Source organism: Anastrepha ludens, chromosome X (genome assembly GCF_028408465.1).
Source record: "Anastrepha ludens isolate Willacy chromosome X, idAnaLude1.1, whole genome shotgun sequence".
Classification (NCBI taxonomy): domain Eukaryota; kingdom Metazoa; phylum Arthropoda; class Insecta; order Diptera; family Tephritidae; genus Anastrepha; species Anastrepha ludens.
The window spans coordinates 144,369-216,457 of NC_071503.1; the positions used below are offsets into that span (position 1 = coordinate 144,369).

At 42.9% G+C, this 72,089-nt stretch overlaps 1 protein-coding gene across 1 annotated transcript; it reads right to left on the reverse strand.

Moving 5' to 3' along the window:
* Positions 1–22,346: 22,346 nt before the first annotated feature.
* Positions 22,347–36,435, reverse strand: LOC128869355 (uncharacterized). Its single transcript, XM_054111893.1, has 3 exons — positions 34,529–36,435; positions 34,230–34,477; positions 22,347–22,489 (listed from the first exon to the last, which is right to left on the reverse strand). Exons 1-3 carry the CDS (start codon positions 36,433–36,435, stop codon positions 22,347–22,349), a joined length of 2,298 nt encoding a protein of 765 aa, XP_053967868.1.
* Between the last annotated feature and the right edge of the window lie 35,654 nt (positions 36,436–72,089).

The following is a 72,089-nucleotide window of genomic DNA, read 5'->3' on the forward strand; positions in this document are numbered from 1 at the left end:
CGGATATATAAAATGTATTACAAATTTTTTTACGATTACATTAAAAAAAAATTTTTAAAACGAAAAAAAAAAAAAATTTCCACCGAGAATTGATGGCGAGTCACGTGGGGAGGATAAATACGCAGAGCGTTTATTTCTGCGCCTGCGTTGTGAACAAAAGGTTTTGTGCATGCGCGCGACGCGAATAAATTTTAATAAAGTTCTGAAAGTAATTCATGAAGTTTTTCATTACACACATATGTACATAAATGAACGTATACTTTATATGTAAATAAATGATGGTATATGATAATATACATAAGTACATAATATGTATGTACAGGGTTGGCCATATTAAACTGACCCATGTGATTATTAAAAAAATATGGAAAAAGAAACATTTTTTTGTGATTCATTGTGAAAAACATTTAACTTAGTTCAAGGAGATTCGTTTACATCACTTTTTGAATATGATATCGCGCAAGTGGTCGCCCTTAGCTCGTATAGCGTAATGTGCCCGTTTTTCGGCGTTTTCCATAGTTTTGGCCAGCGTCTCGGCCGATATGGCGGCTATTTCCCGTCGGATATTGGCCTTAAGTGCGCCTAGTGTCTTTGGCTTGTTGACGTAAACCTTAGATTTCAAATAGCCCCAAAGAAAAAAGTCCGGTGGCGTCAAATCCGGTGATCGTGGCGGCCAGTCAAAATCGCCGCTTTTTGATATCAAACGGCCAGGGAACAAAGTCTTCAATAAGTTGACGGTGGCTCGTGCTGTGTGTGGTGGTGCGCCATCTTGCTGAAACCAGAAGTGCTCCATACCATTTTCACGAACAATCGGCATCACAAAATCGGTTATCATGGCCCGATAACGCTGTTGATTGGCGGTCAATGGTTGGTGTTGACCATTTTCAAAGAAGAATGGTCCAATGACCATATCAGCGCAAATGCCACACCAGACTGTAACTTTTTGGTCGTGGAGAGGTACCTCTTCAATAATTTGAGGGTTTTCAGTGGCGTAGAAACGGCAATTTTGCTTATTTACGGTTCCGTTCAAGGAGAAATGGGCCTCATCACTCATAATGATTTGATGACGTTGCGTTTTTACAATCGAGAAGGAATTTTGAATGTACAGCTGAACAATTTCAGCGCGTTCTATTGGGGTGTACTGTTTCATGGTATAAATCTCCTTCGACTGACGCTTCCAACGCGGTATGCCATTAGCTGATCTGAAATTACAGTAAAAAGTTATAGGGTTACTCAATGGGTCAGTTTAATATGGCCAACCCTGTACATGTCAATAGGAGGTATTTGCATTCAGAAAAAAAGAACGGTTTAAGATAAATCAGCACTTATTTTATATTGTATGTCAATTTATAGTTTATGTATTCGACAGCATTTACATACATATGTATGTATGTACATTTGTATATGAAAAACAATAATGCACAAGCGCAAGAACATCATATCACATATGCAAGTATGCCCAAATAACCTTCACTTATGTATGTACACATGTCATACCACATCACATTCTTACAAGAAATCAAATACACATACGCACTAGTGAACGAGTTTCTTCCTAACAAGTGCAAAAACAATTCTGCTCTATGTATGCATATATACCGACTTTATGTCCTAGCATATATACATACATACATATATACCTACTTGCCTTCTAAACTTCCTACAAAATAATTGTATTCATATGTTACTACATCCATGCACGTTCATACATTCATGCATATATGCGCGAGCACAGCGCTCCCTTCACACTTTCTAAAATGTTCTAGAACACAACAAAAACACATACCTCACATGCGCATGTCGGCCAAAGCTAAAATCTAAGCCTAGCGACTACAAAAACAAAATAGATTCGTAGACGCAGTCGCAGCGGCCATGATTCTATCAGCGACGGCGCTGAACAATTTAGAACAAAAGCAAAAAGTTCATTCATAAGTTCGAGCTCATATTTCAATTTCATTCATAAAACGACCCGCCATATGCCAATTTTCGCGACCATTCGAAAATAGTCAATATTGGAATATTTCGCGTGGAATTATTTGCCAATATTTGATAAATCTTAAATTTTTGTCATGTCGAGTGGCCGCTCCTCCGTATGTATGTATGCACCCTTATATGTATGTAAATATGTCTTCTAACTGTGCGACAGTCGCGAGTCAATGCGACTTCCAGCGAATCACACATTGCTGTCCGCAAAGCCGCATATATGTACCTTATGATCAGAAAGTACCGGGAATGTTTAAATTAAACAAAACAGAGTTAAATTTAAGGCAAATTTATATTATCTCCTTCAAAATTTGACCCGTCTGAAGCAACACACATGTGCCAACGTTTAACCCAGTCCTCCAAACACCCCCGGCAGGCCGATTTGTATTCTCTTTGATCAGTGCGATGGCGCGTTATCATCATGCAAAATCTGAGAATTGTTTGCTCACATTTCCGGGGGTTTCCAACACACAGCATCTCTCTAAGGTTTCAAAACGGATAAATAATATTCTCTATTGACTGTCTAGCCCGATGGAAGGTACTCATGGTGGACTATGCCTTGGCAATCGAAGGAAACAGTCAACATCACCTTCCCGGTTCTTTTTGCTCATAGGGTATACATATCCCATATTTTCACTGACGGACAAGAAGACGGTCGCAGTTGCTGTTTTTTATATGCATACATTTTGCGTTCGTTGAAGGTTTGTATATATTTGTATACATATGCGTGTATGCGCGTTTGGCTTTCTGGATGCATCCATGGATATTAGAATATTTTCTCATCAATATGTGTATGTAAGTAGTTCAGATTTGACTGAAGAGATTAAATATAGGAATGCATATTCATATGATTGCCTTTATGGCTGTTTTACATATAAATTAATTCAAAAGAAGTATGAATAATGTTATATAGAAAATAAATTTCTAAATAACAGGTATTAGAAAAGCTGAACACACTATTTTAAATCAATTCTAATTAAACCAAATATATAAAAAATTAAATAAAAATATCGAACAAAGGAAAATACCTAAGGGACTTGAACCTGAGTCAAATATGGGACGATGTACTGCATACGCCACACGTCTCTCACGATTGCGCTAAACTACAATTACTAGTAAACTTTTCTAAATCACTCATTTATTCGATTCGCAGTTTTATATGCACATATTCTGCGTTAGTTGAAAGTTTGTATGCGTAATTATATGCATATGTATATGTGTATGCGCGTTTGGCTTTCTGGACGGATATTAGAATGATATTTTCTCATCAATATAATTTGGATTTGATGAAAGAGATTCAAGACATATGTACATATTTTCTGTTTTGATTGATTTATATAAAAATCAGGTCATATCCAGTATGAACTATTTTATACCGAAAAGAAATTTCCATTTATAAAATACAAAAAAAACAGTATTTTAAAGAAATTTTAATTAAAATAAATTCAAAAATTTTACCAAACTTTGCTGGTTTGAATTATAAAAAAAAATGTGCAAGAAAAAAAATATGACTTCAGGACTTGAGCCTAAATTAAATACGTGCCGAAAAACAAAACGAATGACTCCGCCGACTTTAGCTTCTGCACCACAAACTAACTGCCGCACGGCCTTCTTAATCGCAAATTTATTCGCTTCGATTTCCTTAGTAGTGTGCCGAAAAATCTTATGAACTTCCTCAGTAGTTTGGTAAACGCAGAAAATATCTGAATTCCTGTCCTGGCGTGGTAAGTAAATATAGAAACCCTCCCCTCGCGTCACTCGCGTGGTAAATATCTGCAATTCCCCACTCGTGAGCAAAGTTGAATTTGAAATGACCTTATTATGAATCTACAAATTAGAACTCGAAAAAGAGATTGTCTGTAAAGTCGGTTTACTGACGATAGATTAACGTGATAACGTCATAAGAAAATACTGATTGAATGGTTGCATTTTTCAAAAGAAAATTTTAATTTTATTTGTTTGATAGATATTTTGTATGGATATAGAGAATGAGTTAACATAAACATAACATAACATAACATAACATAACATAACATCAGCTTTTGTCGTTCATAAACAAGATGACGACTGGACGTCACGTAAATTTAAATTACATGACACATGCACTGTCTTCCAGGCTGAAGCTCTAGCAATTGACACTGCACTTAAATGGGCTCAGAATGAATTGAAAACTGAAAAGCTAGTCATATATAGCGACAGTCGCTCTTGTTTGGAAGCTATCCAAAATCGGAGCAACCCCAATCCTTTAATTGCATCAATTCATCAGCACCTGTACCTTCTTCGCCAGCGACACAGAATTGACTTTTACTGGGTCAAATCGCACATCGGTATTGAAGGAAACGAGCGTGCAGATGAACAGGCAAAAGAAGCAGCAAATCAAGGAGTCGATCCAGTATATACTGCATTTCCCTTAAGCTATGCTATACGGCAAATACGTTCTCAAATATTCGAGTCATGGCAGCAGGAGTATGCCGACGATACCACTGGCTCCATCACAAAGATTTTCTTTCCAATTCTTGAAGATGCGCAACTATACCGACAACTCTTTGGGATATCATTTGAATTGACACAGCTCTTTACTGGCCATGGTTTCAACAAGGCATACTTAAAGCGATTCAAAATCATTGATGAAGACTGGTGCCCGTGTGACCAACTCACTGTGCAGAGTATGCATCATCTTTTGCACGACTGCCCACGCTTTCACAGTGCACGACAGAGACACGAAACATTCTGTGCACAATATGATATTCCAGCATTCAACATAAAACAAATTTCAAAATATCCTAGTTTGATAACATCATTTAATGAATTTGTCAAAAAAATAATTGATAATTTAAAAAACTTCAATGCTTCAAACATTCCTACCTAATGTCTTAATCATAATAGTAATATAGTAGAATAACCATCTAACTGCTTGTATCCAATCGCAGGCATTTTATTTCAGTTAGTTTTGTTAAACTATAAAATATTTATGTAATTGAAAATACTTGTAATCTATCTGAATGTTATACTGCACATATGTATGAAAATATTTGCTCTAGAAAACAAACTAATTGAAATAATAAATTACTCGAAACGCAGTAAGCGCGTAGAGCCCAAGGAAAAAAAAAAAAAAAAAACATAACATAACATAACATAACATAACATAACATAATATAACATAACATAACATAACATAACATAACATAACATAACATAACATAACATAACATAACATAACATAACATAACATAACATAACATAACATAACATAACATAACATAACATAACATAACATAACATAACATAACATAACATAACATAACATAACATAACATAACATAACATAACATAACATAACATAACATAACATAACATAACATAACATAACATAACATAACATAACATAACATAACATAACATAACATAACATAACATAACATAACATAACATAACATAACATAACATAACATAACATAACATAACATAACATAACATAACATAACATAACATAACATAACATAACATAACATAACATAACATAACATAACATAACATAACATAACATAACATCTATGAAAATTCGAGGACGTGGCAAAGCAGCAAATCCATGGTGGAATAATGAACTCGAGGATCTTAAGAAAAAGTGCATCCAACTTCATCATAAGCTAAACAACTCAAAAAATACTCAAATTTCGACAGCAGTTGCTATGCAACATTCCAATGCTAAACGCACATATGCCGCTGCACTAAAGAAGGCATCAACTGAGCACTTCCGAGAATTCTGCGCCCAACAAGGCAAAGAAAATGTCTGGTCACTGACAAATCGATTAATTAAGGATGCACCATTACATCGACCTCCAATGACGCTTCAATATAGCGGACTATACTCTGACACCAGCGCCGGCACAGCTGAAGCTCTCCTGCAACATTTCTTTCCTGACGACACCGTTGACTCTACGCGTGAACACCTCCACCGTCGCAATAGAAACAAACATTACCTTAACACACCCAAGGATGAACCATTCACTGAAGAAGAAGTACTCGAAGCGTTAGTAACCATGAATCCAAATAGAGCCCCAGGTTTAGATAACCTAACCTCAGACATATGCTTGGCTTTTACAAAGAAATATTCCAAATTTCTCACAGCTCTCTATAATGCATGCCTCCGTGTGGGTTACTTTCCAAAAATTTGGAAAAAGGCTTACATTAAAATTTTACCAAAGCCAAACAAAGTTGAAACTAATGAGCTAGGATCTTACCGCCCCATAGGACTCCTTCCTGTGTTCGGAAAGCTGTTAGAGAAACTCTTTACCAAACGCCTTATATATCATGCTGAATCGAATCAACTATGGTCTCCAAAACAATACGGTTTCAAAGAGCAGACCTCAACTTTGGATGCTTTGCGTAACGCAATTGAAACTATTGAGAAGGAGAAGCGTAAAAAGCGGCAGGTAATTTGTGTGTCTCTAGACATTAAAGGCGCGTTTGATCACGCTTGGTGGCCGGCGCTCTTAAATCAGCTAGAACGAATGCAAACTCCGTCTAATATTTACAGGCTTATTATAAGCTATCTTACAGATCGCAGCGCTTCACTAAACTACGCCGACGCCACTGCAACAAAAGCAACAACTAGAGGCTGTATCCAAGGGTCTGTATGTGGTCCAATTTTTTGGAACATTATCATAGATGAGCTTCTTTCTATGCCGCTGCCTGAAGGGTGTGAAATTCAGGCCTTTGCAGATGACATCCTCTTAATAGTCAGCGCCAAAACTGTAAAAGAACTGCAACTTTACGCTAATGATGCTTTGCGCCTAATATATAATTGGGGAAAGAATGTGAAGTTGACTTTTAGCGACACCAAGACATATGCTATGGCATTTAAAAGTAATGCTAAACAAGCTGAACTATTTTTAAATGGCAATCGACTAATCTTCGTCAAAGAAATTAAGTACCTGGGTGTAGTAATAGATGATCGACTGAGATTCACCAACCACGCTAAGTACGTTGTCGATAAAGCTCAGCGAGTATATAAAAACTTATGCCGATATGTTAGACCCACATGGGGTGTACACGCAGACAACGTTATCACAATCTATAAGCATGTTGTGGAGCCAACTATAACTTACGCTGCAAGTATATGGGGCAAAGCTATACAGTTTAATTATATTCGCCGTCTTCTTCGCTCGTTCCAAAGAACTTTCGCTATACGAGCAATCAGAGGCTTTCACACAGTTTCGGCTAATTCGGCTCTGGCGCTTGCAGGATTCACACCGCTGCATCTGAAGATAAAAGAAACTATGCAAATCGAACGTGTCAAATTATCCGGAGTATATGATGAAACACTAAACGTCATGCTTGAACAACGCACTACACAAAAAAATCAACTACATCCTTCCGAGCGTCAGTCTATACGTTTTGAAAGTATAGCATCACAACAGGAAGCTGACAATACTATGGATGCAAATGCGACCCACATCTATACCGATGGAAGCAAGTTAGAAACAGGCGCTTGTGGATCAGCTTTTGTCGTTCATAAACAAGATGACGACTGGACGTCACGTAAATTTAAATTACATGACACATGCACTGTCTTCCAGGCTGAAGCTCTAGCAATTGACACTGCACTTAAATGGGCTCAGAATGAATTGAAAACTGAAAAGCTAGTCATATATAGCGACAGTCGCTCTTGTTTGGAAGCTATCCAAAATCGGAGCAACCCCAATCCTTTAATTGCATCAATTCATCAGCACCTGTACCTTCTTCGCCAGCGACACAGAATTGACTTTTACTGGGTCAAATCGCACATCGGTATTGAAGGAAACGAGCGTGCAGATGAACAGGCAAAAGAAGCAGCAAATCAAGGAGTCGATCCAGTATATACTGCATTTCCCTTAAGCTATGCTATACGGCAAATACGTTCTCAAATATTCGAGTCATGGCAGCAGGAGTATGCCGACGATACCACTGGCTCCATCACAAAGATTTTCTTTCCAATTCTTGAAGATGCGCAACTATACCGACAACTCTTTGGGATATCATTTGAATTGACACAGCTCTTTACTGGCCATGGTTTCAACAAGGCATACTTAAAGCGATTCAAAATCATTGACGAAGACTGGTGCCCGTGTGACCAACTCACTGTGCAGAGTATGCATCATCTTTTGCACGACTGCCCACGCTTTCACAGTGCACGACAGAGACACGAAACATTCTGTGCACAATATGATATTCCAGCATTCAACATAAAACAAATTTCAAAATATCCTAGTTTGATAACATCATTTAATGAATTTGTCAAAAAAATAATTGATAATTTAAAAAACTTCAATGCTTCAAACATTCCTACCTAATGTCTTAATCATAATAGTAATATAGTAGAATAACCATCTAACTGCTTGTATCCAATCGCAGGCATTTTATTTCAGTTAGTTTTGTTAAACTATAAAATATTTATGTAATTGAAAATACTTGTAATCTATCTGAATGTTATACTGCACATATGTATGAAAATATTTGCTCTAGAAAACAAACTAATTGAAATAATAAATTACTCGAAACGCAGTAAGCGCGTAGAGCCCAAGGAAAAAAAAAAAAAAAAAAAAAACATAACATAACATAACATAACATAACATAACATAACATAACATAACATAACATAACATAACATAACATAACATAACATAACATAACATAACATAACATAACATCACATAACATAACATAACATAACATAACATAACATAACATAACATAACATAACATAACATAACATAACATAACATAACATAACATAACATAACATAACATAACATAACATCACATAACATAACATAACATAACATAACATAACATAACATAACATAACATAACATAACATAACATAACATAACATGCTGTTCAAGCAAGGTAACGACGTGTGAGCAAGATAACGACGCATTTTTTGGTGCGTGCAGCCGGCTACATAGAATTATAAGACGTTATCACGTCAAAAAATAATAATAACATTAAAACAACAGGTATTATTAACAAACTTGGTTTTATTTTAAATTCTTCAAGTAAATCAAATTAATAATAATCAAAAATTAATAATAATAACATTAAAACCACAGGTATTATTAACAAACTTGGTTTTATTTTAAATTCTTCAAGTGAATCAAATTAATAATAATCAATAAGAAGGCATATGCAAATACAAATACGTGAATTTATATATGTACATATGCGCATATACATACATATATACGCTCACTTAAGTAGGAGAGAGCAAGATGTCGAACGTTGCCGTTCGTTTGCTTTGTTTGCTTTGTCGTTCGTTCTGCGTTTTCGCTTGCAGTTCATTCAATGCAATGAGCAAGGTAACGACAAATGAGCAAGGTAACGGCAATGAGCAAGGTAACAGTAATGAGCAAGGTAACGACATATGAGCAAGGTAACACTAATGAGCAAGGCAACGACACATTTTTTCGTGCGTGCATCCTGCTAAATCGAATTATAAGACGTTATCACGTCAAAAAGCTCATTTAACATTTGCTCCTTCTCATTGCATTAACATTCTCTGGTAATAGTGCCTGCGAATGTTTTGTTACAATGGAGAAACTTCTCACAGTGTTTCGCTGCTACATTTGACATCAAACTGTGGCTCATCATCATAAATGACGCGTTGCCCTTTTCTCTTTTGGTTTGTGTTTTTGATGGTTTATTTAGCTGGTAAGTGTTTATTTAAAATTTTTCCAACGAGGACACAAACCACAACTTTGAATATTTGAATATTATCTGCGCAGCGCAATAGTGCAACAACAAACCATACAGCAGCTACTCAGTGTTTGTGCTACTACATTTCACCTCAAACTGTGCATGTGTAATTGTGCCTGCGAATGTTTTGTTACAAGGGAGAAACTACTCGGAGAGTTTCGCTGGTACATTTGACATCAAACTGTGTCTCATCATCATAAATGTGTGGCTTACAAAGTATATTCACCAATTTTGCTAATAGCAAAATTGCATAGCTGGAAACATAAAACGCCTCTGTTAGCTATCCTACATTTAAGTAAATTTTGGTAACTGTGCATGTTAATTATTAATTGCGCAGTTACCGTGTAAAGCAAATTAAACTTTAGAACAGCCATTTTTTATACGCCGCCGGCCAAGGCATCCACACCAGAGCAGCAATAGAAACTTGGTTAAGAATTTGCGCTAGCTAAGCTACGAACCATTTCTGGTTCCATTTTGCAAAGCCGCTACTACAGTGCACATCAAACAGTGGGCGAGTAGGTAACAGCTCAACGTACCGGAAATTTTACCCAATGCACGTTTTAAATGAGTTTCTGCAGAGAATGTTAATTAACATGCAAGAGAATTCTGCATTTTTTCTAACGTCAAAACCTTTACGTCCATTCTTTCATCAACCAAAGTTGCCAACAACATGTTCTCCGGATGTCCGAAAAAACCATTTCTTTGAATTACAGAGTCCACTATCTTTTTTAGGTTTTCTGGTAGATATCTCAATCGGATTATAGTTGAATGTAAATTCTTTCTCCCATATATGGAACTTGGTTTAGTTTTTATTTCAAACCACATTGGTGCATAAACTTTTACAATAAAATGAACTAGCATCATAAGATTTTCTGAAGGATGACTTGTTGATACATACAATCTTTAAATTCTATTTGCTATAGTAAGCCATCTGGAATAACAATTTTTCTGGGGTTTTTCTTTTTTAAGCTGTCTAAGCTGCCACTTATAATAGCACTACAAATATCAAATAGGTATTTTTGATCCGTACTTAAATCTTTTTCACTGGATATATCTGCTAGTGTGAATATAATTGGTTTATAATTGACGAAAGAAAGCTTCTCACAATCCTTAAATTTTTTCTCTATTTCACCGTTAAAGCTTTCAGACATAGAACCATCAATGTATTCAAACAAATGTCTAAGCGGTAGCTCAATGGCGTGTAATTGGCAGATGAACCATTGTAAGGGTTTTTGAAGACTTTCTTCTAAATATCGTATTACTCCTCCTTTAAAACCTGTGTTCAAAACAGTTCCATCACATCCAACCGCAACCACGTTATTGTGGCTTTTTCTATCAAAAATTATTTAATTTTCATACTCACCATTTTTGCTTTTTCGCTTTCTACTGTAATATGCCCAAAATACTCCGAGTTCGGTTTCTTTACAAAACTTATGTGCTCCTCTATAGTAAGTTTTCTACAACCTTCAACCATTGTATAAGTTTTGTCCTTTCTCCCAGCAAATTAAAGCGCAAATGGTCCCGAGATTAACGAAGGAGTATTACTTAAAATTTTTCTCTGTACAGTACGGGAATGCCTTATTTTATTTCTGTCAACAACTTTACTTAAATCATCTTTCGTTACTAATCCAGCATCTTGAAGTGTACCTGTCACGAGAGCTGCTGCAGCTCTATCTGATATACCGTATCTGTCAGCTGCAATCTCCTCCAAAGGTTCAGACGATATCACCGGTATAGGTCTGAAGGAACAATTTCGTTATCATTATTCGGAATACCAGAGAAAGTTGATTCATCCATTTTATTATTTTGACTTTCTCCTTTTTTCTTTCCATTTTTTTCTTCAACTTCATGGAATTCTTCACGTCTATGCCACCAATTCCCATTTTCCTTACTTTACGCTGGTCAGTCAAAAATAATTTTTCAAGAATTGGTACTTTTTCTGGTATTGCACACCTATATGAATCAAAGTTCTCGGATTTACATGATGCAATATTGAAAAGAAATTGAGTTTCCTTCCTAAAATTTTGAATTTTCTATAGATAAGAATTTTGGTCCTTTCTAGATTTGTACGATTTGAGTAAAGTACGGTATTTATCATGATACTGTTTTATTTTTCGAACAACTGATCGAGGCTCTATTGTAGGAATCGAAGCTTATTCCCAAATACCTAATAAATTTTGAGATACCACGGAAGTGTCACTTCTAAGATTTTTAAATAGATTTTTCTTATTCTCACTAATCAACAAATAACATAGAATTACATTTTCGTAACTAGGTAAAACATTAGGTTTCAACACCCGTCCATGTCCAAATACTGGTTATAATAATTCACTACGTAGAGCCATAATATTTATATGAGAACAAGCTAATTATTTTAAATTTTATATCTTATATAAGATTTCAGTTGGATAGTGGATACAGGATAGTGGATAGTCGATAGAATTATCACTAAAGGATAGATTTGTAATAACTAAGAATTCGACAGGCCATACGAGGCTGCGTTTGAAAACACACTTATTGCAGACATGGGATAATGCGTCAGTGATGTGAGAGCCCCCTAATGCTTGGTAGCTTTCCACGGTGCCTGTGAAATTATTTAGTTACAAATCTCTCCATTATCCACTATCCTCTATCCCACAGAAATCTGTCCTTCGTTTTTTCTGTGGTTTTGTATGATGTCTCTACTATGTCATAATAATTAAAAGTTAATAATAAAAGCTTTACAAACTTTCAATGATTCGATATTCAAAAAAGTGTGTTTGATTTGTATTTAAAAGAATGTAAAAAAGTTTAATGTTGACACCAAGCTAATTTTTGTGAAATTTTCGTTATCAATGGCTCGGTATATAAGTTTTAATATTTTTCAATATATTTCGCTAAATATTGAAAATAGACAAAAATTTCGTTGGTAGATATTTTAACACATAAGTAGCTTAACAAGGTTGGTATACAATTGTTTTTTGTAATATGAACACAATCGAAGTACTTTGCAACTATGTCAGAATTGTGGAGTTGCCTGATCTCCCATCGGGCGCGTCCTAGGTGGTGGATAGGGAGCCCTGGCATCACAAGAGTGGCCTTCCCTGATGGGGTGGGTTCAACACTCGTGTGATGACTCAAAGTTGGCATAGAATCAGGGTGCCATCCGCGAACCAAACTGGCTAGGGAGGAGTCCCGAAAAAAACCAAAAACAATGGTAGTATTACTCCAGGTGGAATCCACACAAGTGGCAATCCACCCGCTTCGGCGGCAGGGGCAAGGATTCTGAAGGCCCCAACCATTACCCAAGTCTCTCAGCTCTGCGAGCGAGAGGGCATCCTGGAGCAGACGGGGGTTGCTATCGCAATCTCCTCTCCTTCAGAGTCTGAAAAACGTTTCCCTGCTTCTGAGGGCCTGAGTTGTGAGGTCTCTTCGGTGGCTGCACGACCTCCAAAAGAAGCAGGGAAATCGAAGAGCGCGGCAAGGAGGAAGAGAAGAAAGCGGCGGGCATAGCTCATGTGGGAGAAATCCTCATGTGGCTCTGCCGGCCCTTCTGCGTCTGTGTCTTCCAAACGACCTCGGTCAGCGGAAGTGACACCCACGGAAGCTACCGAATCTACGGTGGGCACAGGCACTCCCAAGTTGTCTCGCTCTCGAGGCAAGCGGAGAAAGACGGTGGCTGAAAGCAGCACACCTCCCTGCCCTACGGTTGCCGCCAATGGCCGAGCCACGACCCCCCAAGGTACGAGCGAGGTCTTGGCGCTAGTCAATGTGGCGGGAAAAGGTTCTGCTGAGCCACGTCTCTATCGGCGCCTCGACAAAATGTCCAGCACAGCTGTCTGCCCGGCGAAATCTTCGTCAGTGGAGGATCGGGAGCTGGACCTTCGCCCAAGCACATCCAAGGGTGCGGCCAAGCCATCCTATAGCGAGAAGGCTGCTGGCCCACGACCTGTGGCTGTGATTGGAAAACTGAGGCCTGACCATCAGCTGACGGATGCAGAAATCAAATACTGCAAAAGCCAACTGATGCGTCGGGTTATTGCCTCCGGTCCGGAAGCCAACGCGAAGGGCTATGAGACAAAGGACGGCACCATAAAGGTGACGTGCGCGTCTCTGGCCAACTTCGAGTGGATCAGGACCGTGGTCAATAACGTGCCCCCCATGGGGACCACTCGCTTCGCAGTCTACAGCGAGGAGAGTGTACCCCTCAGGGAGGCCATCTGCTGGATTCCGGATCCAGACCTGTCTACGGCGGATGTCCTATCCTGTCTACGTGCCCAGAATCCGGGCATCAACACGAGGCTTTGGCGAGTCGTCTCGTACACCAAGAGTAAAAACCGGGACGGGAAGGAAGGGGCTACTCTTGTGGTGCGAGTGGACGAGGCCAGTGTTGATATCATGGGCTCACGGTACGGGAACCATCTGAGTCTCTTCTTTGGGACGGCCAGCTTCCATGTCTTTCCCAAATGATTGACTCGGACGATTCCTGTAGCTATCGTTCCTTGACGGTGACGCAAATTAACTTGCAGCATTCCAAAGCCGCTACTGCACTACTAAGTAGAAGGCTTTCCCAGCTGCACACATTACCCCACATAACAGCAGTGCAAGAGCCCTGGGTCTTTAGGGGCCGTCTCTGTGGCTTAAGTGCGCTGAAAGGGGCCACGTTATTATATGACAGGAGTTCTAGGAGACCTAGGACCGGTCTTATAGTATCATCCCATCTCACTGTGACGTGTCTTGAGCAATTCTGTTGCCAAGACCTGGTAGCGGCTGAGGTGTGTTATAGAGGTAGACGCGGATGGTCGAAGTTTGTGATTGCATCTGCTTACTTTCCTTACGATGCTCTGGAAGGGTCACCACCCGGGAAGGCCACTAGTCTCGTGAGGTTCTGTGAGTGGCGCAGTCTGGGCCTCATCCTATGTTGCGATGCTAATGCCCAGCATACAATCTGGGACAGCAGCAAGTGCAATGGACGGGGCTCTCGACTATTCGAATTTATCGCGTCCTCCTGCCTAGACATACAAAACAAGGGCTCACAGCCAACGTTTGTAACGGCTAGAAGGCAGGAGGTGATTGATCAAACCCTATCAAACTCAAAACTTGGGTGGTCAATCAAGAACTGGATAGTCCTTGCCGAAGATTCGTGCTCGGACCACAGGTACATTGAGTTTCAGTGTGGCGAGGAGGCACAAATGCCATTGCCCTCTAGAAACCCAAGAAAAACAGACTGGCAGAAGTTTAGGGAGGCGTTGCGGGACCTTGACGTTGCACCACCAAGACCTCGAAAAGAACAGGCCATTGAGGCGGCTGTTGAGAAACTCAGAAACTGAGTCAGCCTGTCCAATTCGACCTTTCCCGAGCCGGACTCCCGTTCCTTGGTGGAATCGAGAGCTCCAGATGTTGAGGCGTGAGTCGAGAAAACTTCTAAACCGGGCCCTCAAGACTAACCTTGCAGAGGACTGGGAGCGATACCGCGATGTTCAGAAGAACTTCAAGAGGCTTATTTGGGAATCGAAAAAAGCCTCATTTAGGGAATTCTGCAGCGGTATTGAATCTCTGAGTGACACGGCGAAATTGGTTAGGATCCTGAAAAGGGACCCAACGGCAAAGCTGGGGTCACTTAGGAAATCTGATGGCTCCTTCACGGAGCGGAAAAGTGAGACACTCAGCTTGCTGATGGAGTTTCAATTTCCTGGTAATCAGATAAACATCAGCCGGCAACAGCCCTTATTGATAGAGGCAGTTGTCAGAGCTGCTACTCCTTCTCGGCATGACTGGTTCGTTTGCCAGATCTGTGGTGAATGAAGCCGCCATTCGATTTGCCATCAAATCTGTTGGCGACTACAAGTCGCCCGGACCAGATGGCATATTTCCTGCCATGCTGAAGGAGGGTGCAGAGTTCGTGACAGCAGCCCTGAAGAAAATCTTCTCGGCATGCCTGGCACTGGCTTACATACCACGCTCTTGGAGGATGGTGAGGGTCGCTTTCATCCCAAAGGTTGGAAAGGTGACTACACCAGCCCCAAAAGCTTTAGACCCATCAGCATGACCTCTTTCATGCTGAAAAGTCTCGAACGACTGGTGGAACTGCGCATACGTCAGAAGTCGCTGAAGGCTCACCCTCTGTCTCTATTTCAGCATGCCTATCAGAGTGGAAAATCCTGCGAGTCGGCACTGCAAAACCTTGTTGCTAGGGTAGAGCTGGCCATCGACAGGAGGGACTACGCTATGGGTATCTTTTTAGACATAGAGGGGGCGTTTGATAATGCCACTTTTGATAGTATGTGTAACTCTGCTAGTAGGCACGGCGTAGACCGGGTGCTAGTAAATTGGATTCGTTCGATGCTGGCCCAAAGAATCGTTTCGGTGCGAGCAGAGGAAGATCTGCTGGTGTCATGTGGGGTTAACAGAGGTTGCCCCCAAGGCGGTGTGCTGTCTCCATTACTCTGGTGCATGCTAATCGATCCTCTACTCACCACCTTAAACGATTCGTGAGTCTACGCACAAGCATATGCGGACGATGTTGCTTGTTTGGCAACAGGCTCTTCGCTTATGAACATCTGCAGGAAAGTGCAGAAAACTCTGGATCGGATTGACACTTGGTGCTGTGCGAAAGGGCTGTCGGCAAATCCCGCCAAGACTGGTATTGTCCTCTTTACCAGAAGGAGGAAGCTTGACGGACTCATTCTGCCAAAGCTAAAAGGAGTCACAATCCAGCTATCCAAGGAAATTAAATATCTAGGAGTAGTCCTCGATAGTAAGCTCCTATGGAAATCACACGTTGAGACAAAGGCATCCAAAGCGCTGACAGCTTTCTGGCAGTGCAAAGGTGTCTTTGGGAAAACGTGGGGTCTCTCCCCTAGCAAGGTCCTATGGATCTACACGGCTATGATAAGGAGAATTATCACCTATGCATCAGTGGTCTGGATGAGTAGACTATTCCTAGTGGAAGTCAGGAGGACCTTATCGAGACTACAACGCACTGTGGCCATCTGTTGCACCGGAGCTTTTCCGACTACTTCAGGCCCGGCACTAGATGCTCTGATTGGTTTACCACCACTTGATGCTTTCATCCGAGGAGAGGCCTTGAAGGCCATCTGCAGACTGAAACACAGTGGGAACTGGTACGGCCCTTGTCCGGCATTGGAACACAGAGAAGGCATGGACACCGATTCAACGATTCTCTCCATGCCCCTTGACTCAATGCCATCAAGAGTCGTACTTGAAAAGAGATACAGTGTAGGGCTACCAGAGGCTCAGTTGTGGGGAGACTCAGAAAATGAGCCCGGCAAACACTGTTTTCGCATTTTTACGGATGGCTCCAGGACCGAGCATGGCTCCGGCTCTGGGGTCTACGTGGAATCCAGCGGGACAAAACTGCACTTTGCTCTTGGAATGCATGCATCTGTGTTTCAAGCGGAGCAGTTCAAGAAGCGATGAACTTTGTTGTGGAAAAACGATGGAGAGGCAGATCTATTTGTGTCTGCAGTGACAGCCAAGCAGCGCTTAAGGCCTTAGACAGCCCTCAAACCACATCAGGGGTAGTGAAGTCCTGTAAATCCAGGCTGAACTGTGTCGGTAGACATAATAGCCTGATGCTAACATGGGTCCCGGTACACGTGGGTATCACGGGTAACGAGACCTCTGACTCCTTAGCTAAGATGGGCTCTGAAGCCAACTTCTTTGGCCCAAAGCCCGCCTTGCCACTCCCCTCTGCGGCCATCACGGCCACGGTTAGCAAATGGGTAACTACTACCCACAAGCGAGCTTGGCAGGCTGAGAGAGGCTGCAGATGGACAAAACTGATGTTACCTGTCATGTCCGATCGACTGTCGCAAACCCTCCTGTCATTAAGCAGAGGGGAGTGCAGACGGCTGGTTGGACTGATGACGGGCCACTTTCTGTGGGCAAAGCACATGGAAAGGTTGGGCATCTCAGACAGTGTACTCTGCCCAGCTTGTGAAGAGGAGGATGAGACGACGGACCACTTCCTGTGTGTCTGCCCCGCCTTCGCCCGAATCAGGTTTGAGGTCTTTGGCACTGATGTGTTAAGAAGCGACCATCTTGGCTCCTTGGCACCACAAGATCTACTCAGATTTCTTCGGAGATCGGGTAATTTAAAGAAAATTAAAAGGGAATCCAAGTGTAGTCCAATGGACACAATTAATGTCTGAGTGCTGCACTTGCTAGTTGTCCCGACAAAAAAAAAAATGTCAGAATTTTACTCATTTGAAAGGATTTTGAAGGAACGAAAATTTTGACATGACACCATATAATCATTTGATTGTCTTTATATGAGGCAACTTTCCCGCATAGGCCAAAATAAAAATTTAAAAAAAAAAATGTTTTTAATCCAACCTAATGTACATTACATGAACTTACAAACTAATTGATATCAGGTCAGGAACAGGTAGAATTTTGCCTTGTAACTTTCCTCGACTAAATTTTACTAGAAAATTAAACTGGATTGACGCTTATCTAGTTCATACTTTACAACTAAAAATCGTCAGTCTGGCAGCATAGTAAAACATACTTCAGTGAGAGGTCCGTTAGAAATATTTGTCATAGTACCGCAAGAACTGATATCGGTGGTACAAAACCGAACGGTGCAGAAATTCTGTAAACAAAGTTGTAGAAAAATTAAAATAAATTGGCCTCAACTTAGCGTGTATTTTGGCTCAAGTTCTTGGTTTACTAAATACAAAAATATGGCTTCAGGCTCCAAATTTTCGGAAGAAATCGAAGAAATGCTAGAAGAAATGCTAGAAGAAAGTGATAGTGATTGGGATTTCAGCGATAGTAATGAATATTTACAACAAGTGACGAAGATAGCTCAAACACCTCTGGAAGAGAGTCAGAAAACATAAGTTGGAACGAAAATGAAGAGGAAATTTTGCAGGAAGGCGAAAATTCAGATGGAGTAGAAGTTACAGCAGAACCCGAACCTAGGACAGAACCTGAATTATTGTGGTTGGAAGATGTTCTGGCTATTGGACGAGAAAAATGTATCAGAAGACCAGGTGTTCAGGACATTGAGTCCCTTACTGATAAAAAAGGCGATATTAGTGTCCTACGAATTTATGAATATTTTGTTTCTAATGACATTATCGAACTCATGGTGAACAAAACTAACAATTATGCATTGGTATTACTAATGGGAATTGATAAGAAACCATCCATCGAACATTATTGGAAAATGAACGCATTGAACTATAATCCACTATTTCATGAAGTATCTATGTCATATAATAGGTTTTCATCAATTTTACGTTGTTGGCACTTTGAGGATAATCAGCCTCATAATAAAAATATTTTATATAAAATTCAACCATTTATTGACATCACTATGGCACAATTTCGATCTCTGTATATGCCAGGTGATACGATCGTCGTTGACGAATCTCTGGCAAGTCATAAAGGACGATTGTGTATAAAAACGTATATTCCATCTAAGGCCAGCAAATATGGGATCAAAATTTATAAAATGTATTCAGTAAATAGTTACTCTTGGTCTTACATTGTGTATGCTGGTGCAAATTCCGCCGTTGTTAAATTATGTCTACCCCTTCTAAATGAAGGAATACTAATAATTGCTGACAACTTTTACACCAGTCGTAGTTTGGTCAAATATCTAAAAGATCGTCATACTGATTATGTGGCACGCTCCGTAAGAATAAGACGGGCTTACCGCAAGAAGTTTTTTTGAAAAAACTGAGAAAGGGGGAAGTCGTAGCTGGACAGTTAAATAGTTACGTCACAGTTCTCAAATGGAACGATAAGTTTGATGTGCTAATGATATCTAGCTGCCACGATAACGAAATGGTATCTACGTTTGACTGGTGTGGTGCCGAAACATTAAAACCTAAGATGACAGTTGAGTACAATGAAGCTTAGAAAGGCATAGATGTAGCAGATCAGGTTAGTTCTTATTATTCCCCGTTAAGGAAAAGTATGACGTGGTATGAAAAAATCGCATATGACCTCATATTTCAGACTGCTATTGTTAACACACGCTTAGTATACAATGAAATTACTCAAAAAACATTCACTATACTACAAATTCAAGAAATAATTATTCGGTCCTGGCTCGGCGAACCAGCTAACAAACAATATCGTGCAAGGCCTCCAACACAACCAAGTTATTCCACCAGTAGCCATCGACTAACAGAAATTCCCCGAAATGATGAATAACTTGTTCGAAAGCGATGCTCTGCATGCTATAGGTGATATAAGAGCTGCTGGAGACAGTCCCCTTCAAGCCAAACAAGTAAATACTGAGTGCAAGATTTGTAATAAAGCTTTTTATCTTACTTGTTTCAATGAAAAACATTAAAACAATACTTTAATAAACTTATTTATATGTAAGATAAAGTCTTTGATTTTTGCATTTTATAGCTAAGGTTACAAGCGCATATTTAGGTAAGTCTTTGCAAATCACCAAATATATTTTTATATATGCATTGTATAGAGTACTCGCTGCCACGTCCCATTCAAAAAGCGCGAATATCCTACTGCGTTCAAAAAATTTTCATGTTACAAAACAAGTGAAAACTTGCTCATATATGATACATGAGCGTATAAGACACGGTACGGTGATATGAATCATATATGATTCATGAAACATAAATTGCAATGTTTACCCAAAATTTTTTTGTGCACTCCATTTTTTCATTGTTTAAGCAAATTATTATAAAAAAGTAATGTTTGACCATATATTTTCACTTTAAACAGTAATTTTTTTTATTTATATGTTAAATCTTACCTGAGTAGACATGTAGGAACATTTTTGAAAGATAACTGTGTATAAAAATAGCAGTAGAGATCTCGAACAGGTAGAAAAACGTGGAGGGAGAGCGGAGAGACAGCTGGTATGTACAGTGGGACTTCTTGGCCAGTTTAATTATAAATGAATTACACTCTATTGTGTACATTTAAAAAAATAAGGTAATTAATTACGACTAATGAAAAGAAAAAAAAATTAGTACAAAATCTGTTTATTTAAATATATTACATTGTTGTCTACATCAAATATTTTCTTCTACTTCATCTATCTGTATATTAGGTGAAGTATTCCGCTGCACTGTAAACATGATACACTGCAGTATAACACATCTCCACATTCCTTTTTGCAATTACGAAATAACATTTGCAATAAATTATCCGGAGCAGGTAATTGATTCATTGTTATTGGGATGTACATGTTATTGGAATACTTCCATCCGCAATTTTCAATAACTACGTCATTTCCTAGCCATATCTGAATTTGTAGGTTCACTCTTTTAAGGTGCTCAAACACTGCATCAGTTGTTGAAGGTAGTGATGACAAAAGAACACTCGTTTTTGTGGCTGTTGCTTTTATAAAAGAATTGAACCTGAATGTATTTCAATCATGAGTTTTAGACGGAGCGCCATATAAACTCAAAATACATGATACACCTGCTTGCAATATATTATTGGGGTCTACATTGATATTTTTAAATACTTTTACTGAGTCGTGTAAATCAATCCATTTCTCAAAATTTTTGGCAATCTTAATTTTTCCTTTATTGAAAACCGAAGAAGTAGTGTCACAACCCGTAAAGGCATGTAAAAAACGAATATGTTCTTAGCAATTTGGTAATGATTTTTCTAAACATTTCGAAGAGAATATCTTCTGTTGAACTTTGCCTTGGGATTGTTTTAGAAAATATATTTCACAACCTTTATCTACCAATGCCGTTAATACCACTAAGGGATCGTTATCTTCTGAAACTATAACAACATCTTTTGATTCCAAATTAATTAGCATCTCAACAATTAATTTATCCGCATCGCTTTCCGCTTAGCATGTAAAAATATTGTTGTCAGCTAATTTAATTCTCAACATTTCTATCAAGCGAATTTTATTTTTACTATTTGTCAAAACTTTATCTTGAGCAATTTTTAAAGGCATAGGTATGTTCATCAAATTCAATATTTCTACATTTATTTCTTAATGCGCGACGATTCCGCTCGGCTGATTTAATACTATCATTTTCATATCCATCAAATACCACGTGTGTGTTACTATTATAATTATTTTTTAAATATCTTACATAATGGTCCCATATCATTGCAAACGTTCCATTTAATTACCATTTACAACGATGTAGTAAAATCCCTCCGTCAATAACATAATAGAGATTTTCTACTCTTTTTAAATTAATAGAAATTTCCGGAAATAATTCGTAAAATGTTGATTTGTTTGTTTTTCGCAGTTCACCATCTTCAAATGCAGCAACTGGATATGGTGCCAATTCGTAATTCATATATTATTTAAGTTCTTCGTCGGTTTTTTTAAAAACACAAATACGTTGAAACAGCCGTAATGGGTCAACAGGAATAATCTCGTCATGAATTTAAATTTTGCTATTTTTCGCCAATAGGGAATTTATTTTATTTTTCCTTGACAATTTTAATTCATTAGCTCAATACTATACAAATGTAAATTCCAATCTCCCATACGGTCCGCAGCAATGAAGTCCTTCAATATTGTAACCATTCGAAAATAAAAAATCCATAGCTTTGAAGTTTTATTTTGTATTTTCAAGCTCAAGTAATTTATTTTCAAAAATTGTTGTAAGCGTTTGAAATCCGTGGCTTTCAGTTATTTCAGCGTAGTTGAAGATTTCTCAAATCATAGAGTTATCTTCATCATTCAGTATATTTGCTAAACCTGTATTGTGTTCCATAAGATGTTCAAAAATCAATTGTGTTACCGCTTCCTGTAATAACGTATGAGCACGTACAGCTCTAGCATACGCATGTCCAGATGCTATGTGATCAATTGTATTTTCAGCATATATGGTAGAAAGAGCTTCTTTTATCCCACTTCTAGCCATAATATAACCAATGGAACCCATGTAAGACATAAGATATATAATGATATTTTGATGCAAGTGTCTGTAAGTCGGCTTGAGGCGGATGTTTCAACGCGCGAGGCGGACCTATTCGGAGAATTTGTCCCAGTTCAAGTATCAATTTAGTGTAGGGATGAGTGAATATAAGAAGATGCTAGTGAGAGTTAAGGAGGAAGAGTGCAGGAGATTTGGGGGGTGGAAAGTAGGGATGACCCTTGGGGACAAGTTTATAGGATCTGTCGGGGTCTTCGCGTAGGTGACACCGTATTATCGACGTGGAGAGAGTGCGCCAAAGGTCTGTTAGGCGAGTTCTTTCCCAGGGCTGAGGTCCAGGCTCCTTCTGCACACGAGGTGCCTGTTCCTCCACTAGACGTTGGGGAGTTGGATTATGCGTTTGGCCTGGTCAGGTATAAAAGGTCTCCAGGTTTCGATGATTTGAACGGAGAGATGTGCAAATTCTTGTGGAAATTCATTCCGGAATATCTGGAAGCCATTTCTGATATATGAAGTCGCCCGATAAGATCAGGAGCAATCCTCAATCTTATCGTGGTTTCAGCCTCCTTCTAGTACTTGGAAAACTGCTGGAAAGGGTCGTGGTTGAGCGGCTTTAGGAGCTAATTCGGAGTAATAGGTCTGATAGGCAGCATGGTTTTAGGAAAGGACGTAGTGTAGAAGATGCGTGTATGTATGTTCAGAGTGTAGTTAGGGAAATGTCAACAAATATGTCCTTGGCATGCTTATGGACTTCAAGGGGCCTTTGATTACTTGCGCTAGGACCGCGTATTATAACGACTAGAGGAACTTAGCTGTCCGAAAATAACTCTATGGCGGAGTTACTTTTCGGACAGAAAAGCATCCATAGAAGGTGTTGGCGGAAGTGTGGAGATTGGGGTGACTCGCTGCTCTCCGCAGGGATCCATTTGTGGTCCATTCATTTGGAATCTCATGATGGAATCCCTACTTCCGCAGTTAGAACCACTCTGTAAATGCTGTGCGTATACGGTCGACCTTCCCATTTTGGAGGAGGGTCGGTCACGTGAGGAACTGGAGGGAGTGGGTTGGCACATCCTTACAATTACCCAAAATTGGGGGGTAGATGTGGGGGTAGACATATCGATGGGCAATGCTGCTTAAGGGTAGATTGTCTCCGAGTCGTCCACCGATTGTCCGTTTGAATGGGGTAAATATCAGATATAAGACGCAAGTCAAATACCTAGGGTTGACAATGAGTTAAATGATGTGTTTTACTCCACACTAAGTGTTATTGAGGGAGCGGCTGCAGGCAATTGTCGGGCAATTTCGTCGCGCTCTCAGATGTGACTGGGGTCTTAGTCGACGTGCGGTTCGCACCATATATCGGGGCCTGTTTGTGGCCTGTACCACTTCGGGGCTGCTGCATGGTACGAATCGGCGTTAACGACTGGTGGCCAACGTCATCTGATGGCGTACCAGCGCAATATGCTGCTTGCCTGAATGCCTGTACAGTAAGTACAGATGCGTGGCAAGTATTGATGGGTGCGCCTCCTCTTGACCTGTAAGTCATACAGAGTGCTGTTGCCTTCAGGTTGAGAAGGAGGCTATGTATGCCGCTGCCGCAGGATCCACAGTTATCCGACAGTGATGTAGGTATTTAGAATGCAAAAGGTTGTTGAATGAGGGTATGCTTCGTAGGTGGTAAGACCGCTGGGACAATAGTTCCAAAGGCCGGGTGACATACGAGTACATTAGCGATGTTTCCTTTGTCGGGAAAATCCTGATTTTGGATTTTCCCTCAGCCTAGGTTTCCTCCTTACAGGACATGGGCCTCTTAATGCGTATTTGCATGAGATACGCTTGTCTACAAGTGAGAAATGTGCTTGTGGGTCGGCAAAAGAGGCCTGGGTGCACGTCCTCTGTGAATGCCCGATGTACTCCGACATTAGCGATCTGGTGCGTGTAGGGATTAGTTGGACTGATGGACGGTATGATGTGAGTGGTGTGATTGCCAACCGTCGGAATGTCGAAATAATAGGGCAATATGCGCCTGAAGTTTTTAGGCGGCGACGGAGTTTAAGGCGTTCAGTTGATTAGTTTTTAGATATTCTTGTCTGCGTGTTCTGTTGTGGGATTGGGGTTTAGGTGTGGGGAATCGCAGCCATTCCAGAGCTGTATGGAAGTTCAACTGGTAGTAGTCTCGCCTACGAGGTCTGACCGGAGACTTAAATATAGTACCACGGGGAACAGGGGCCCTCGGAGGTGGGCCCCTCAGGAAGTATCGTGGTGGCTGTGGTTCAACACCTAAATGCGGGTAGAGTCTTTTGGCTCGATGTGGAGTTGCATTGCAACCGGGTATCGGGACCCATAGAACGGGGGAGGGTTAGATAGACCTCGAACCCTACCAAGGTGGTTAGTGTGTCCATTCGCCAATACCAATAGGTACCTTAAGTGCCTTTTGCATTTTTGGGGCGCTGATCAACGCATTGTTTTGATCCGTTGTGCTTTTGAGCACCGTGGTGTCGGGCCGTCGCCGGTGGTTACCCACGTAAAAACAATCGGACGCTGTGCCAATTTACTCATTCATTCTCAGTCTGCCTGGTGAATAGTGCGGACGTGTCGTGTGCTAAGCGGTGATTTGCGATTTTTTGGGATCTCTCTTTGCGTGTACATTCGCGGGTGAATACCGGTACGTAATACCGCTTTTCAAGTGACGAAAAGAGTTATACGTTAGACGGAATAGAGTTATAGTGAATGAATTAATATGAGCGATGTGGAATATTGTTTTTATTAGGTTCCCTGGCCCCATATGACGACGTCACTGAAACGCTCCACGTTCACTGAATTTTTTCAATATGGGCTTTTGAAAGATGTTAGAAAAAATGATTTATACAAAAACAACAAAAACCAAATTGCTCACATGTGATTCACGATCGTACGCGACCAAGCTCAACGCTATACGTTTTATGAATCATATATGCGTCAAAGAAAATGTGCTCACATGTGATTCATGTGAACGTACCCGAACAGTTTCCGCGTTTAAGTTTTATCAAATAACATGTATGTACATTAAGGTGGATCGAAAGTTGTAATGAGAATATTTTTTTTTTATTTTTATTTCTGCCTATGCGGGAAAGTTGCCTCATATAAAGACCATCAAATGTTTATATGGATCATGTCAAAATTTTGAGAGCGAATACTGCCACACGTCCTTCAAAATTCTTTCAAATGAGTAAAATTCTGACATAGTTGCAAAGAACTTCGATTGTGTTCATATTACAAGAAAAATTCTATACCAACCTTGTTAAGCTATTTATGTGCGAAAAACTCTACAAACGACATTTTCGTCTATTTTCAATATTTAGCGAAATATATTGAAAAATATGAAAATTCAACTGCCATTCAATACCAAGAACCTTTATATCATAGTAGAGAGATTAATAACAATTCCTACATATTTATCAAAAAAGGAATAAGTGTAACAAAATATAGCACTTCAAACATTTCTTTTATTCAAATTCATTTCAAATTGTATCAAATTTCATTTTTAAGCATTAAAATTAATTTTTACAAACACTGTAATCTTTTATAGAGTTAAATTTTGGCATGACTTTACGAGCCTGCCCCCTCGGCAGGCAATGGCAAACCTCCGAGTGTATTTCTGCCATGAAAAAGTGTCTCATAAAATTATCTGCCGTTCGGATTCGGCTTGAAGCTGTAGGTCCCTCCATTTGTGGAACAACATTAACACGCACACCACAAATAGGAGGAGGAGCTCGGCCAAGCACCTAACAGAAGTGTACGCGCCAATTATTTTTTATTTTTTTTTTTTACGAGATTCCAATCGCACTCTAATAAATCCATCTTTACTAGTTTCTCCACAAACAGCAGTTGATGATTCAGTTACCAGTTTAACACAACTTTCTGTGGCATGGGTATTTTTTTACCGTAGACAAAATTAGTGCATCTTCTTTTTGGGGTGATTGTTTGCATTCATTATGTACATCTGTGCTTATTTTCATTACGAGTGGTCTCTCAGTAAGTGTAACCTCATTCCAGTTAACCATTTTCGTGTAGCCTTTTGCACTAAAATTAAATTTTGGTATTTTAAAAAATCTTATGCTAACACCGGGTGTTTCTCTACTCTTAATTATTTTTTCTAACGTCAAAACCTTTACGTCCATTCTTTCATCAACCAAAGGTGCCAACAAACTTGTTCTCCGGATGTCCGAAAAAACCATTTCTTTGAATTACAGAGTCCACTATCTTTTTTAGGTTTTCTGGTAGATATCTCAATCGGATTATAGTTGAATGTAAGTTCTTTCACCCATATATGGAACTTGGTTTAGTTTTTATTTCAAACCACATTGGTGCATAAACTTTCACAATAAAATGAACTAGCATCATAAGATTTTCTGAAGGATGACTTGTTGATACATACAATCTTTAAATTCTATTTGCTATAGTAAGCCATCTGGAATAACAATTTTTCTGGGGTTTTTCTTTTTTAAGCTGTCTAAGCTGCCACTTATAATAGCACTACAAATATCAAATAGGTATTTTTGATCCGTACTTAAATCTTTTTCACTGGATATATCTGCTAGTGTGAATATAATTGGTTTATAATTGACGAAAGAAAGCTTCTCACAATCCTTCAATTTTTTCTCTATTTCACCGTTAAAGCTTTCAGACGTAGAACCATCAATGTATTCAAACAAATGTCTAAGCGGTAGTTCATTGGCGTGTAATTAGCAGATGAACCATTGTAAGGGTTTTTGAAGACTTTCTTCTAAATATCGTACGACTCCTCCTTTAAAACCTGTGTTCAAAACAGTTCCATCACGTCCAACCGCAACCACCTTGTGTAAGTGCTGCGATCAGAGCTTGTTGCGTTCTTGCCTACGGTCGGGCCTGGCGTTAGCTCCACTTGGGTCGACCCGTCCTTGATCGGGGAACAGTGTTCCGTCCGCCACGGCATTGGTGGTGACCTTTGCCAGACCTTTGGTTGGCGCTGTGGGCTACGCCCTCGCGCTTTGCTTTGGCTCGCCGATAGGTGCAGCCGCTGTGTGCGTGCCTGTGCGGGGCTCATCCCTGCCGTGCAGTAGTTGCCGTCGCCTAAAAGTGATTTATTTTTTGCTGTTTCTCGGGAGGCCTTTATCCGGCGAATTCGGCAACCTAGGTGGGAGGGTCGTTGGGATATACCCAAATTAGACGGTATACGGAAGAGCGCGAACACCCCTCTTTCAGTCAGTTCCGCGGTGCCATCGTCGGCAATGTGTCGTCCATTGACGTCGAGGGAGGAGGAGGTCATGTTGCGGTCCCCTCCCCGTATCAAGAAGAAGACCGCTGGAGGGGCAGTAAGTAAGTTACCTGAAGGCAAGTCGGGGGTAAGCGGAAGCGAGGGCGGAAGGCAGGGACTAAATAGGGTCCAGCCGGGAGGAATCTGGACAAAATCCGTAGGGATTTGGATGCTTTCCAGGAGGGGTTGGGAGCGTTCGGTGGTGGTGCCGAACGGAAAAAGATTGCGGGCGAAGTTATGGGGCGGTTCCGAACCATCAAGGATGGTTATAGCGGAGCCGTCCTGAACATGGACGGTGTATCAAAATGCTCGGCGAAGGAGCTCTTGGGCTACACCTCGGAGTTCGAAGAGCTCTTCTTAGAGATGGTGGCGGAGATCGCATCTCATTGCCACGAAGAAGCTAAGGGAGGAAGCACTTCGGAAGACGGCTGAAGCTGCGCTGGCTGGTGCAGCGACGATGCCGGCACTTCAGGCGCCTGCGCCTGTTGATGCTTGGCCGGTTGTAGTGAGAGGTAACCCCCCCACTCGTCCAAGGAGGTGATCAAGAAGATAGTGAAGGGGTAGGGCCTTCCATGGGGGTAAGAGTGCACGAGGTGCACCCGTTAAAGGACGGAGGTGCGATTATTCGCACCCCATCCGTAGCTGAGAGGTATACTTGGCGAAGAATGTCAAGTTTTCCGAGGTGGGGCTCGATGTGAGCGTACGTTGGAAGCTGGGACCCAGGGTTCTGGTCCAGGGGGTCCACACGGAGATCTCCCCTGATGAGTTCATGGGGGAGCTTTTCCGATTGAGCCTGAAGGAGTTCAGCCCTGGGTGCTTGGAGAAGGACGTGAGGATGGTCAGCCGTCCTTAGAAGGTTAGCCCGGTTGGGGTAACGAACGTGGTCTTTGAGGGTACGGACATGTTAATGTCCGCCCTCTTGGAGGTCGGGCGTTGCTACATTAAGTGGTTCTCCTTCCGGGTACGGCCGGACCAACTGACGCCCACCTGTTTCCGATGCATGGGGTTCGACATAAGGTGGCAGAGTGCAGGGCCAAGAAGGATGTCTGCCGAAGGTGCGGGCAAGAAGGGCACAGGAGTGCAGGTTATGGCAATGCCCCGCATTGTAGCAACTGTGCATTTAAGGGCAAGCCAGCCGGACATCTGATGATGTCCACTGTGTGCCCGGTGTACTGTGCCATTGTTGCCCGTGCGCTCGCTAGACATTGATGGTTGAACTATATCAACTGAACTGTCAGGGGGCTTATGCCGTGATGTGTGAATTGGGGGCGTGTATGTTGGAGGGGGGAAGCGGCATTGCCTTGCTCCAGGAACCAAACTCCACCAATGGTTTGGTGAGAGGTCTTCCTGGGGGCTTCAGAGTCTTTACTGACCTTGGAGTCAATGCCGCAATAGCTGTGTGTGAGCCAAGCTACTCTTGTGTAGTAGTTGACTCATCATAGTGGGAGTGTGTGTGTGTGTCGGGGGGGAATTCGGCAGAATGAATGTCGCCAGCTTGTGTTGCAAGTGTGGCGAGCCTCTAGAGCCATAGAGCCCTAAAGTGAGAGAAGCATTCCTGCCATCGTGTGTCTTGATGCGAACGCGACCTCCCCGATGTAGTTCAGCAAGGAATCTAGGCATACTGCTGGATATCGGAGCCACGATCAGGGTGAGGTTATGAGTGAAAGGGTGGTGGCGAATAGCCTCCACATTGTGAATGAACCGAGTGAATTAGTGAATAGTATACGTTTGAGGGGCCTAGAGGTGTGAGTGACATCGACATGGCGCTCATGAATGAGGCAGCAGCGAGCAGGTTCGAGTGTAAATGGAGCGTTAGGGGGGGTCGGGGAATTAGTGACCATAGTTTAATACAAATTATGGTTGCTCCTCGTACCCCGCAGTTGGAATGTGTGAGTCCATTGAGGCGATGGCGTACCTTATGTACCGACTGGAACCGATATGGACATGCTGTTAGATAAGCGGAATTGGGTATACCGCTGAATGAGTGTGAGGAATTGGACAGATCTTTAGGATCTGTCGCGGTCGTCGAAACGAGATGGCTATCTCTCTTCGGGTAGGTAACACTGTGTTATCGACGTGGAGAGAGTGCGCCAATGTTCTGTTAGGCGAGTTCTTTCCCAGGACTGAGGTTCAGGTTCCTCCTGCACAAGAGGTGCCTGTTCCTCCACTAGACGTTGGGGAGTTGGATTATGCGTTTGGCCTGGTCAGGTCTAAAAGGTCTCCAGGTTTCGATGGTTTGAACGGAGAGATGTGCAAATGCTTGTGGAAGTTCATTCCGGAATACTTGGAGGCCATTTATGATAAATGCATATGGGAGGGATATTTTCCACGTGAGTGGAAAGTTGCTAGGGTCGTTGTACTCTTGAAGTCCCCTATAAGATCAGGAGCGATCCTCGATCTTGTCTTGGTATCAGCCTCCTTCCGGTACTTGGAAAAGTTCTTGAGCGGTTTCAGGAGCTTACTCGGGGTGTTAGGACGGATACGCAGTATGGGCTTAGGAAAGGACGTAGTGTAGAAGATGCGTATGTTGTATGTTCAGAATGCAGTTAGGGAAAACGTCAATAAATATGTCCCTGGCATGTTCATTGACTTCAAGGCGGCATTTGATTACTTGCGCTGGGACCGGTTGTTACAACGGCTAGATGAGCTTGGTTGTCCGGAAATTAGTCTATGGCGTAGTTATTTTTCGGACACAAAAGCATCCATAGTAGGTGTCGGCGGAAGTGTGGAGATTGGGGTGGCTCAAGGCTGTCCGCAGGGATCCATCTGTGGTCTCTTCATTTGGAACCTCATGAGGGACTCCCTGCTTCGGCAGTTAGAACCACTCTGCAAATGCGGAGCGTATGCGGACGATCTTCTAATTTTGGTGGAGGGTCGGTCACGTGAGGGACTGCAGCGAGGGGGTGGGCAGCTCTTTACATTTACCCACCATTGGGGGGTAGATGCGGGAGTGGACATATCGATGGACAAAACGGTGACAATGCTGCTTAAGGGCAGATTGTCGCCGAGTCGTCCACCGATTGTACGTTTGAATGGGGTTAACATTAGGTATGTGACGCAAGTCAAATACCTAGGGTTAACCATGCGTGAAAGGATGTGTTTTGCTCCACACTTAGTGTTGTTGAGGGAGTGGCTGCAGGCAATTGTTGGGCAAATTCGTCGCGTGGTCAGATGTGACTGGGGCCTTAGCCGACTTGCGGTTCGCACCGTATATCGGGGGCCTATTTGTGGCCTGTGCCACTTATGGTGCCGCTATATGGTACGAATCGGCGTTAAGGTCTGTTGGCAAGCGTCATCTGATGCTTCGTGGGTGGCGAAACCGTTGGGACAATAGCTCCAAAGGTCGCGTGACATACGAGTACATTGGCGATGTTTCCTATGTCGGGAAAATCCTGATTTTGGATTTTCCCTCAGCCTAGGATTCCTCCTTACAGGATAGGGGCCTCTTAATGCGTATTTGCATGAGAGGCGCTTGTCTACAAGTGAGGAATGTGTTAAAGGGTCGACAAGAGAGGACTGGGTGCATGTCTTCTGCGAATGCCCGATGTACTCAGACATTAGGGACCTTGTGGGTGTAGGGATTAGTTGGACTGATGGACGGTATGATGTGAGTGGTGTGATTGCCAACCGTTGGAATGTCGAAATGTTAGGGCAATACGCGCGTTAGGTTTTTAGGCGGCGACGGAATTTAAGGCGTTCAGTTGATTCGTTTTTAGCTATTCTTTTCTGTGTGTTCCGTTGTTGGATTGGGGTTTTTTGGTGTGGGGAATGACCATCAGTCCAGGGCTGTATGGAAGCTCAACTGGTAGGAGTCTCGGCTACGAGGTCTGACCGCAGACTTAAGTCTGGTACCACGGGGAACAGGGGCCCTTCGCGGAGTGTCGTGGTGGCTTTGGTGTAACACCTAAATGCGGGTAGAGCCTTTTGGCTCGATGTGGAGTTGCATTGCAACCGGGTGCCGGGACCCATAGAACAGCAGAGTGTTAGATAGACCTCGAACCCTACCAAGGTGGTTAATGTGTCCATTCCACACTACCAATGGGTACCTTAAGTGCTTTTTGCATTTTTGGGGCGCTGATCAACGCATTGTTTTGATCCACTGTGCTTTTGAGCACCGTGGTGTCGGGCCGTCGCCGGTGGGTACCCACGTAAAAACAATCGGACGTTGTCCCTACCTACTCCCCCCAGCGGTGCAGGGAATAGAATATGCCCGAGGTAAGGTATGCCTGTCGTAAAAGGCGAATAAAATATAGGTCCACCAGTGCTTCAGTAGTATGGGTGCTCAAATGTCAGTGTTTTCGGGAACGATGTCTCACCGAAGACCATAACTCGGTACCACGGGGAACAGGAGCCCTCTGAGTTCGCTCTTACCTGTTCTTTGGGAACGGCGCTTCGGGGAAGTTTTCGTGGTGGCTGTGGTTAAGTCCTAAAGCGCGGGCAGGGTTTTGGCCGAGGAGTTGCATTGCAGCCGGGTGCCGGGATCCGTAGAACGGCGGAGGTATGGGTAGGCCTCGAGCCCACCAAGGCGGCTAGTGTGTTGGGTCCTGATCATCAACGATTGATTTTGATCCGTGTACCTTTGGGTATCGTGGGTTTAAGCTGTCACCAGCAGGTACTCACGTAAAAAACAGTGGATGTTGTTGTCCCTATCTACTCATGCATTCTCAGTCTAAATGATTAATAGTGCGGACGTGTCGTGTGCTGAGCGGTGATTTGCGTGTACATTCGCGTGTGAATACCGGTGCGTGATACCGTTTTTCAGGTGACCCCAATTTTTTGCGTGGCTGTACGTGTTATCGTACAGCTTGCTGTAATTTATTGGACGCTTGAGTGAGTGCCGTACGGTATTCTTGTTGGACACTCTAGTGAGTGCCACTATACACTCTACTCCTAAAAAGGGCGTCCGTTTTTGTGTGTGGGTACAGTACTGCGCCAAGGTTGAATACCTTGTGCAGGTACTGCGACCAGAGCGTGTTGCGCTTTTGCCTACGGTCGAGCCCGGCGTTAGCTCCACTTGCGTCGATCCGTCCTTGTTCGAGGAACAGCGTTCCGTCCGCCAAGGCCCAAAAAGGGAATCGGGAGGCTTTATCCGGCGAATTCGGCCACCTAGGTGGTGAAGCGTTGGGCGATGCCCAAATTAGACGGTATGCGGATGTTGAGAGAATTTAAATTAAAACCAAATTAAACGAACGTTGTCAAAATCGCTGCAGCGGCACGTCCGTTCACGAAAAAGTCAAAGAAAAAGAGAGGGAAAATGAATGTGCGCAAAATATGGTAAGAAGCAAAATGTCAAAATAACGGGGTTGCCATATTAGCATTTTATTGACCAGCTTTGCATTCGCCCACCGTAAAGACATCAGTTGCCCTCCATAGGCAGCAGTACTAACTTTGATATGGCTCGGTTGATAATGGAAGTTGGCGTACGAATGGTTGCCACTCTGACAACGTCGTCAGTTCCTGGATGCACGTCTATTATACGACCCAACGTTCACTGAGTGGGAGGAGCGCGCTCGTCGCGTATTAAGACCAAGTCTCCGGGTGATAGATTGGTGCTAGTTTGATGCCATTTGCGTCTTACTTGTAGTTCTCGCAAGTACTCACAACTCCATCGGGCCCAGAAATGTTGCTGCATTTGTTGAAGCTGTTTCCACCTTTTGAGTCGATTTGGATTAACATCAAGTAAACTTGGTTCGGGAGTAGCGTCTAACGGACCGCCCACCAAAAAAATGGCCAGGGGTCAACGCAGCTAAGTCCGTTGCGTCTTCTGTTAGTGCCGAGATCGGCCTCGAGTTAAGCACTGCTTCCACTTGCTTTAAAAGAGTACAAAATTCTTCAAAGGTTATCTTCGCGCTGCCAATTATGCGCTTTAAATGGTGTTTCGTGCTTTTTATACCCGCCTCCCAGATGCCTCCGAAATTTGGAGATCCAGGTGGTATGAAATGCCATGTTACTCCCCAAGTTGGCACGTACCGTGCTGCCGCCTCAAGCTGTTGTCGAAAGCTGGCCAGATCTGCTTTTAGTTCCGCATCGGCTCTTACGAACGTTGTAGCACAGTCGCTGTATATGTCCGAATCCACGGTGTGCAAAGAATCTTCGAAGGGCTGCAAGAAACGCTGCAGTGCTCAAGTCGCTAACCAGCTCCAGATGAATTGCTCGGGTGCTGAAGCATACGAATAGGGCAACATAGCCCTTGTAACTGTGATGGCCTCTGCCTTTCGCGCTGCGAATTTGGTACGGTCCACCGTAAACGAGACCACAATGACTAAAAGGTTTTGCTGCGTTGCAGCGATGCGTGGGAAGACTTCCCATGATTTGGGTCGAGGGAACAACTCGGTGACGAAAACATTTTATACAACGATGAATGAATCGTCTGATTGACGAACGAGCGTCAATAATCCAGTATCTTCTTCTTATAAAGTTGAGAGTCGATTGAACGCCGCCATGCAACGTATAGTCATGCGCTTGACTGATCAGTAACGTGCACAGAGGATCCTGTTTCGGTAACAAGCATGGAAACTGTTCATAGAAAGGCATGTTTGCGTTCTTCAACCGCCCGTTTAAACGCAATTTTCCATCGTCATCCAAAACTGGGTTCAATTTGAGGAGCTTGCTCTTCTGGCAAATCGGTTTGCTAGAACGAAGACAGGAGATCTCATTAGCGAAATTAATCTGCTGAACATACCTTATCCAGAATTGCAAGGCCGCGGTTCTTTCAGTCACAGTGCACCATAGAGTTGTTTCATGGGGTCGCTTCATCAGTGCGGCAAGGAAACGCTGACACCAAGATGTTACTGCCAATAGCTTGTTGAGATTCGAGTATTTTTGAAGCAATGTCATGAGCATGGTTGGTTTGGACTCTTCCGGAATCGTCACTAGGGAGAGAACTAATTCTTCGTCTGGATCTGTCGAACCGTTGTGTTGTTCAGGCCAGGTGATTGAGTGACGATTTAGCCACGGAAGTCCCCGCCACCACAGCGACAACCCTGCGAGCTGAGACGGGAAAATACCCCGGGATGCAATGTAGGCTGGGTTCGTTGTAGTAGGTACATACTTCCAAGCGTTGATTAGTGTTAACTCTTGGATTTGAATTACACGATTGCTGATGTATTGGTTGTGTTTACCAGGATTTGATCGAATACAGCTGAGCGTGGTTTTGGAATCCGACCAACAGTAAAGTCGAATCGCTGGTAGTTGCAGTGTTGACAGCACTTTAGCGGCTACTTTCGCTGCGAGTAGAGCAGCCACCTTAGTCTTAGCGGTTAGAATTGATATTTTTACATCATTACCTGAAGTTTCCACACGAAGGTACGCGACAGCAGCATATACCACAGTAGAGGCATCAGAAAATACATGCAGTTGGTAACTGGATACACTGGGCTCAGCTCCAACCCACCTGGGTACTTTGAGTTCTCTGATTTGAGGCATTTCGTCTCTAAAGCGTCGCCATTCTTGTTGAAGTGGATCAGGAATGGGATCGCCCCAATCGACACCCGATAACCACAGCTGCTGACAAATAGCTTTACCTTTAACTACGACAGGTGCTAGTAGACCCGGCGGGTCATAGATTTTGGCCACATCGCACAATTGCTGCCTCTTTGTGATGTCTCCAATGATTGGTGTTACGTTTGTCTTGTAACCGAGGCTGTCAGTGTCGCACAGCCAATAAATTCCTAGAGCGTTTGTTTCGCTATCAAGATTTAAGTTGCGGGACAGCCCAAGGTTTTCGTCTTCAGTGTACAGATGACGCATAAATTCAGTAGAGTTGGACATCCACTTCCGAAGGTTGAATCCGCCGCGCTGCAAAAGCTGTTGTAGCTGGCGTTGAATATTCAGAGCGTCTTCCACGGTTGCGGCACCATGCAGGCAATCATCCATGTAAAACGACTCCGTTAATATTTTTGATGCTGCCGGAAAATCGTGTTCTTCATCCGTACCAAGCGTGTGCAGAACCTTAATGGTGAGATAGGGCGAGCAATTTAAGCCGTAAGTAACAGTGAGCAACCGGTAAATGGCTGGCTTGCCCTGCTCGTCACGCCAGACAATCCGCTGCATATCAGCATCAGGTCTGCTGACTAAAATCTGGCGATAACATTTTTCAATGTCCGCTATGAACGCAACTCGATGCATTCGCCAATTTAATATGATGGAGATTAAGTAGCTCTGCAGCTTGGGTCCAACATGAAGACAGTCGTTTAGAGAAACGCCACCTTTGTATTTCCTTGAAGCATTAAATACAGTGCGAAGCTTCGTCGTAGTGCTACCTTTTTTGTACACACCATGATGAGGAATGTAACATACTGGATGCGCAAAATCGTCAGATGGGACTGGATCCATATGACCAAGATTTCTGTACTCAGCCATAAACGCTGTATACATTTCATTCAGTGTGGCATTGTTTTGAAGGCGCGCTTGTTGGTATGCGAATAGTCGAAGGGCATTTGATTTAGAATCGGATAGAGCAGCAAGGTCACAGGACTCCTTAAAGGGATATTGAACGTGATAGCGCCCGGAAAGATCGCGACACACTGTACGCTCAAATAGCTTCTCGCAGTAAATTTCGTCTTGCGTCATTGAGGATGAGCCTTCCATGTCCTCACATTCATTGAACTTCCACAGTGGCTGAACCAAATTGTTGAGCTCAGTAGTGGCTGTAGCGCAAAACGTGGTGGCCAGGAGTAGTGTAGATGTGTGGGGCAGACGCCCGTAGATTACCCATCCTAAGTGAGTATTCTGTGCGGTAACTTTGTTGACGGCAGAGCGTTTGACGTCGTTGCGCAAAAGGAGACCGTAGAGGTCTGCGCCGACCCTGGTTCGAAGAAGTTTGGATCGGCTAATGGCAGATCGAGAAATTCCGAATATGGTTTTGGATCGACACGTTTTAACGGCATGAGATGCCCCAAGCGGGGCAGGACCACAGCCGAACAATCGATGTTGAACTCGGGTTCTGTAAGTGAATGTAATGAGAAATGAACTACGCCATTAGACTCACCTACACGGCAGCCGCCTATACCGGTGATGGGTACTTGAAGACGGGCTCTGCGAAGGTGTAGTTGTTGAACTGCAAACTCGCTGATGAAAGATGCCTGTGATTCATTGTCCAGAAGCGCCCGCAGTTGGAGTTCATGCCCTGTGGGAGAGCGTATTCCAATAACCGCAGTTGCAAGCAGAACAGATGTGAGATCATTTGTGTTTGGTGTTTGTATTAAATAATCGGAACGCGTATGATGAGTAGCAACCTTGTTGGGTTGCGTAGAAAGACTGTCATGCAACAGTGTATGATGTTTTTGCATGCATCTTTGGCATGTATAAGTAGATGAGCACTCGTCAAGAGTGTGGCCTGGTTTTAGACAATTTTTGCAAAGTTTTGCCTTATGAACCAGATCTAATTTTGCTGAAGATGTTTTCTTACGGAAATCCGGGCAGTACATGAGCGTATGCTTACCCGAACAGCATGAGCATCGGCCAAAGCTCGTTTGATGACTTCGCACAGCTTGATTGTGTGGTGATTTTTGTGAAAAATCTTTCGATTTATTCTTGGCAGCTGCACCCACTGCTTCCAAACCAAGAATGCGTTTTTCTAGAAACGAGACTAAATCGCTGTAAGCAGGCAGCTCACTTGGACTACCAAGACTCATCTTCCATTCTTTAACTGTGGCAGAATCGAGCTTTTCGGTGATTAGAAAAATTAGCCAATCATCCCACTGAGCTGTTGGACGGCCAAACTGTTATAACGCACGCATTGACTCAGTCACGGTGTCCAACAGTTTTCGCAGACTCGTTTCGGATTCTGTGGGCATTGCCGCCAACTTGACAATGTTTCGCAAGTATGACTTCACAAGTCGTCGTGTGTTGTCATACCTTTGTTGGAGTAGTGTTATAATAGGTCCCACGCGATTATAAAATTAGCGTCTATAACCGAAAAACTCCGGAGCATAACCTCCGGCTCGCCCTGTACGCTGCTTTTGAGATAGTGCATTCGTTGCACGTTGGGGAGTGCCGTATCTTTGACCACGCACGTGGCGAACATGTCCTTAAAGCTTAGCCACTTTTCAAAAGACCCATCGAACTTTGGCAACTCGATTTTTGGAAGAATTGTGAGTGGTGCACTTGCTGTAACTGAGCGAAACGTGGCAGATTGATTAAAACTGTCATTGCCGATATCTGAAAGCTCGTCGATACCATCGTTGAGCTCACCCATTGCTTCGTAATCTTCCGTATTTGAGGTTAAGTTTCTTCGAAGTGTAGAACGTGCCTGGACTGCTGCTGCCTTACTTTTTATTATTTCCAATGTGCAGGGAAAGGTTCCCCGCAAGGGATGCCAAAATGTTGAGAGAATTTAAATTAAAACCAAATTATACGAACGTTGTCAAAATCGCTGCAGCGGCACGTCCGTTTACGAAAAAGTCAAAGAAAAAGCGAGGGAAAATGAGGGTGCGCAAAATATGGTAAGAAGCAAGATGTCAAAGTAACGGGGTTGTCATATTAGCATTTTATTGACCAGCTTTGCATTCAGTCGTAACAGCGGAAGAGGGCGCACATCCCTCTTTAAGTCGGTTCCGCGGTGCCGTCGTCGGCAATGGACGCTACGACGTCGGGGGAGGAGGAGCACGTCTTGAGGTCCCCTCCCCAAATTAAGAAGAAGACCGCTGGAGGAGCAGCGGTTCCAGTGGAGAAGGAGGTAAAGGAGACCGTGAAGGTACCACAAAAGGTACCTCCGGGTAGGTCGGGGGTGAGCGGAAGCGAGGGTGCCTCCTAAAGTGGGAAAATGGGGGTTGTGAAAAAGGTGCGGAAAGCAGGGACTAAATTGGGTCCAGCCGGGAGGCATCTGGAGAAAATCCGTAGGGATTTGGATGCTTCCGAGGAGGGGTTGGGAGCGTTCGGTGGTGGTGCCGAACGAAAAATGATTGCAGGTGGGTGTATGGTTCGGTTCTGAACCATCAAGGATGGTTATAGCGGAGCCGTCTTGGACATGGACGGCGTTCCAAAATGCGTTGCGAAGGAGCTCTTGGGCTACTCCTCGGAGTTCGAAGAGCTCTTCGTAGAGATGGTGGCGGACATCGCCCATCTTCGTGGGCAATTAGATGCCACGAAGAAGATAAGGGAGGAAGCACATCGGAGGACGGATGGAGCTGCGCTGGCTGGTGCAGCGACGATGCCGGCACCTCAGGCGCCTGCGCCTTTCTTGCCTGCATTGCCGATGCCCACCCCGGTTGAGCGACCAGGTCTGGAGTGAGGGGTAAGACCCCTACTACGTCCAAGGAGGTGAAGGAGGTGGGTCCTTCTATGGGAGTTAGGGTGCACGAGGTGCGCCCGTTGAAGGATGGAGGTGGGATTATTCGCACCCCATCCGTTGCCGAGAGGGACAACTAGGCGAAGAATGCCAAGTTTTCCTAGGGGGGGCTCGATGTGAGCGTACGACGGAAGCTGAGACCTAGGGTTATGGTGCAGGGGGTACATACGGTGATCTCCCCTGATGAGTTCATGGGGGAGCTTTTCCGTTTGAACCTGAAGGAGTTCCGCCCTGGGTGTCTGGAGAAGGACGTCAGGATGGTCAGCCGTTATTGGAAGGTCAGCCCTGATGGGGTGACGAATGTTGTCCTTGAGGGCACGGACATGCTAATGTCCGCCCTCTTGGAAACAGGTCGTTGCTATGTCAAGTGGTTTTCCTTCCGGGTACGGCCAGACTAGATGACGCCCGGCTCTTTCCGCTGCATGGGCTTTGACCATAGGGTGGCAGAATGCGGGGCCAAAAAGGATGTATGCCGAAGGTGCGGGCAGGAAGGGCACAGAAGCGCAGGTTCGCGCAATGCCCCGCTGGGCATCTGATGATGTCCATTGTCTGCCCGGTATACTGAATGGCTTGTGGCGAATAGCTTCCACATTGTGAATGAACCGAGTGAATGGTATACGTTTGAGGGGCCTAGAGGTGTGAGTGACATTGACGTGATGCTCATGAATGAGGCATCAGCGAGCAGATTTGAGTGCAAATGGAGCGTTAGTGGGGGTTGAGGAATTAGTGACCATAATTTAATACAAATTATGGTTACTCCCCGTACCCCGCAGTTGGAATATGTGAGTCCATTGAGGCGATGGCGTACCTCATGTACCGACTGGAACCGATATGGACAGACTGTTAGAGAAGCGGTATTGGATATAGCGCTTAATCTGTTTAAGGAATTGGGGGTTGACGAGCAAATTACTCGTCTATCAGAATGTGTCTGGGGAGTGAATGACTTATTGTACAGGAAAGCTAGGGCTGTGAGAATGAAAGGTGTGAAATGGTGGACGAGTTTTTTTTCCCCTCCTTTATTTTATACATCTGTCCATTGACATTAAGTACGTTGTTTAACAATTTGGCCAGGATTTACATACATCGCTTAATGACCAGTGCCAAAGCGATAAAATTTAAGATAAACGAAATAATATACAATTAAATAATATTCAATACAAGTTTTACTCTACATAATTACAATTGTACAACAATATAACAGCAATTTAACCCCTTTGCACATTTATTTCTTTCTAGCATTCATTAAGTCGCTTGGTCGAGTTCTCTTTAAGCGTCTTTCAGTGTTTTTTTCCTTTCCAGAAGTTTGTTGATTTCTGCATTATTGTGTTCCTGTATTTTTTCAAAGTGGTTTCTTGCTATTTTTTTGGTCTCTTCGTCTACTGTTGCTATATTAAAAGTCCTATGGATGTCATCATTTTTCATGTACCTGTCAGACATGGTCAAGATTCGAAGAATCTTCGATTGTTGTCTTTGAATTTTTACTATATGAGACCTTTTAGCCGTTCCCCACACCTGTAGTCCATATAGCTAGATTGGTTTAATCATGGCTTTGTACAATAATGGCTTGTTCTGTATAGTAAGTCTGGATTTTGTGCTGACTAGCCAATGAAGTTGTCGAAGTTTTTCTTTAATTTGTTTGACCTTTTGCTTTATGTGGTGATTCCAATTTAGTTTCGAATCCAAATGTATTCCAAGGTATTTAGTAATTGGTTTAATTGTAATTGCTTTGCCATTTATTTTAATTGGAACTGCAGTAAATTTTGTTTGCGCGTTTGTGTATCGCTGCAGTTTTTCAGTAGCGATAGTTAAGCTTTTGTCCGATGCCAGTAGTATTGTATCGTTTGCGAACGTAGCAATTGATGAATTAGTTTCGTCAGGAGGTGGTATGTCTGCGGTGAATAAAACATATAGTAGAGGTCCAAGAACGCTTCCTTGCGGAACTCCAGCAGTTATTTGATGAATATCTGAACATTGATTGTCATATTTAATAGGTAGCTTTTTATGATAAGATAGTAGTCAAAAGGAATCATTATTTTTATTTTGTGGAGTAAGTCTTTGTGCCACACTTTGTCAAACGCTTTAGCTACGTCTAAGAATACTGCCGCACAATAACGATTGTTTTCAAAGTCTGATAGGATTTTATTTGTAATTCTATGGATCTGTTGGATAGTCGAGTGTTTTTTTCTAAATCCAAATTGATGATCCGGTATTATACGTTTTTTTTCCAGAAATTGGCTTAGTCGATCATGCAGTAATTTTTCAGCAATTTTAGATATTGTCGGTAGTAAGCTTATTGGTCTATAAGATGATACGGTAGTTGGATCTTTACCCGGTTTTGGCAATGCAATAATCTCTGCCACTTTCCAGAGTTTCGGAAAATATTGCAAGCCAAACATGGCATTAAAAATGTTTCACAAAAATATATATACCTTGGTTGGTAGCTCTATTAATGCTTTTCCTGTTATCAAGTCATATCCGGGTGCTTTTTTATGTTTTATTCCTTTTTTGATGCAAGCTATTATTTCGTGTGTATTCGTCCTTTTGATTTTTGTAAAGTCATAATGGTAGTTGTTTTGGTTGTCAATTTTCTTTTCTTCGTCATTTGATAGACCCTCTTCAAAGTATTTTGCTAAAGCTTTCGCTTTTTCTCCTTTTGTAACGGCCCATGAATTGTCATCTTTCTTTAGTGGGGGTTGATGTTTTATTTGGGTTTTTAATGTTTTAGTACATTTCCAAAGAGAGTAGTTTGTGTCTGTATTGGGAGTCAGGTTCTTCAAGTATATTAGTTTTCGATTTCTTTGTTATTTCTTTTGTTTAAAGTATCCTTAAGAATTTTTGTGGCTAAGTTTAGTTTTCTCTTGTCGTCAGGTGATCTAGTTTTTTGCCATCTTTTTCTTAACTTTCGTTTTTCAATAATTTGCTTCTTCATAGAAATGTCAGTGGCTGCTGAATTTGTTCTATTTGCTTACTTTGGTGCCTGATCTGATACCTGATAATGGCACGTTCAATGTCAAGTTGCGTTTTTAATATCACATTTGGTATAAGTTGATCGTCAATATGGTGGCGGAATTTTTCCCAGTTGGTTCTGTCATTAAGTATGCGAAAAGATGTATCTATAGATTTCATATAACTTACATATTCAAAAAAAAATCCTCCACTGAACCCTCCCCGAGGGTGCCAGCAGCTAATAAGTACCACAGTTTTCCTATTTTCAGGAGGTACTTAGCTAAGTTAAGGGTACTATGGGTAGGGTTCGATACTCCTCAATAGTACAGCACTACTCAAAGTACTCTTAACGTGGTCGGGGGTGAAGGGCTGGATTAAGGTGTGATGCGACCCGTGCCGAGAATCTGTCAGGCTTGGGGCCCTTCTAATAAATAACCAAGTCTCGAACGGAGCTTACGGATACCTGGCGCCCTCCGTAATAATTAGCCTTACCCGTGTAGTTCGGAGCTATGCACGGGCGGACATCCTTTCTCCGACACGCGTGGGTCCAAAAATGCAAGCAGACTATCCAAAAACTAATAAAAAAAAGGAGATCGGTCCTCCTTCTAATAGACCAACAGGAACAAACAGTTCCGCAATAAGAGCAACGGTCGCACCGAGCTCGAAGAAAACGCCATCCATCGGCCAAATAAGTCGATCGAAACACACAGCGACAGCCTCAGCGAAAGCGAGGCCAGTTGCCACACAACCAGAGCTGGACACAGGTCCAAGCACAAGTAGGGGTGCACTAGCTCGGCAGTCAACTGTGATTCAGCCCCCAAAAACGGTCCCGACCGGAAGCACTGCTACTGCTAGCTCCGGTACCGAAGGATGACCGCTTGTGAGGGTGGTAGACCCAGCGAAAGCGAGCTACCAGGATCGCAGAAACGCAGCTAGGCTCCTAAGGAGGGTGCACGAAACTCACCCAACGGAAGGTGAAATGTCTCAGGAGTTGAAAGAGGCGATTGAAAGAGCGAAAGCGATCATTCCTGATTTCAACCCCGACCTCAAACCAATACAATCGGCTCCAAAACGACAGCGGTCCTTGGAGGATAATAAGCCAAGCGCAAAAAGGCACAAATCAATGGGCGTGACGCCCAGAAGATCATTTGCGGAGGTTGCAAAAGACCGCTTTATCATAGGGGTCCTGGACGAGAACCATCCTGAAGGTATGATCCCCAAGGCCCAATGGAAATGGATCGAGGCCGAGCTAACGAAAGTGGCACTGAAGGTTATTCTGGAGAACCCCGGCCCCCCGCCTGCGTGCGAAGACTTAGGCTGGCACCAAGGCCAGATAAAAATAATAGCGTGCGACGATGAGACATCGGTTCAACTGTATAAAGAGGCTATCTCCAAAGTCGGCGAAGTGTACCCAAACGCCAAGCTAGTGGTCGTGGACAGGAAGGATATTCCGTCCAGGCCGCGAGCAAGGGTTTGGTTACCTTCAACCGTCGAAGACCCGGAAGAGATTATGAAGCTCATTCGGGTCTGCAATCCGGATATCCCAACGCAGGAGTGGAGGTACGTCAAAACTCTTACCAACAAAAACAGCGTGGAAGAATCGAAAGAGCAGAAGGGTGTCACCATGCAGGCTCTCCTGCTCCTCACAGAGAACTCAATTGAACCGTTAGCGAAATGCGATGGGCAACTGAGATACGGTTTTGTAAAGGTGAAGCTTCACATTTATAAAACCGACACGGATGCAATTGAGTTCCTCGCCACGAAGGAAAGTGAAAAGCCCATTAGCGAACTGGAACCCATGAGCGAAACCGAGCCAATGAGCGAAGACGACCAGCCCACCGAAGAAGAATACGCCTCTTCAGGCTCAGAAATGGTCTTAGGTTGTACTTCGAACGGAAGGGTAAGTATTCCACACAACAGCGTAAGTATTCCGAAAGGGAACTTTTATGCGAAAGCAAAGAAGACCCAGACATAACGCTAACAGCTGATGCATCTTCTACAGATAAACCTACACCACTGTAAAGAAGCCTGCCTTGCCCTCCGGGATCGTCTGGCAGAAGATCAGCCGGATGTAGTCCTCATCCAGGAACCCTGGGTACGGAATGGCGAAATCTGCGGTCTGAGGACATCAGGTTATAAAGTATACAAGACCAATTGTGAAGGTAGTAAAAGAGCATGCATAATGGCAAAAGCACATCTTAATATATTTATGATTCAAAATTTCAGTAACGCAGATACTACGACGGTTAGCTGGGAAGTGAGCGGAAGCAACATCTGGCTAACCTCGTTCTATTTTGCCGGAGACGACACAGGTCCACTGCCGTCGCCGCTAATAAGAAGCCTTGTGGAAGACTGCAAAGCACACAACCGCAAACTAGTACTAGGAGGTGATGCCAATGCCCACCATACTATATGGGGGAGCTCGGATACAAACGAACGAGGTGAGTCTCTCTTTAATTATATTATATGTAGTAAGCTTTTAGTGTGTAACAAAGGCAACGAACCTACATTTATTACGCGCAATAGACAAGAAGTTCTTGATATTACGCTAGCATGTCAAACCCTCTACGGAAAGATGACGCAGTGGAGGGTTCTGAATGAACACTCTTACTCCGATCATCGCTACATACAAATAAAATTTGGGGGAAACAACCCACGGGCCCCGCCCACCAGCAGGAACTTGAAAAAGACCAACTAGTATATATATAAACGGGAACTTAAGGAAAGACTTTCAAATTCCCAAAATATTACTATTGAAGACAGAGAATCATTGAGCGAACACGTACAAATCCTTACGGAGGTCTGTAGAACTGCGCTAAGCAAGGCTTGCCCTTTAATTAGGTATAAGGGGAAGAAAAAGCCGCCCTGGTGGTTAGAAGACCTGTCTACATTAAGAAACGACAGCAGAAGACAGTTTAATAGAGCGAAAGCGACACGAGAGAGTAAAGACTGGGACTGCTACTACAGTAAACTAAAAATTTACAAAAAAGAAGTTAGGAAAGCGAAAAGGTCTGGTTGGAGAACGTTCTGTGGAGAAATCGAAGGAACCACAGAGGCTTCCAGACTGCGTAAAATCCTTTCAAAAAAACACTATCCCACCGGATACCTCCAAAAACCGGACAAGAGTTGGACTACTTCGAGAGACGAAACTCCGAAGTTGCTAGTGGACACACCCTTTCCCAGCAACGAATCATCTAACGTATAATTCAACAATGGTACAGAAAGACCAAGCTCTGACATTGAAGAAATAATCACTGAAGCTAGGTTAACCTGGGCAGTGAACACGTTCAAACCATTTAAATCACCGGGCCCAGATGGATTATTCCCGGCCCAAATACAACATTCACTGAGTAGTTGACGGCCATATTTAAGGCTGCTCTGAAACTGAAAAGTGTCCCATCAATATGGAAAGAGGTAAAAGTGGTCTTTATCCCTAAAGCGGGAAAAAGTTCACACACAACACCTAAGGATTTCAGGCGAATAAGCCTATCCTCCTTTCTGCTAAAAACATTAGAAAGAATTTTAGAAGAGCATATTAGGGCTAACATCAGCCCCAATAAGCTCAGCATCTCACAACATGCGTACTGTAAAGGGAAATCAACTGAAACAGCACTTAACTCACTTGTTACAGAAATCGAGAAGTCAATGTATAATAAAGAATTCACACTGGTAGCCTTTCTAGATATCGAGGGCGCATTCAACAACATCCTACCGGATACCATAATAAAGGCACAAACGGATTTCGGGATCTCTGGCGCTCTGGTTGAGTTCATCAAAAACATGCTCTTGAGCAGATTTGTGATCGCAACCCTAGGGGCCTCAGAGATCAAGAAAAAAGTTAGCAGAGGAACACCTCAAGGCAGTGTGCTGTCCCCTCTCCTATGGGTGCTGGCACTAAACTCATTGCTAAAGAGCCTAGAGGAGAGAGGACAACACGTTGTAGCATATGCGGACGATGTTGCAATGGTAGTAAGAGGGAAATTCCCCAATACACTTATAGAAGTCATGCAAGATTTACTAAACATGGTTGAAAACTGGTCAAAAGCAAATGGGCTAAGCGTCAACCCCAATAAAACTGAACTCATCCTATTTACCAGGAAACATAAAGTTCCAAATATAGCTCCTCCGACTCTAGGTGGAACGGCACTGTCATTTAGTGATGAGGCCCGCTACTTAGGTCTAATACTAGACCGAAAGCTAACATGGAAGGCAAATGTCGAAGATAGAGTAAAAAAGGCGACAATAGCACTATACTCTTGTAAACAGCTGATAGGATGTGGGGGTCTCTCCCCATCTATCGTATACTGGCTTTACACGGCAATTGTCAGACCAATCCTAACATACGGCATATTAGTATGGTGGCCAGCTTAAGATAAATTATACATTAAAAGAACCATGGCACACGTACAAAGAATGGCCAGTCTTTGCATCTGCGGGGCCCTCAGAACCACACCCACAGATGCACTAAATATTATACTTAACATTTTACCAATAGAGCAGTACGGTAAGCAAACAGCTGTCAAAGCAACTCTCAGACTAAGAGAAATCGGCCTACTCAGAACGAACCAAAGAGGACACTCCTCAATTTTAGAATAATTCCCCTGCATTCCCAGCACAACGGATTTCTGTAGGACCAAGGACATACATTTTAATAAATCCTTTGTCACAGTATTTCCTTCCAAAGAGGAATGGGATAACGGGATCATTGTTAAGATAAATGACTTAAACATCTACACAGATGGCTCAAAACAGGACAACAAAGTAGGTGGAGGGGTCTACTCCGACAAACTCGGAGTATGCCAATCATTTCGCTTACCTGATCATTGCAGTGTATTTCAGGCGGAAGTCACTGCCATAAAAGAGGGACTTAAAGAAATAAAAACGAGAGTATTATCCACAAATGAAGTCTTCATTTACTCGGACAGTCAAGCAGCAATAAAAGCGCTGGAATCAAAAACGCACTCGTCAAAAACAGTTCTAGAATGTTTTAAACTACTAGATGACGTATCTAAGTGCTACAAGGTGCACCTTATCTGAGTACCACGCCACAGGAACATTGCAGGAAATTGTAAGGCGGATGAACTTGCAAGAACCGGTACAACGCTCGATCTCGAACCGGATAAGGCGCTGATACCCATGCCCATAGCCACTTGTAAATTACTTATAGACAGGGAAACCATCAAAAAGGTAAATACAATCTGGCAAAACCTCACAACATGCGAACTAAGCAGACAGACATGGCCGAACTGGAACAGCGGTCGATCGAAGATTTTGCTAAGATTCAACAGAGAATCTATAAAAAAAATGATAGGTGTATTAACTGGTCATTGTTTAATAGGCAGCCACGCTAGAAGGTTAGGACTCCCTTTCTTCGATTTCTGTAGAAGCTGTCTAAATATAGAAGAAGAGGAAACAGTCAGACACCTTCTATGTGAGTGTGAAAGCCTAGCTATGAGAAGGCTGCGCACTCTTGATACAGCATTTCTAACCGATGTAGCGGATATAGCCCATCTAAAACTAACGAAGCTCTGCTCGTTTATTAAAGCAACCGGATGGTTTGAAAAGGAACACGTAGAGTAAGGATAAGCTCCAGTGGTATCACAATGGACCTGCCGAAGGTCTAAGTGCGTCTTACGACAACCACCCTACCTACCTACATATTCAAGCAATATCGGCGAGTGGTCAGAACAAAGTTCATAGCACGACTGAATCGTCAATTGGTTATGGCTTATGTTTTGGTTATGCAGAAATCGATCAAGTCTGGAATTTTCTTTACGTCAGTTGGCCAATAGGTAGGTTCTCCGGTACTTATAAATCTGCAATTGTTTTTGTTAATTGCGTTAATTAGAGTACGCCCCTTTTTGTTGGTGAGTCTTTAGCCCCAGTCAATGTGTTTTGCATTGAGATCTCCAGCTACAATAAATCTATTGCTAAGCGTTCTTATGTATTTGTCATATTAATCCGAGTTTATTATATGTCTAGGTGGACAGTAAATGGAAGAAATAGATACTGGCTCGTTTTTGTCATATATTAGCAATGTCGTGGATTGAAGATGAGGTGTCGAATATTGGAGTTGTTCTATGTGAATTATGCTTGATTTAATAATTATAGCTGTCCCTCCATGGGCTCTTCCATCAGGATGGTTTGTCACATACATTTTATAATTAGGAAATTTCAGAAAACTTTTGTCAGTAAAATGTGTTTCTGCAATCAATGCTATGTCAATTTCTTTGTCAGCTAAAAATTGTTGTAGTTCTAAATAGTGCTGTATTAGTCCATTTGCATTCCAAATTAGAATTTTAATTTTTTCACTTTTGTCCATTCATATTCTTTAAAAGCATTGTAATTATATTCATCATATTTGTCATCTGGTTGACTAGGGATTTTACCATGTCTTTAAGCTCTTCGATATCATTGTTTTTTTCAGATTTGTTAGTCAGCTCCTGCTCTGCTTTATGTTCCCTTGAAGAAGATGCAACATCAGCATAGCTGACTCCGGGAAAGGTGGACGAGTGAGTTGAACTCAAAGAGGAGGTCTGTCCGACGCTTGAGGCGAGAATCTGTTCCAGCTCAAGTATCAATTTAGTGGAGGGATGAGGGAATATAAAAAAATGCTAGTGAGAGTTAAGGAGGAAGAGTGGAGGAGTTTTGTGGGGGAAAATAGGGTCGACCCTTGGGGACAGGTCTTTAGGATTTGTCGGGGTCGTCGAAATGAGATGGCTAGCTCTCTTCGCGTAGGTGACACTGTGCTATAAACGAGGAGAGAGTGCGCCAATGTTCTGTTAGGCGAGTTCTTTCCAGGGCTGAGGTTCTGGTTCCTCCTGCACAAGAGGTGCCTGTTCCTCCACTAGACGTTGGGGAGTTGGATTATGCGTTTGGCCTGGTCAGGTCTAAAAGGTCTCCTGGCTTCGATGATTTGAACGGAGAGATGTGCAAATGCTTGTGGAAGTTCATTCCGGAATATTTGGAGGCCATTTATGATAAATGCATATGGGAGGGATATTTTCCACGCGAGTGGAAAGTTGCTAGGGTCGTTGTACTCTTGAAGTCGCTCGATAAGATCAGGAGCGATCCTCGATCTTATCGTGGTATCAGCCTCCTTCCGGTACTTGGAAAAGTGCTGGAAAGGGTTATGGTTGAGCGGCTTCAGGAGCTAACTCGGCGTGTTAGGTCGGATAGGCAGTATGGGTTTAGGAAAGGACGTAGTGTAAAAGATGCGTGGATGTATGTTCAGAGTGTAGTTAGGGAAAACGTCAATAAATATTTCCTTGGCATGTTTATTGACTTCAAGGGGCCTTCGATTACTTGCGCTGGGACCGTGTGTTACAACAGCTGGAGGAACTTGGCTGTCCGGAAATTACTCTATGGCGGAGTTATTTTTTGGGCAGAAAAGCATCCATAGTAGGTGTGGGCGATAGTGTGGAGATTGGTGTGGCTCGAGGCTGTCCGCAGGGATCCATCTGTGGGCTCTTCATTTGGAACTTCATGATGGACTCTCTGCTTCAGCAGTTAGAACCACTATGTAAATGCTGTGCGTATGCGGACGACCTTCTCATTTTGGGGGAGGGTCGGTCACGTGAGGAACTGGGGCGAGTGAGTGCGCAGCTCCTTCACTTTACCCAAAATTGGGGGGTAGAGGTGGGAGTGGACATATCGATGGACAAAACGGTGACAATGCTGCTTAAGGGTAGATTGTCGCCGAGTTGTCCACCGATTGTCCGTTTGATTGGGGTTAATATCAGATATAAGACGCAAATCAAATACCTAGGGTCAACCATGAGTGAAAGGAAGTGTTTTACTCCACACTTAGTGTTGTTGAGGGAGCGGCAATTGTCGGGCAAATTCATCGCGTGGTCAGATGTGACTGGGGCCTTAGTCGACGTGCGGTCCGCACCGTATATCGGGGCCTATTTGTGGCCTGTGCCACTTATGGTGCCGCTGTATGGTACGAATCGGCGTTAAAATCTGTTGGCAAACGTCAACTTATGGCGTGCCAGCGCATTATTCTGCTTGCCTGCATGCCTGTATGCCGTACATTGAGTACGGATGCGTTGCAAGTATTGATGGGTGCGCCTCCTTTTGACCTGTTAGTCGTGCAACGGACGGTTTCTTTCAGGTTCAGAAGGAGGCTTTGTATGCCGCTTCTGCTAGATGGATGGTTATCCGACCGTGATGTAGGAAGGGGGTATTTGGAGTGTAAAAGGTTGTTGAATGGGTGTATGCTCCGCGGGTGGCAAAACCGTTGGGGCAATAGTTCCAAAGGTCGCGTGACATACGAGTACATTAGCGATGTTTCCTTTGTCGGGGAAAATCCTGATTTTGGATTTTCCCTCAGCCTAGGGTTCCTCCTTACTGGACATGGGTCTCTTAATGCATATTTGCATGAGGGGAGTTAGCCCACAAGTGAGGAATGTGTTTGTGCGTCGGCAAGAGTGGACTGAGTGCACGTCCTCTGTGAATGCCCGATGTACTCAGACATTAGGGATCTTGTGGGTGTAGGGATTAGTTGGACTGATGGACGGTATGATGTGAGTGGTGGTGTGAGGTTTTTAAGCGGCGACGGAATTTAACACGTTCAGTTAATTAGTTTTTAGCTATTCTTGTCTGTGCGTTCTGTTGTGGGATGGGGGTTTTAGGTGTGGGGAATGGCCACCAGTCCAGAGGTGTATGGAAACTTAACTGGTAGTAGTCTCGGCTACGAGGTCTGACCGGAGACTTAAATCTGGTACCACGGGGAACAGGGGCCCTAGATAGACCTCGAACCCTACCAAGGTGGCTAGTGTGCCCATGCCACACTACCAATTGGCACCTTAAGTGCTTGCGATTTTTGCGATTTTCTTGTGCGTTGATTTTCGCGTGTAATTATCGGTGGGTTTTCCCGTTTAGCAAGAGACGCTATAAATGCGCGTAGAGCGCAACTGTGCTCTGTCGACAATCAGTTGCTCGATTGTGCGAGTAATTATCGGTGGGTTTTCCCGTTTAGCGAGAGTCGATATAATTGCGCGTGCCTGTTCGGCGTAATTGTGTTGGGTTGAAAAATAATTGTTCGATTGTGCGGGTAATTATCGGTAGGTTTTGCCGTTGAACGAGTGGCGCTATAACGGCGCGTGCCTGTTCGGCGTAATTGTGTGGTGTTGAAACCAATTGTTCGCTTGTGCGGCTAGTTACCGCTGGGGTTTTCGCGTTTAGCGAGTGACGCTATAATTATGCGTGCTTGTACAGCGCATCTGTACTGTTTTTTTCTTTTTTTCGGGATGACGCCCATGAAGAGGAAACTCTCATGAGTACTGGTATAGCAGTATGCATGACTTGTAGCCTCACAGCTGCACCTACGTACTAAACACCTCTCCATTATCTACCTCTCTCCCCGCGGATTATTCCCGGCCCAAATACAACATTCACTGAGTAGTTGACGGCCATATTTAAGGCTGCTCTGAAACTGAAAAGTGTCCCATCAATATGGAAAGAGGTAAAAGTGGTCTTTATCCCTAAAGCGGGAAAAAGTTCACACACAACACCTAAGGATTTCAGGCGAATAAGCCTATCCTCCTTTCTGCTAAAAACATTAGAAAGAATTTTAGAAGAGCATATTAGGGCTAACATCAGCCCCAATAAGCTCAGCATCTCACAACATGCGTACTGTAAAGGGAAATCAACTGAAACAGCACTTAACTCACTTGTTACAGAAATCGAGAAGTCAATGTATAATAAAGAATTCACACTGGTAGCCTTTCTAGATATCGAGGGCGCATTCAACAACATCCTACCGGATACCATAATAAAGGCACAAACGGATTTCGGGATCTCTGGCGCTCTGGTTGAGTTCATCAAAAACATGCTCTTGAGCAGATTTGTGATCGCAACCCTAGGGGCCTCAGAGATCAAGAAAAAAGTTAGCAGAGGAACACCTCAAGGCAGTGTGCTGTCCCCTCTCCTATGGGTGCTGGCACTAAACTCATTGCTAAAGAGCCTAGAGGAGAGAGGACAACACGTTGTAGCATATGCGGACGATGTTGCAATGGTAGTAAGAGGGAAATTCCCCAATACACTTATAGAAGTCATGCAAGATTTACTAAACATGGTTGAAAACTGGTCAAAAGCAAATGGGCTAAGCGTCAACCCCAATAAAACTGAACTCATCCTATTTACCAGGAAACATAAAGTTCCAAATATAGCTCCTCCGACTCTACGTGGAACGGCACTGTCATTTAGTGATGAGGCCCGCTACTTAGGTCTAATACTAGACCGAAAGCTAACATGGAAGGCAAATGTCGAAGATAGAGTAAAAAAGGCGACAATAGCACTATACTCTTGTAAACAGCTGATAGGATGTGGGGGTCTCTCCCCATCTATCGTATACTGGCTTTACACGGCAATTGTCAGACCAATCCTAACATACGGCATATTAGTATGGTGGCCAGCTTAAGATAAATTATACATTAAAAGAACCATGGCACACGTACAAAGAATGGCCAGTCTTTGCATCTGCGGGGCCCTCAGAACCACACCCACAGATGCACTAAATATTATACTTAACATTTTACCAATAGAGCAGTACGGTAAGCAAACAGCTGTCAAAGCAACTCTCAGACTAAGAGAAATCGGCCTACTCAGAACGAACCAAAGAGGACACTCCTCAATTTTAGAATAATTCCCCTGCATTCCCAGCACAACGGATTTCTGTAGGACCAAGGACATACATTTTAATAAATCCTTTGTCACAGTATTTCCTTCCAAAGAGGAATGGGATAACGGGATCATTGTTAAGATAAATGACTTAAACATCTACACAGATGGCTCAAAACAGGACAACAAAGTAGGTGGAGGGGTCTACTCCGACAAACTCGGAGTATGCCAATCATTTCGCTTACCTGATCATTGCAGTGTATTTCAGGCGGAAGTCACTGCCATAAAAGAGGGACTTAAAGAAATAAAAACGAGAGTATTATCCACAAATGAAGTCTTCATTTACTCGGACAGTCAAGCAGCAATAAAAGCGCTGGAATCAAAAACGCACTCGTCAAAAACAGTTCTAGAATGTTTTAAACTACTAGATGACGTATCTAAGTGCTACAAGGTGCACCTTATCTGAGTACCACGCCACAGGAACATTGCAGGAAATTGTAAGGCGGATGAACTTGCAAGAACCGGTACAACGCTCGATCTCGAACCGGATAAGGCGCTGATACCCATGCCCATAGCCACTTGTAAATTACTTATAGACAGGGAAACCATCAAAAAGGTAAATACAATCTGGCAAAACCTCACAACATGCGAACTAAGCAGACAGACATGGCCGAACTGGAACAGCGGTCGATCGAAGATTTTGCTAAGATTCAACAGAGAATCTATAAAAAAAATGATAGGTGTATTAACTGGTCATTGTTTAATAGGCAGCCACGCTAGAAGGTTAGGACTCCCTTTCTTCGATTTCTGTAGAAGCTGTCTAAATATAGAAGAAGAGGAAACAGTCAGACACCTTCTATGTGAGTGTGAAAGCCTAGCTATGAGAAGGCTGCGCACTCTTGATACAGCATTTCTAACCGATGTAGCGGATATAGCCCATCTAAAACTAACGAAGCTCTGCTCGTTTATTAAAGCAACCGGATGGTTTGAAAAGGAACACGTAGAGTAAGGATAAGCTCCAGTGGTATCACAATGGACCTGCCGAAGGTCTAAGTGCGTCTTACGACAACCACCCTACCTACCTACATATTCAAGCAATATCGGCGAGTGGTCAGAACAAAGTTCATAGCACGACTGAATCGTCAATTGGTTATGGCTTATGTTTTGGTTATGCAGAAATCGATCAAGTCTGGAATTTTCTTTACGTCAGTTGGCCAATAGGTAGGTTCTCCGGTACTTATAAATCTGCAATTGTTTTTGTTAATTGCGTTAATTAGAGTACGCCCCTTTTTGTTGGTGAGTCTTTAGCCCCAGTCAATGTGTTTTGCATTGAGATCTCCAGCTACAATAAATCTATTGCTAAGCGTTCTTATGTATTTGTCATATTAATCCGAGTTTATTATATGTCTAGGTGGACAGTAAATGGAAGAAATAGATACTGGCTCGTTTTTGTCATATATTAGCAATGTCGTGGATTGAAGATGAGGTGTCGAATATTGGAGTTGTTCTATGTGAATTATGCTTGATTTAATAATTATAGCTGTCCCTCCATGGGCTCTTCCATCAGGATGGTTTGTCACATACATTTTATAATTAGGAAATTTCAGAAAACTTTTGTCAGTAAAATGTGTTTCTGCAATCAATGCTATGTCAATTTCTTTGTCAGCTAAAAATTGTTGTAGTTCTAAATAGTGCTGTATTAGTCCATTTGCATTCCAAATTAGAATTTTAATTTTTTCACTTTTGTCCATTCATATTCTTTAAAAGCATTGTAATTATATTCATCATATTTGTCATCTGGTTGACTAGGGATTTTACCATGTCTTTAAGCTCTTCGATATCATTGTTTTTTTCAGATTTGTTAGTCAGCTCCTGCTCTGCTTTATGTTCCCTTGAAGAAGATGCAACATCAGCATAGCTGACTCCGGGAAAGGTGGACGAGTGAGTTGAACTCAAAGAGGAGGTCTGTCCGACGCTTGAGGCGAGAATCTGTTCCAGCTCAAGTATCAATTTAGTGGAGGGATGAGGGAATATAAAAAAATGCTAGTGAGAGTTAAGGAGGAAGAGTGGAGGAGTTTTGTGGGGGAAAATAGGGTCGACCCTTGGGGACAGGTCTTTAGGATTTGTCGGGGTCGTAGAAATGAGATGGCTAGCTCTCTTCGCGTAGGTGACACTGTGCTATAAACGAGGAGAGAGTGCGCCAATGTTCTGTTAGGCGAGTTCTTTCCAGGGCTGAGGTTCTGGTTCCTCCTGCACAAGAGGTGCCTGTTCCTCCACTAGACGTTGGGGAGTTGGATTATGCGTTTGGCCTGGTCAGGTCTAAAAGGTCTCCTGGCTTCGATGATTTGAACGGAGAGATGTGCAAATGCTTGTGGAAGTTCATTCCGGAATATTTGGAGGCCATTTATGATAAATGCATATGGGAGGGATATTTTCCACGCGAGTGGAAAGTTGCTAGGGTCGTTGTACTCTTGAAGTCGCTCGATAAGATCAGGAGCGATCCTCGATCTTATCGTGGTATCAGCCTCCTTCCGGTACTTGGAAAAGTGCTGGAAAGGGTTATGGTTGAGCGGCTTCAGGAGCTAACTCGGCGTGTTAGGTCGGATAGGCAGTATGGGTTTAGGAAAGGACGTAGTGTAAAAGATGCGTGGATGTATGTTCAGAGTGTAGTTAGGGAAAACGTCAATAAATATTTCCTTGGCATGTTTATTGACTTCAAGGGGCCTTCGATTACTTGCGCTGGGACCGTGTGTTACAACAGCTGGAGGAACTTGGCTGTCCGGAAATTACTCTATGGCGGAGTTATTTTTTGGGCAGAAAAGCATCCATAGTAGGTGTGGGCGATAGTGTGGAGATTGGTGTGGCTCGAGGCTGTCCGCAGGGATCCATCTGTGGGCTCTTCATTTGGAACTTCATGATGGACTCTCTGCTTCAGCAGTTAGAACCACTATGTAAATGCTGTGCGTATGCGGACGACCTTCTCATTTTGGGGGAGGGTCGGTCACGTGAGGAACTGGGGCGAGTGAGTGCGCAGCTCCTTCACTTTACCCAAAATTGGGGGGTAGAGGTGGGAGTGGACATATCGATGGACAAAACGGTGACAATGCTGCTTAAGGGTAGATTGTCGCCGAGTTGTCCACCGATTGTCCGTTTGATTGGGGTTAATATCAGATATAAGACGCAAATCAAATACCTAGGGTCAACCATGAGTGAAAGGAAGTGTTTTACTCCACACTTAGTGTTGTTGAGGGAGCGGCAATTGTCGGGCAAATTCATCGCGTGGTCAGATGTGACTGGGGCCTTAGTCGACGTGCGGTCCGCACCGTATATCGGGGCCTATTTGTGGCCTGTGCCACTTATGGTGCCGCTGTATGGTACGAATCGGCGTTAAAATCTGTTGGCAAACGTCAACTTATGGCGTGCCAGCGCATTATTCTGCTTGCCTGCATGCCTGTATGCCGTACATTGAGTACGGATGCGTTGCAAGTATTGATGGGTGCGCCTCCTTTTGACCTGTTAGTCGTGCAACGGACGGTTTCTTTCAGGTTCAGAAGGAGGCTTTGTATGCCGCTTCTGCTAGATGGATGGTTATCCGACCGTGATGTAGGAAGGGGGTATTTGGAGTGTAAAAGGTTGTTGAATGGGTGTATGCTCCGCGGGTGGCAAAACCGTTGGGGCAATAGTTCCAAAGGTCGCGTGACATACGAGTACATTAGCGATGTTTCCTTTGTCGGGGAAAATCCTGATTTTGGATTTTCCCTCAGCCTAGGGTTCCTCCTTACTGGACATGGGTCTCTTAATGCATATTTGCATGAGGGGAGTTAGCCCACAAGTGAGGAATGTGTTTGTGCGTCGGCAAGAGTGGACTGAGTGCACGTCCTCTGTGAATGCCCGATGTACTCAGACATTAGGGATCTTGTGGGTGTAGGGATTAGTTGGACTGATGGACGGTATGATGTGAGTGGTGGTGTGAGGTTTTTAAGCGGCGACGGAATTTAACACGTTCAGTTAATTAGTTTTTAGCTATTCTTGTCTGTGCGTTCTGTTGTGGGATGGGGGTTTTAGGTGTGGGGAATGGCCACCAGTCCAGAGGTGTATGGAAACTTAACTGGTAGTAGTCTCGGCTACGAGGTCTGACCGGAGACTTAAATCTGGTACCACGGGGAACAGGGGCCCTAGATAGACCTCGAACCCTACCAAGGTGGCTAGTGTGCCCATGCCACACTACCAATTGGCACCTTAAGTGCTTGCGATTTTTGCGATTTTCTTGTGCGTTGATTTTCGCGTGTAATTATCGGTGGGTTTTCCCGTTTAGCAAGAGACGCTATAAATGCGCGTAGAGCGCAACTGTGCTCTGTCGACAATCAGTTGCTCGATTGTGCGAGTAATTATCGGTGGGTTTTCCCGTTTAGCGAGAGTCGATATAATTGCGCGTGCCTGTTCGGCGTAATTGTGTTGGGTTGAAAAATAATTGTTCGATTGTGCGGGTAATTATCGGTAGGTTTTGCCGTTGAACGAGTGGCGCTATAACGGCGCGTGCCTGTTCGGCGTAATTGTGTGGTGTTGAAACCAATTGTTCGCTTGTGCGGCTAGTTACCGCTGGGGTTTTCGCGTTTAGCGAGTGACGCTATAATTATGCGTGCTTGTACAGCGCATCTGTACTGTTTTTTTCTTTTTTTCGGGATGACGCCCATGAAGAGGAAACTCTCATGAGTACTGGTATAGCAGTATGCATGACTTGTAGCCTCACAGCTGCACCTACGTACTAAACACCTCTCCATTATCTACCTCTCTCCCCGCGGATTATTCCCGGCCCAAATACAACATTCACTGAGTAGTTGACGGCCATATTTAAGGCTGCTCTGAAACTGAAAAGTGTCCCATCAATATGGAAAGAGGTAAAAGTGGTCTTTATCCCTAAAGCGGGAAAAAGTTCACACACAACACCTAAGGATTTCAGGCGAATAAGCCTATCCTCCTTTCTGCTAAAAACATTAGAAAGAATTTTAGAAGAGCATATTAGGGCTAACATCAGCCCCAATAAGCTCAGCATCTCACAACATGCGTACTGTAAAGGGAAATCAACTGAAACAGCACTTAACTCACTTGTTACAGAAATCGAGAAGTCAATGTATAATAAAGAATTCACACTGGTAGCCTTTCTAGATATCGAGGGCGCATTCAACAACATCCTACCGGATACCATAATAAAGGCACAAACGGATTTCGGGATCTCTGGCGCTCTGGTTGAGTTCATCAAAAACATGCTCTTGAGCAGATTTGTGATCGCAACCCTAGGGGCCTCAGAGATCAAGAAAAAAGTTAGCAGAGGAACACCTCAAGGCAGTGTGCTGTCCCCTCTCCTATGGGTGCTGGCACTAAACTCATTGCTAAAGAGCCTAGAGGAGAGAGGACAACACGTTGTAGCATATGCGGACGATGTTGCAATGGTAGTAAGAGGGAAATTCCCCAATACACTTATAGAAGTCATGCAAGATTTACTAAACATGGTTGAAAACTGGTCAAAAGCAAATGGGCTAAGCGTCAACCCCAATAAAACTGAACTCATCCTATTTACCAGGAAACATAAAGTTCCAAATATAGCTCCTCCGACTCTACGTGGAACGGCACTGTCATTTAGTGATGAGGCCCGCTACTTAGGTCTAATACTAGACCGAAAGCTAACATGGAAGGCAAATGTCGAAGATAGAGTAAAAAAGGCGACAATAGCACTATACTCTTGTAAACAGCTGATAGGATGTGGGGGTCTCTCCCCATCTATCGTATACTGGCTTTACACGGCAATTGTCAGACCAATCCTAACATACGGCATATTAGTATGGTGGCCAGCTTAAGATAAATTATACATTAAAAGAACCATGGCACACGTACAAAGAATGGCCAGTCTTTGCATCTGCGGGGCCCTCAGAACCACACCCACAGATGCACTAAATATTATACTTAACATTTTACCAATAGAGCAGTACGGTAAGCAAACAGCTGTCAAAGCAACTCTCAGACTAAGAGAAATCGGCCTACTCAGAACGAACCAAAGAGGACACTCCTCAATTTTAGAATAATTCCCCTGCATTCCCAGCACAACGGATTTCTGTAGGACCAAGGACATACATTTTAATAAATCCTTTGTCACAGTATTTCCTTCCAAAGAGGAATGGGATAACGGGATCATTGTTAAGATAAATGACTTAAACATCTACACAGATGGCTCAAAACAGGACAACAAAGTAGGTGGAGGGGTCTACTCCGACAAACTCGGAGTATGCCAATCATTTCGCTTACCTGATCATTGCAGTGTATTTCAGGCGGAAGTCACTGCCATAAAAGAGGGACTTAAAGAAATAAAAACGAGAGTATTATCCACAAATGAAGTCTTCATTTACTCGGACAGTCAAGCAGCAATAAAAGCGCTGGAATCAAAAACGCACTCGTCAAAAACAGTTCTAGAATGTTTTAAACTACTAGATGACGTATCTAAGTGCTACAAGGTGCACCTTATCTGAGTACCACGCCACAGGAACATTGCAGGAAATTGTAAGGCGGATGAACTTGCAAGAACCGGTACAACGCTCGATCTCGAACCGGATAAGGCGCTGATACCCATGCCCATAGCCACTTGTAAATTACTTATAGACAGGGAAACCATCAAAAAGGTAAATACAATCTGGCAAAACCTCACAACATGCGAACTAAGCAGACAGACATGGCCGAACTGGAACAGCGGTCGATCGAAGATTTTGCTAAGATTCAACAGAGAATCTATAAAAAAAATGATAGGTGTATTAACTGGTCATTGTTTAATAGGCAGCCACGCTAGAAGGTTAGGACTCCCTTTCTTCGATTTCTGTAGAAGCTGTCTAAATATAGAAGAAGAGGAAACAGTCAGACACCTTCTATGTGAGTGTGAAAGCCTAGCTATGAGAAGGCTGCGCACTCTTGATACAGCATTTCTAACCGATGTAGCGGATATAGCCCATCTAAAACTAACGAAGCTCTGCTCGTTTATTAAAGCAACCGGATGGTTTGAAAAGGAACACGTAGAGTAAGGATAAGCTCCAGTGGTATCACAATGGACCTGCCGAAGGTCTAAGTGCGTCTTACGACAACCACCCTACCTACCTACATATTCAAGCAATATCGGCGAGTGGTCAGAACAAAGTTCATAGCACGACTGAATCGTCAATTGGTTATGGCTTATGTTTTGGTTATGCAGAAATCGATCAAGACTGGAATTTTCTTTACGTCAGTTGGCCAATAGGTAGGTTCTCCGGTACTTATAAATCTGCAATTGTTTTTGTTAATTGCGTTAATTAGAGTACGCCCCTTTTTGTTGGTGAGTCTTTAGCCCCAGTCAATGTGTTTTGCATTGAGATCTCCAGCTACAATAAATCTATTGCTAAGCGTTCTTATGTATTTGTCATATTAATCCGAGTTTATTATATGTCTAGGTGGACAGTAAATGGAAGAAATAGATACTGGCTCGTTTTTGTCATATATTAGCAATGTCGTGGATTGAAGATGAGGTGTCGAATATTGGAGTTGTTCTATGTGAATTATGCTTGATTTAATAATTATAGCTGTCCCTCCATGGGCTCTTCCATCAGGATGGTTTGTCACATACATTTTATAATTAGGAAATTTCAGAAAACTTTTGTCAGTAAAATGTGTTTCTGCAATCAATGCTATGTCAATTTCTTTGTCAGCTAAAAATTGTTGTAGTTCTAAATAGTGCTGTATTAGTCCATTTGCATTCCAAATTAGAATTTTAATTTTTTCACTTTTGTCCATTCATATTCTTTAAAAGCATTGTAATTATATTCATCATATTTGTCATCTGGTTGACTAGGGATTTTACCATGTCTTTAAGCTCTTCGATATCATTGTTTTTTTCAGATTTGTTAGTCAGCTCCTGCTCTGCTTTATGTTCCCTTGAAGAAGATGCAACATCAGCATAGCTGACTCCGGGAAAGGTGGACGAGTGAGTTGAACTCAAAGAGGAGGTCTGTCCGACGCTTGAGGCGAGAATCTGTTCCAGCTCAAGTATCAATTTAGTGGAGGGATGAGGGAATATAAAAAAATGCTAGTGAGAGTTAAGGAGGAAGAGTGGAGGAGTTTTGTGGGGGAAAATAGGGTCGACCCTTGGGGACAGGTCTTTAGGATTTGTCGGGGTCGTCGAAATGAGATGGCTAGCTCTCTTCGCGTAGGTGACACTGTGCTATAAACGAGGAGAGAGTGCGCCAATGTTCTGTTAGGCGAGTTCTTTCCAGGGCTGAGGTTCTGGTTCCTCCTGCACAAGAGGTGCCTGTTCCTCCACTAGACGTTGGGGAGTTGGATTATGCGTTTGGCCTGGTCAGGTCTAAAAGGTCTCCTGGCTTCGATGATTTGAACGGAGAGATGTGCAAATGCTTGTGGAAGTTCATTCCGGAATATTTGGAGGCCATTTATGATAAATGCATATGGGAGGGATATTTTCCACGCGAGTGGAAAGTTGCTAGGGTCGTTGTACTCTTGAAGTCGCTCGATAAGATCAGGAGCGATCCTCGATCTTATCGTGGTATCAGCCTCCTTCCGGTACTTGGAAAAGTGCTGGAAAGGGTTATGGTTGAGCGGCTTCAGGAGCTAACTCGGCGTGTTAGGTCGGATAGGCAGTATGGGTTTAGGAAAGGACGTAGTGTAAAAGATGCGTGGATGTATGTTCAGAGTGTAGTTAGGGAAAACGTCAATAAATATTTCCTTGGCATGTTTATTGACTTCAAGGGGCCTTCGATTACTTGCGCTGGGACCGTGTGTTACAACAGCTGGAGGAACTTGGCTGTCCGGAAATTACTCTATGGCGGAGTTATTTTTTGGGCAGAAAAGCATCCATAGTAGGTGTGGGCGATAGTGTGGAGATTGGTGTGGCTCGAGGCTGTCCGCAGGGATCCATCTGTGGGCTCTTCATTTGGAACTTCATGATGGACTCTCTGCTTCAGCAGTTAGAACCACTATGTAAATGCTGTGCGTATGCGGACGACCTTCTCATTTTGGGGGAGGGTCGGTCACGTGAGGAACTGGGGCGAGTGAGTGCGCAGCTCCTTCACTTTACCCAAAATTGGGGGGTAGAGGTGGGAGTGGACATATCGATGGACAAAACGGTGACAATGCTGCTTAAGGGTAGATTGTCGCCGAGTTGTCCACCGATTGTCCGTTTGATTGGGGTTAATATCAGATATAAGACGCAAATCAAATACCTAGGGTCAACCATGAGTGAAAGGAAGTGTTTTACTCCACACTTAGTGTTGTTGAGGGAGCGGCAATTGTCGGGCAAATTCATCGCGTGGTCAGATGTGACTGGGGCCTTAGTCGACGTGCGGTCCGCACCGTATATCGGGGCCTATTTGTGGCCTGTGCCACTTATGGTGCCGCTGTATGGTACGAATCGGCGTTAAAATCTGTTGGCAAACGTCAACTTATGGCGTGCCAGCGCATTATTCTGCTTGCCTGCATGCCTGTATGCCGTACATTGAGTACGGATGCGTTGCAAGTATTGATGGGTGCGCCTCCTTTTGACCTGTTAGTCGTGCAACGGACGGTTTCTTTCAGGTTCAGAAGGAGGCTTTGTATGCCGCTTCTGCTAGATGGATGGTTATCCGACGGTGATGTAGGAAGGGGGTATTTGGAGTGTAAAAGGTTGTTGAATGGGTGTATGCTCCGCGGGTGGCAAAACCGTTGGGGCAATAGTTCCAAAGGTCGCGTGACATACGAGTACATTAGCGATGTTTCCTTTGTCGGGGAAAATCCTGATTTTGGATTTTCCCTCAGCCTAGGGTTCCTCCTTACTGGACATGGGTCTCTTAATGCATATTTGCATGAGGGGAGTTAGCCCACAAGTGAGGAATGTGTTTGTGCGTCGGCAAGAGTGGACTGAGTGCACGTCCTCTGTGAATGCCCGATGTACTCAGACATTAGGGATCTTGTGGGTGTAGGGATTAGTTGGACTGATGGACGGTATGATGTGAGTGGTGGTGTGAGGTTTTTAAGCGGCGACGGAATTTAACACGTTCAGTTAATTAGTTTTTAGCTATTCTTGTCTGTGCGTTCTGTTGTGGGATGGGGGTTTTAGGTGTGGGGAATGGCCACCAGTCCAGAGGTGTATGGAAACTTAACTGGTAGTAGTCTCGGCTACGAGGTCTGACCGGAGACTTAAATCTGGTACCACGGGGAACAGGGGCCCTAGATAGACCTCGAACCCTACCAAGGTGGCTAGTGTGCCCATGCCACACTACCAATTGGCACCTTAAGTGCTTGCGATTTTTGCGATTTTCTTGTGCGTTGATTTTCGCGTGTAATTATCGGTGGGTTTTCCCGTTTAGCAAGAGACGCTATAAATGCGCGTAGAGCGCAACTGTGCTCTGTCGACAATCAGTTGCTCGATTGTGCGAGTAATTATCGGTGGGTTTTCCCGTTTAGCGAGAGTCGATATAATTGCGCGTGCCTGTTCGGCGTAATTGTGTTGGGTTGAAAAATAATTATTCGATTGTGCGGGTAATTATCGGTAGGTTTTGCCGTTGAACGAGTGGCGCTATAACGGCGCGTGCCTGTTCGGCGTAATTGTGTGGTGTTGAAACCAATTGTTCGCTTGTGCGGCTAGTTACCGCTGGGGTTTTCGCGTTTAGCGAGTGACGCTATAATTATGCGTGCTTGTACAGCGCATCTGTACTGTTTTTTTCTTTTTTTCGGGATGACGCCCATGAAGAGGAAACTCTCATGAGTACTGGTATAGCAGTATGCATGACTTGTAGCCTCACAGCTGCACCTACGTACTAAACACCTCTCCATTATCTACCTCTCTCCCCGCGGAACTGACCAAGAAGGAGTTACCTCACGGGGCTGGTTAGCTCATAGGCTGCTAGTTACTTCGTCTACGAACCTCCGAGCGTCTTAGATCATTGTGGATATATTTTGCTTGCGCGCAGATTCGCTTCCAGTTATCGCTCGATTTTAGCATAAAATCTATAATATTTTCTCCGTTTAAAATACCACAAGTTTCTGGAGCATAGCGTGGGCATTCGAACAAGACGTGATCAGCGTCTTCTTCCCTATCCGTGCAGATTGAGCAGTTTGGGGAACTGTCATGGCCGAATCTATGGAGGTATTTTCGAAATACTCCATGCCCTGAAAGAAAATGGGTTAGGTGGAAGTTTGTTTCCCCATGATTCCTTTCTCACCACTGTTCCGTCTTTCTTGCTCTGCAATAGTTTAACGACTTGCTCTACCGTCGTGTTCAGATAGTCTTATATACACTCTCTGCATTTCTTTTGCCAAGATGTCCACGGGGACTAGCCCTGCTATGACGAAGGAAGCATCGACCGAAATTGTATGGAAGCCGCAGATAGTTCGCAAAGCGCTTAGCCGATAGACTGCTGTCAGTTTTTTTGTGAAGCTATTTAAATTAAGTGCATCAGCCCAAATCCGTGCAGAATACAAAAGAACCGAGTTGACTACCCTGCTATATAGCATTCTTTTACTGTGGCTAGGTCCGCCATTATTTGTCATGATTCGCGACAGGCAGGACTGCACGCTCGATGCCTTGAAGTTTGCAAATCACCAAATATATTTTTATATACATATGCATTGTATAGAGTATTCGCTGCCACGCCCCATTCAAAAAGCGCGAATATCCTACTGCGTTCAAAAAATTTTCATGTTGCAAAACAAGTAAAAAATTGCTCATATATGATACATGAGCGTATAAGACACGGTACAAAATTGTTGATAGGAATCATATATGATTCATGAAACATAAATTGCAATGTTTACCCAAAATTTTTTGTGCACTCCATTTTTTCATTGTTTAAACAAATTATTATAAAAAACAAATGTTTGACCATATATTTTCACTTTAAACAGTAACTTTTTTTCTTTTTTTATTTTTTAAATCTTACCTGAACATTTCTCAAAGATACCTGTGTATAAAAATAGCAGCAAAGTCCTCGAACTGGTAGAAAAACGTGGAGGGAGAGCCGAGCGACAGCTGCTATGTACAGTGGGACTTCTTGGCCAGTTTAATTATAAATGAATTGCACTCTATTGTGTACATTTAAAAAATAAGTTAATAAATTACGACTAATGAAAAGAAAAAAAAAATTATTACAAAATCTGTTTATTTAAATATATTACATTGTTGTCTACATCAAATATTTTCTTCTACTTCATCTATCTGTGTAATAGGTGAAGCATTGAATCAACTATTTCCGCTGCACTGTAAACATGATACACTGCAGTATAACACATCTCCTTATCCCTTTTTGCAATTACAAAATAACATTTACAATAAATTATCCGGAGCAGGTAATTGATTCATTGTTATTGGGATGTACATGTTATTGGAATACTTCCATCCGCAATTTTCAATAACTACGTCATTTCCTAGCTATATCTGAATTTGTAGGTACACTCTTTTAAGGTGCTCAAACACTGCATCAGTTGTTGAAGGCAGTGATGACAAAAGAGCACTCGTTTTTGTGGCTGTTGCTTTTATAAAAGAATTGAGCCTGAATGTATTTCAATCATGAGTTTTAGACGGAGCGCCATATAAACTTGAAATACATGCTACACCTGCTTGCAATATATTATTGGGGTGTTCATTGATATTTTTAAATACTTTTACTGAGTCGTGTAAATCAATCCGTTTCTCAAAATTTTTGGCAATCTTAATTTTTCCTTTACTGATAACCGAAGAAGTAGTGTCACAACGCGTAAAGCATGTAAAAAAAGAATATGCTCTTTACAATTGGTAATGATTTTTCTAAACATTTCGATGAGAATATCTTCTGTTGAACTTTGCCTCGGGATTGTTTTAGAAAATATATTTCACAGTCTTTATCTACCAATGCCGTTAATATCACTAAGACATCGTTATCTTCTGAAACTATAACAACATCTTTTCATTCCAAATTAATTGCCGTCTCCACAATTAATTTATCGGCATCGCTTTCCGATTAGCATGTAAAAATATTGTTGTCAGCTAATTTAATTCTCAACATTTCTATCAAGCGAGTTTTATTTTTACTATTGTCAAAAAATTTATCTTGAGCAATTTTTCATCAAATTCAATATTTCTACATTTATTTCTTAATGCGCGACGATTCCGCTCGGCTGATTTAATACTATCACTTTCATACTCATCAAATACCACGTATGTGTTACTATTATAATTATTTTTTAAATATCTTACATAATGGTCACATATCATTGCACACGTTGCTGCTTGCCTGCATGCCTGTATGCCTGTACAGTAAGTACGGATGCGTTGCAAGTATTGATGGGTGCGCCTCCTCTTGACCTGTAAGTCATACAGCGTGCTGTTGCCTTCAGGTTGAGAAGGAGGCTATGTATGCCGCTGCCGCAGGATCCACAGTTATCCGACAGTGATGTAGGTATTTAGAATGCAAAAGGTTGTTGAATGAGGGTATGCTTCGTAGGTGGCAAGACCGCTGGGACAATAGTTCCCAAGGCCAGGTGACATACGAGTACATTAGCGATGTTTCCTTTGCCGGGAAAATCCTGATTTTGGATTTTCCCTCAGCCTAGGGTTCCTCCTTACAGGACATGGCGTATTTGCATGAGAGACGCTTGTCCGTCGGAATGTCGAAATGTTAGGGCAATATGCGTGTGAGGTTTTTAGGCGGCGACGGAATATAGGGCGTTTAGTTGATTTAAGTTATTCTTGTCTGTGTGTTCTGTTGTGGGATTGGGGTTTTAGGTGTGGGGAATGGTCACCAATCCAGAGCTGTATGAAAGCTCGACTGGTAGTAGTCTCGCCTACGAGGTCTGACCGGAGACTTAAATCTGGTACCACGGGGAACAGGGGCCCTCGCAGTTTGCTCCGACTTGTTCTTGAGGTAGGCCCTTCGGGAAGTATCGTGGTGGCTGTGGTTTAACACCTAAATGCGGGTAGAGCCTTTTGGCTCGATGTGGAGTTGCATTGCAACCGGGTGCCGGGACCCATAGAACGGGGGAGGGTTAGATAGACCTCGAACCCTACCAAGGTGGTTAGTGTGTCCATTCGCCAATACCAATTGGTACCTTAAGTGCCATTTGCATATTTGGGGCGCTGATCAACGCGTTGTTTTGATCCGTTGTGCTTTTGAGCACCGTCGCCGGTGGTTACCCACGTAAACACAATCGGACGCTGTGCCTATTAACTCATTCATTCTCAGTCTGACTGTTGAATAGTGCGGACGTGTCGTGTGCTAAGCGGTTATCGTACAGCGTGCTTTAATGTATTGGACGCTTGAGTGAGAGCCGTGCGGTAGTATTGGACGCTCAAGAGAGTGCCGCTACCCGAAGTTGTTTACAATTTTGCGGGCGTGCCGTTATTTTTCGGCGTGGTATTTGGCACGTGCCTTAATACTCGGCGTCGGTTTTTGTGTCGTACCGCTATTTTTCGGCGTGACTTTTGTGCGTGTACCGTACGTTTACGGCGGGGGTATACTGTGCGCGTGGTTATCTAATTGGCGTGCCTTTATATTGCTATCCTTGGCAACGGTTAAAAAAGCGAGCGGTTTTGTGCGTAGGTGTGGTGCTGCGTCAGGGTTGAGTGCCTTGAACAGGTGCTTGACTACAGCGTGCGGCGCTTTTGCCTACGGTCGGGCCTGGCGTTAGCTTCACTTGGGTGGACCCGTCCTTGTTCGGGGAACAGTGTTCCGTCCGGCAAGGCATTGGTGGTGACCTTTGGCAGACCTTTGGTTGGCGCAGTGGGCTACGTCCTCGAGCTTTGCTTTGGCTCGCCGCTAGGTGCAGCCGCTGTGTACGTGTCTGTGTATGGCTCATCCCTGCCCCGTTGCTTGTGCTTCGTTCATAAAGCGAGCTAACTTTTTCTAGTGCTCGGGAAACCTTGTACGGCGGATTCGTCAGTTAAGTGGTGGGGCGTTGGGCGATGCCCAAATTAGACGGTATACGAAAGAGGCGAGCACCCTTCTTCCAGTCGGTTCCACGGTGCCGTCGTCGGCAATGGACGATACGACGTCGGGGGAGGAGGAGCATTGCCGATGCCCAAGCCGGTTGAGACCTGATGGGTGGTAGTGATGGGTTAGACCCCCAATACGGCCAAGGAGGTGATAAAGAAGGTCGGTCCGTCTATGGGAGTTAGGGTGGACGAGATGCGCCCGTTGAATTATGGAGGTGCGATTATTCGCACCCAATCCGTTGCCGAGAGGGATAACTTGGCGAAGAATGCCAAGTTTTCCGAGGTGGGGCTCGATGCGAGCGTACGACGGAAGCTGGGACCTAGAGTTATGGTCCAGGGGGTCCATACGGAGATCTCCCCTGATGAGTTCATGGGGGAGCTTTTCCGTTTGAACCTGAAGGAGTTCAGCCCTGGGTGTCTGGAGCAGGACGTCAGGATGGTCAGCCTTCCTTGGAAGGTCAGCCCTGATGGGGTGACGAATGTTGTCCTTGAGGGCACGGACATGCTTATGTCCGCCCTCTTGGAAGCAGGTCGTTGCTATGTCAAGTGGTTTTCCTTCCGGGTACGACCAGACCAGATGACGGCCGGCTCTTTCCGCTGTATGGGCTTTGACCATTGGGTGGCAGAATCCAGGGCCAAGAAGGATGTCTGCCGAAGGTGCGGGCAGGAAGGGCACAGGAGTGCAGGTTGCGGCAGAGTGCTTATCGCAAGGCAATACCAATAAATCCGGCGCCGGAATGGATAGCACTTTTTAGTACGCACGAGCACTAGATAGGAAACGGAAAAAGGCACCAAAACGTGGGCTGTGTTATTTCTCAATAGAAATTAGCAACCACAACGAAATATATATTTTCTACAAGTTTGTACCAACAAACAAGCGATACAAGATATGCAGTGCTTTTTCTCACTAGAAATTAGCACCCACGAGGAAAATATATTTCCTACAAGTTTGCACCAACAACCAATCGGTACATGACAGGCAGTGCTATTTCTCACTGGAAATAAGCAACCACAAGGAAATATATATTTCCTACAAGCTAGCACTAACAACCACTGGAAATTAAGAACATTAGGGACAGCGTCCGATTGTTTTTACGTGGGTTCCTACCGACGACAACCCGACACCACGGTGCTCAAAAGCAGAACGGATCAATTCAATGTTATATTGCTTTTATTAGGTTCCCTGGCCCCATATAACGACGTCACTGAAACGCTCCACGCTCACTGATTTTTTTCAATATGGGCTTTTGAAAGGTGTTACAAAAAACAATTTATACAAAAACAACAAAAACCAAATTGCTCACATGTGATTCATGTGAACGTACCCGAAGAGTCTCCGCGTTTAAGTTTTATCAAATAACATGTATGTACATTAAGGTGGATCGAAAGTTGTATGGAGAATATTTTTTTTTTAGTTTTTATTTCGGCCTATGCTAGAAAGTTGGAATAAGTGTAAGAAAATATAGCACCTCAAACATTTCTTTTATTCAAATTTATTTCAAATTGTATCAAATTTCATTTTTAAGCATTAAAATTAAAATTAATCTTTACAAACACTGTAATCTTTTGAAGAGTTTAATGAGTTTAATTTTGGCATGACTTTACGAGATTCCAATCGCACTCTAATAAATCCATCTTTACTAGTTTCTCCACAAACAGCAGTTGATGATTCAGTTACCAGTTTAACCCATCTTTCTGTGGCTTGAGTGTGGCATGGGTACTTTTTTACCGTAGACAAACTGAGTGTATCTTCGTTTTGGGGTGATTGGTTGCATTCATTATTTACATCTGTGCTTATTTTCGTTACGAGTGGTCCCTCAGTAAGTGTAACATCATTCCAGTTAACCATTTTCGTGTAGCCTTTTGCACTAAAATTAAATTTGGTATTTTAAAAAATCTTATGCTAACACCGGGTGTTTCTCTACTCTTAATTATTTTTTCTAACGTCAAAACCTTTGCGTCCATTCTTTCATCAACCAACATTGCAAACATAATGTTATCCCGATGTCCGAAAAAACAAGTTCTTTGAATTACAGAGTCCGCTATAGTTTTTAGGTTTCCTGGTAGATATCTCAATCGGACTATAGTTGAATGTAAATTTTTTGACCCATATATGGAACTTGGTTTAGTTTTTAAACCACATTGGTGCATAAACTTTTACAATAAAATGAACTAACATCATAAGATTTTCTGAAGGATGACTTGTTGATACATACAATCTTTAAATTCTATTCGCTATAGTAAGCCATCTGAAATGAAAAATTTTTCTGGGGGTTTTCTTTTTTAAGCTGTTGTTGCAATGTCCACTTATAATAGCACTACAAATATCAAATAGGTATTTTTGATCCGTACTTAAATATTTTTCACTGGATATATCTGCTAGTGTGAATATAATTGGTTTATAATTGACGAAAGAAAGCTTCTCACAATCCTTCAGTTTTTTCTCTATTTCACGTAGAACCATCAATGTATTCAAACAAATGTCTAAGCGGTAGTTCATTGGCGTGTAATTGGCAGATGAACCATTGTAAGGGTTTTTGAAGACTTTCTTTTAAATATCGTATTACTCCTCCTTTAAAACCTGTGTTCAAAACAGTTCCATCATATCAACCCCCAACAACATTATTGTTATCAACGCTTTTTCTATCAAAAAACTATTTAATATTCATACTCACCATTTTTGCTTTTCCGCTTTCTACTGTAATATGCCCAAAATACTCCGAGTTCGGTTTCTTAACTAACTTTATGTGCTCCTCTATAGTAATTTTTCTACAACCTTCAACCATTGTATAAGTTTTGTCCTTTCTCCCATCAAATTAGAGCGCAAATGGTCGTGAGATTAACGAAGGAGTATTACTTAAAATTTTTCTCTGTACAAAACGGGAATGCCTTTTTTTATATCTGTCAAACACTTTACTTAAATCATCTTTCGTTACTAATCCAACATCTTGAAGTGCAGCTGTCACGAGAGCTGCTGCAGCTCTATCTGATATACCGTATCTGTCAGCTGCAATCTCCTCCAAAGGTTTAGACGATATCACTGGTATAGGTTCTGAAGGAACCATTTCGTTATCATTATTCTGATTACCAGAGAAAGTTGATTCATCCATTTTATTATTTCGACTTTCGACTTTCTTCTTTTTTCTTTCCATTTTTTTCTTCAACTTCATGGAATTCTTCACGTCTATGCCACCAATTCCCATTTTCCTTACTTTGCGCTGGTCAGTCAAAAATAATCTTTCAAGAATTGGTACTTTTTCTGGTATTGCACACCTACATGAATCAAAGCTCCCGCGAAATTGATTTTTCTTATTCTCACTAATCCACAAATAACATAGAATTACATTTTCGTAACTAGGTAAAACATTAGGTTTCAACACCCGTCCATGTCCAAATACTGGTTATAATAATTCACTACGTAGAGCCATAATATTTATATGAGAACAAGTTAATTATTTTAAATTTTATATCTTATATAAGATTTCAGTTGGATAGTGGATACAGGATAGTGGATAGTCGATAGAATTATCACTAAAGGATAGATTTGTAATAACGAAGAATTTGACAGGCCATACGAGGCTGCGTTTGAGAACACACTTATAGCAGCCATGGGACAATGCGTCAGTGATGTGAGAGCCCCCTAATGCTCGGTAGCTTTTCCACGGCTGTCCCTCCCTGCTCGTTTGGCCTGTGAAAAATATTTAGTTACACATCTCTCCACTATCCACTATCCTCTATCCCACAGAAGTCTGTCCTTCGTTTTTTCTGTGTTTTTGTATGATGTCTCTACTATGTCATAATAATTAAAAGTTAATAATAAAAGCTTTACAAACTTTCAATGATTCGATATTCTAAAAAGTGTGTTTGATTTGTATTTAAAAGAATGTAAAAAAGTTTAAAGTTAACACCAAGCTAATTTTTGTGAAATTTTCGTAATCAATGGCTCGTTATATAAGTTTTAATATTTTTCAATATATTTCGCTAAATATTGAAAATAGACAAAAATTTCGTTTGTAGAGTTTTTCATACATAAATAGCTTAACAAGGTTGGTATACAATTGTTTTTTGTAATATGAACACAATCGAAGTTCCTTGCAACTATGTCAGAATTCTACTCATTTGAAAGAATTTTGAAGGACGTGTGGCAGTATTCGCGCCCAAAATTTTGAGATGACTCCATATAAACATTTGATTGTCTTTATATGAGGCAACTTTCCCGCATAGGCCGAAACAAAAATTAAAAAAGAAAAGTTTTTAATCCAACCTAATGTACATTACATGAACTTACAAACTAATTGATATCAGGTCAGGACCAGGTAGAATTTTACCTTGTAACTTTCCTCGGCTAAGTTTTACTAGAAAATTAAACTGGATTGACGCTTATCTAGTTCATGAAATGAAAATGAAACTTGA

What these genes read in the sequence shown, in the direction of transcription:
- LOC128869355 (XM_054111893.1), bottom strand. Translation starts at nt 36,435, where the DNA reads ATGGAAGGCTCATCCTCAATGACGCAAGACGAAATTTACTGCGAGAAG. An exon ending in GCCTTGCAATTCTGGATAAG is followed by an intron (nt 34,478 to 34,528) that starts GTATGTTCAGCA and finishes TCTTCGTTCTAG; the next exon opens with CAAACCGATTTGCCAGAAGA. An exon ending in ATACTGGATTATTGACGCTC is followed by an intron (nt 22,490 to 34,229) that starts GTTCGTCAATCA and finishes TTGATCACATAG; the next exon opens with CATCTGGACATGCGTATGCT.